This window comes from Carassius carassius, chromosome 48, assembly GCF_963082965.1.
Source record: "Carassius carassius chromosome 48, fCarCar2.1, whole genome shotgun sequence".
NCBI classification, from domain to species: Eukaryota; Metazoa; Chordata; class Actinopteri; order Cypriniformes; family Cyprinidae; genus Carassius; species Carassius carassius.
In genome coordinates, this window is record NC_081802.1 from 16,504,829 (window position 1) to 16,576,917 (window position 72,089).

General features: G+C 38.0%; 1 protein-coding gene and 1 long non-coding RNA gene across 2 annotated transcripts; both read right to left on the reverse strand.

The window, feature by feature from the left end:
- Nucleotides 1-25,400: 25,400 nt before the first annotated feature.
- Nucleotides 25,401-32,965, reverse strand: lsm3 (LSM3 homolog, U6 small nuclear RNA and mRNA degradation associated). Its single transcript, XM_059543794.1, has 4 exons — nt 32,850-32,965; nt 32,539-32,649; nt 25,890-25,985; nt 25,401-25,679 (listed from the first exon to the last, which is right to left on the reverse strand). Exons 1-4 carry the CDS (start codon nt 32,868-32,870, stop codon nt 25,599-25,601), a joined length of 309 nt encoding a protein of 102 aa, XP_059399777.1. The 5' UTR covers nt 32,871-32,965; the 3' UTR covers nt 25,401-25,598.
- Nucleotides 32,966-47,358: 14,393 nt separating this feature from the next.
- Nucleotides 47,359-48,349, reverse strand: LOC132131708 (uncharacterized). Its single transcript, XR_009428923.1, has 2 exons — nt 48,312-48,349; nt 47,359-47,567 (listed from the first exon to the last, which is right to left on the reverse strand). It is a non-coding gene; the product is annotated as an uncharacterized LOC132131708 (long non-coding RNA).
- Between the last annotated feature and the right edge of the window lie 23,740 nt (nt 48,350-72,089).

Genomic DNA, 72,089 nt, shown 5'->3' on the forward strand with positions numbered 1-72,089 from the left:
TGTATGTTTGTACAGTATGTTTGAGAGTCATCAACTCGATCTGTGGAAATAAGCGCGTAACCCTTACCGTACAGGATTATAGAAAGTGCGCAAAGTGTTCACGTGCACGCTTACCACCATGTGGTTTTCAGAAAGTACACAGTGCTTAGCGTGTACCTAAAGGTTAATAAACATCGCAGAGGTGATGAAACGCACAGCAGAGGCAAGCTCAAATTTTACAAACCTCTGGTGAGGGGAGCATCACCTGAGGCAGCATATACAATAAGACTTCTGTAACTGCCACCTCCACTTCCCGCTGGATGCGACAGCACAACTAAGTGGCCAGGAGACCCCTCAGGGTGACCTGTCCGAACATCCATGACATTCCCTACAGTGCTGTGCCAGGCCTGATGATCAGAGAGGCTCCGCAGAAACCTGTGATTTCAGCCGTCTAATACCGGAACATGAAGCCGGATGGCTGGTGCTGACGAGTGTTTAGTAAACACTGTAACTGAGCACTGCAAAGAAAACTCACAGAGTTTATTAGTAGACACATAACCACCAGCAATTTAATACACATAAGTATATACAGAAAGGGTTATCATACTCCCCACCCACCCTCCTGCACTGGAGCCCGCTCAAGGGGCACCTCCTTTTAGTATGGACCATCAGTAAGGTGGTTGCTATGAACATAAAACAAGCCAAAAACATTATAGGTCCAGCATAGGAGACTTATGCAAGGGGTTTCCACCTAACCTCGATCAAGTAGAGAGCTGGTGGTTGAAAGCAGCTCTCTACCTGAAAGCAGCGGAGCACGCCTTAGTCTCCCTGAACTTCTCGATCACCATCTCAACGGAAATACAGAAAAGTTCAGAAGGCGAAACATGAGCATCGAGAAGAAAGCCTTTTCTTTATTCCTGATGTCCGCCAGGTTCATCCACAGATGTCTCTCCGCTACCACCATTGCCGCCATAATCCTGCCCATGGCAGGGGCGGCTTGCTTGGTAGCATGGAGAGAGATCTGTGGTGCGGAGCAGCTCGGCTGCCTGATCAGGAAAAAAGTCCTCGCCTCTATCCAGGTCTCTTAGCAGATCAGTCTGATATGCTTGAAGCACCACCATCGTGTGTAATAAAGCCACAGCCTGACCTGCTGCTGCATATGCCTTGCCATTTAAGCAAGATGTATTTCTTGAAGGGGCTTAGATGGCAACGAGGGAGATTAAGATAGGATGTCTCCCCCGCAGAAAGAAAGCTCTTTCTACAGGGGGCATCCTCTCATAGCCGTTTAAAGGCTTGCTAGTAGTCGCCATGATAGACAGAGAAAGATCGCTCTTACCAGTTCTTTCAGATGCACGCTTCAAACAGAACAGTCAGTGAAGACGAAGAAGAGAATGACGTGTTCTCCTGGTGCCTGTTTATAGTCGCGCCAGTAGTGACGTCAGAGGCTGTCGCCGGCCAACTCATTGGTGTTTTTTCAATGTATGCTTCAGAGACGGGTCACGACGAGGTGTTCCCCATAGCGACCCCTAAAGTACGCAGTTCAAAGTTCCCTTAATAGGGAACTCAACATATTCATGTGCTGAAATACAACAGTTTAACAACCACATAACAACGTGAAAAACACTTTATTTGCACATATATTTGCGACCACATATCAATGTGCTAAAATATTGACTACAACTTAGCAACTACCTACAGCACCATAGTAAGAAAAACTTAGTGCTGGAAAGTTCTACACAGGCAATCACCAATCAAATTTTAAAACTCAAAAAATGCTAATTCGTTTTATTTATAAAATAGAAACAATAATACAAATTGGTATCTAGACACAGATTAGTTTATTTTAACTTGTCAAGAAGTCTAGAAATGAAGGATATGAGCTTATAACACAAAGGTTGTCGTCACAATTGTGCTCCTGGACAAGTCACTGAGCCCCGGGGGACTGTCTCTCTGATTACTGCGCTGCATGCTGGATAAAGAGCATCTGCTAAATGCCAAATAACCAAACTCCATGAGAATGCGTTTTGAGTTCCCAAATTTGGACTATATGTCATGACATATGATCCTGAGGGGATACACTGTTTCCATCCCTGTGAACCCAGTGACTCTCGATCACAAAAACAACTCAAGTTCAAGCACAGTGGATGTAAGGCAGCTAAACGCCCCAGTCCAGCGTTAGCATGCCCCTCACCGAAAGCAATAATGAGAATGTGTGCTCAAGAGCCGATGGAAAAATAGCATGTCATGTGCTTAACCACAACAATTATTTATCTACTTCAGAACATTAAGCCACTGAGCCAGACATGCACTGCCACTTATGATATTAGTATCAATGCTGGGAAAGACAAGAAGATTATGCACCCCCAAAAAATGTGCCTAGTTGCTGCCATTTTTGCCCATGGACTCCCAGTTCTGTTTTTAGAGATTCTTTTATGGGGGAAAAAAGAAGTGTGAACATTAATTAAATAGTTTTCAAATAAAATATTATCAGATTTAGAGCTGAAGAGCTTTGCGGGCTTAATTTATATTATCTTACGCTGGCTCGGGCCAGGCTCCGGTTTGCAAGATAAGCGAGCGGTCATGCGATGTGTTTCGATTAGCGCGAGAAAGATGGATGCTGAGTAGGTGTAAAGGAGGCTTGCCTCTGGCGATTACGTTTTGGTTGCACCAGCAACTAAAGCAAAATCTGAGGCTTGGAAAAGGTTTGACCATGTTTATAATGAGAATAATTAGTGAATAATGACGCACCATCAGTGAGCGCAGGAACGCGCTGAAGCCATGTACAGTGGATAAAATCATTTTCCTCCACAAAAAAATGTAGGCTGAGCCTAATCTCTGTGAGTGTCACACACCTGGACTCATTTTGTGTGTTTTTGCCCCTGTTCTGTCTTCCGTGTGTGGTTTGATTAGTTCCCAGGTGTGTCTAGTCATTTCCGCATGTGTTCCATGTCCCTGTTAATTTAGTCATGCCATCCACCTGTGTTTCCCCATTATCGTTTGTATAAAAGCCTTGTCCTTTCTGTTCTGTTTTGTCGGGTCTACTCATCAACTAGTCTACTTGTTACTTGTCAACTTGTCAACTCGTCTTCTTGTTATTTGTCAACTTGTCTACTTGCCACTTGCCACCTGTTATTTGCCACTTACCTTGCCTATGTTTTATTTAATAAATCCTTGTTTCGTTTATCCCTCGGCTCCGTGTTCTTCCAGCAGCGTAAGCCGTGACAGAAGACCCGACCAGAAAGTTAAAAACTGCGTGTTTTCCCTCCGTTTTGTTTTCCGTTTTTTCACAGTCTTTTTCTTTCCGCAGTGTGTCATGGATCCCCTCTATCGCCCCGAATACCTCCTCCTCCTGCTGGAGCAGGAGGGACTGTCTCTCGAGGACCATACCAGACGGTTTCTCTGGATAGCTAATGCCACCAGCTACCCGGACCACGCGCTCTGCACCTTTTATCACGCCAGCCTGAACTCCAGGTGCAGAGCGTTGTCGCCCGAAGATGGTCCTCGGGAGGATTTCGCCGCATTTATAGAGTGGAATCTGGTGAGAAATGGGTCACCTCTCACGGTCGGCCCAATGGAGGATCTCGCCAGGTCCAGCTCTGGACCCAGAGCCCAGCCTACAATCTCCCCACGGTACGAGGCATAAGCCCGAGCCCACCGATGACGGAGAGCCAGAGAGCAACCCGTCAGACCAGGTGCGAGAGCCGGCGACACTGCCCACCACGAGGGAGCAGAATGTGGAGCGCCAAATGGGTCAAAATGAGGGGGTTTCCGATTCACCTATGCCAGATCCTCTGTTAAGCCCAGGAAGGGCTCCTGATCTTCCGTTAAGCCCAGGACGGGCTCCTGATACTCCTGTAAGCCCAGGACGGGCTCCTGATCCTCTGTTAAGCCCAGGAAGGGCTCCTGATCTTCCGTTAAGCCCAGGACGGGCTCCTGATCCTCCTGTAAGCCCAGGACGGGCTCCTGATCCTCTGTTAAGCCCAGGAAGGGCTCCTGATTCCCCGTTAAGCCCAGGACTGGCTCCTGTTCCCCCGTTAAGCCCAGGACGGGCTCCTGATCCTCTGTTAAGCCCAGGACGGGCTCCTGTTCCCCCGTTAAGCCCAGGACGGGCTCCTGTTCCCCCGTTAAGCCCAGGACGGGCTCCTGTTCCCCCGTTAAGCCCAGGACGGGCTCCTGTTCCCCCGTTAAGCCCAGGACGGGCTCCTGATCCTCCGTTAAGCCCAGGACGGGCTCCTGATCCCCCGTTAAGCCCAGGACGGGCCCCTGATCCCCCGTTAAGCCCAGGACGGGCCCCTGATCCCCCGTTAAGCCCAGGACGGGCCCCTGATCCCCCGTTAAGCCCAGGACGGGCCCCTGATCCCCCGTTAAGCCCAGGACGGGCCCCTGATCCCCCGTTAAGCCCAGGACGGGCCCCTGATCCCCCGTTAAGCCCAGGACGGGCTCCTGAACCCCCGTTAAGCCCAGGACGGGCTCCTGAACCCCCGTTAAGCCCAGGACGGGCTCCTGAACCCCCGTTAAGCCCCGGACGGGCTCCTGATCTTCCGTTAAGCCCCGGACGGGCTCCTGATCCTCCTTTAAGCCCAGGACGGGCTCCTGATCCCCCGTTAAGCCGAGGACGGGCTCCTGAACCCCCGTTAAGCCCAGGACGGGCTCCTGAACCCCCGTTAAGCCCAGGACGGGCTCCTGAACCCCCGTTAAGCCCCGGACGGGCTCCTGATCTTCCGTTAAGCCCCGGACGGGCTCCTGATCCTCCTTTAAGCCCAGGACGGGCTCCTGATCCCCCGTTAAGCCCAGGACGGGCTCCTGAACCCCCGTTAAGCCCAGGACGGGCTCCTGAACCCCCGTTAAGCCCAGGACGGGCTCCTGATCCTCCGTTAAGCCCAGGACGGGCTCCTGATCCTCCGTTAAGCCCAGGAAGGGCTCCAGCCCCAGAGCTTACTCCAATGCCTGCTCCTCCAAAATTCCCACCCTCCCACCCACTCCTGCCTCCTCCTCCGCTGTCTTCTGGCTGCCCCTCTGCTCGCCCTCAGCCTACCATCATTGTGGTGCGAGCTCAGCGGGACCGCCATCCTCCAACGACGCCTTGGTTGGCGTCTCCCTCACCTCCGCCTCCAGCCTCTGAGGCCTGGACTCCGCCTCGGCCCGTTGACCCGTCGGCTCCACCATGGCTCCTAGCTCCTTCCTCTCCGCCGTGGCCCGGCAGTCCGCAGGCTCTGCCTGGCTCCCTCGTCCCTCCGGCTCCGCCTTGGTCTGGCGTCGTCCATCCTATGCCTCGGGACTCCACTCCTCCGGCTTCGCCTCATCCCTCCGTCCCTCCGGCTCCGTCAGGCTCCTTCATCCCCTCGGCTACACCTCAGTCCTCGGTCACTCTGGCCTCACCGCGGCCTTCCGGATCCACATCGCCGCGTCAGTCACCAGAGCCATCAGTTCCGCCTAGGACCTCCGGCTCCTCCCCGTCACCCTGGCTCTTCGGCTCTCCGTCTCCGCCTCGGGCTCCTCCTCCACTTGCTCCGTTGCCGTGGGTCGAGTCCCTGGAGTCGGTGACCATTCCTCCTCCATGGCTCCTTCCACCGTCGGCCCCACCTTGGGCCGTTATGGCGGTGGCCTGGGTCCTGCTGGGTACCTCCTGCTTCAGATCCTTCCTGGCTCCTCCCTCCGTCATCTCCTCCCTGGCTCCTTCCTCTGTAGTCCCTGTCTGCTGGCCCCCTCCTGGGAGGCTGTCCTCCACCGGGACCTCCTCCCAAGTTCCCACCCACGCCTCCCTTTGTTGTTTCTACGGTGCGAGGACGCACCTACCGGGAGGGGGGAGTACTGTCACACACCTGGACTCATTTTGTGTGTTTTTGCCCCTGTGACCCAGTTTCTGTCTTCCGTGTGTGGTTTGATTAGTTCCCAGGTGTGTCTAGTCATTTCCGCATGTGTTCCATGTCCCTGTTAATTTAGTCATGCCATCCACCTGTGTTTCCCCATTATCCTTTGTATAAAAGCCTTGTCCTTTCTGTTCTGTTTTGTCGGGTCTACTCGTCAACTAGTCTACTTGTTACTTGTCAACTTGTCAACTCGTCTTCTTGTTATTTGTCAACTTGTCTACTTGCCACCTGTTATTTGCCACTTACCTTGCCTATGTTTTATTTAATAAATCCTTGTTTCGTTTATCCCTCGGCTCCGTGTTCCTTCCAGCAGCGTAAGCCGTGACAGTGAGTAAAGGTTTTTCAAATTATAACTAAATATTCATTGAGTCTTAAATGAATAATGTGGACAGAGTATTTACGCTAATATTGGCATTATTCTTTCATTAAATGTCAGCTGCTAGTGGCGAAGCAAATCTGGCGGAGACTTTATCTTAATTTCGTTATTGCCTAATACCCATCTTAATGTAAAATTTATCTTAATTTAATTTTTTTTTAAAAAGACTCGTTTTTATTGGTGCGTTGGCTAAATGAGCCTATGTCTATTTAGAGTGCTGAGATGTTAAGATGTCACAGAGGACTAATTTTATTTCTTTATTCCAACTTCCAAATGGTCTAGTCTACGTTAGTTATGAATAAATTGTTAAAACATGTATAAATGACTCATTCTTGACAAAAGGCAATAGAGCTGTGTGTCTGCGCACATTTGAATAATGTCGGGCTGTAAACTGGTTCAGGTTTTTAAAAAGCGGTTAATCAAAATGTACTTGTCGGGCTCGGGTCCTGTCGGCCTAACTTTTATGGCTTTATTACAGCTCTAATTAGAACACCCTGGCAATGCAATATATATATATATATATATATAGGTGCATCTCAATAAATTAGATTGTCGTGGAAAAGATGATTTATTTCAGTAGTTCAACTCAAATTGTGAAACTCATGTATTACTTATGTTTCCACCAGTAAGCTGGTGTGTGGTGGGCGTTCTGGTGCATTATGGCTGCTGTCGCATCATCCAGGTGGATGCTGCACACTGGTGGTGGGTGAGGAGATACCCAGTAACAATGTAAAGCGCTTTGAGTGCCTATAAAAACGCTATATAAATGTAATGATTTATTAATTATAATTATTATTAAATAAATTAAATTCACACAGACCGAAGTAGTTTAAGTCTTTGATTCTTTTAAAATTGTGATGATTTTGGATCACATTTAATAAAAACTCACCAATTCACTATCTCAACAAATTAGAATACTTCATAAGATCAATAAAAAAATCTATTTGAACCCCTTTTGGTATGGAAGCCCACGTTTCTTTGACAGTGGCCTTCAGCTCATCTGCATTTTTTTTTTTTTTTGGTCTCTTGTTTCTCATATTCCTCTTGACAATACCCCTTATATTCTCTCTGGGGTTCAAGTCTGGTGAGTTTGCTGGCCAGTCAAGCACACCAACACCATGGTCATTTAACCAACTTTTGGTGTTTTATTCTTGTTGGAAAATTAAATCATCATCTTAAAAAAGCTGGTCAGCAGAAGGAAGCATGAAGTGCTCCAAAATTTCTTGGTAAACGGGTGCAATTACTTTGGTTTTCAAAAAACACAATGGACCAACACCAACAGATGACATTGCAACCCAAATCATCACAGACTGTGGAAACTTAACACTGGACTTCAAGCAACTGAGCTTCTCCACCATTCCTCCAGACTCTAGGACCTTGGTTTCCAAATGAAATACAAAATTTGCTCTCATCTGAAAAGAGGACTTGGGACCACTGGGCAACAGTCCAGTTCTTCTTCTTCTTAGCCCAGGTAAGATGCCTCTGACGTTGTCTGTGCTACAGGAGTGGCTTAACAATAGGAATACGACAACTGTAGCCAAATTCCTTGACACGTCTGCATGCCTTGACCCCAGCATCAGTCCATTCCTTGTGAAGTTCCCTCAAATTCTGGAATCGATTTTGCTTGACAGTCATCATAAGGCTGCGGTTCTCTTGGTTGGTTGTGCATCTTTTTCCTCCACACTTTTTCCTTCCATTCAACTTTCTGTTAACATGCTTGGATACAGCACTCTATGATCAGCCAGATTCATTGGCAAATAATGTTTGTAGCTTATCCTCCTTGTGAAGGGTGTCAATGATTGTCTTCTGGACAACTGACAGATCAGCAGTCTTCCCCATGATTGTGTAGCCTAGAAAACCAAGCTGAGAGACTATTTTGAAAACTCAGGAAACCTTTGCAGGTGTTTTGAGTTGATTAGCTGATTGGCATGTCACCATTTTCTAATTTGTTGAGATGGGGGGTGGGTTTTGTTAAATGTGAGCCAAAATCATCACAATTAAAAGAACCAAAGACTTAAACTACTTCAGTCTGTGTGCATTGAATTTATTTAATACACAAGTTTCAGAATTTGAGTTGAATTACTGAAATAAATGAACTTTTCCACAACATTATAATTTATTGAGATGCACCTGTATATATAAATAACTCTCTGAACATTAGCAAAGTCCTTATACAACACCTGTTACACCGTAGCCACTACCTACAACACCTTAGCAACCTCCTAGAAATGGTCTACCAAGCACCCAAAATACAAAATAAAAAAACACATAGCAATGCACTTAAACACTTGCTACAACATGGCAAAACTCTAGAAACTACTACCCACAACACCCTAGGAACCTCTTAGTAAAGGCTACACATCTTCTGACAACCAACCAGGAAACCCTGGCAACCATACAGTATTGTACTTAAAACATTAATGTAACTACACCATACAAACCAACCACTTTACCATGTCACTTTATAATGTTTTTTCAACCACGCTAAACACCCTAGCAACAACATCACATGATATATTAAAATAAAACTCTCCACATGGCAACGTACAAAAACACCCACTACACAATAGAAACACCCTAGGAACTACCTACTATACAACTCTACAGATACTTCCTAACAACATGCATAGCAACACATTAAAAACAGTAGCAATGCCCTAAAACTACACTTATTACAGCATGGCAACTACCTACAACAACCTAGTTATCTTTCAGCAATGGTTTAGCAAGAACCCAGAACTCATCAACAACATAGCAATGACCTGACAACCAGACAAGTAAAAAAAAAAAAAAAAAAACATTACCTACATTCTACAAAATACCCTAGCAACTATCTACAAAACCTCAGCAAGCTCTAAGCAATGCTTGGAACATCTTGTAAATCACACTGCACACTGAACACCCTAGAATCAACATGGCAACACATTTAAAAAATATTCAGAACACCTTAGAAACTCCCTATTAATACAAAACAATGCTATTTGATCCATAGCAACACCCTAGCAACTACATAAAATACCACAGCAACTTACCAGCAACAATCCCAACATTCTTGAAACCACGTTGCAAAGCCTTGTTGACCACCCCCAAACACCCTAGCAACCAGTAATCCATTAAAAACAATCTGAACAGTAGCAATGCTCTAACGCAGTGACTGTTAAGGCCCGTTCACACCAAGCACGATGACTATAAAGATAACGATAAAGATATAGTTCTAAAAATCGTTCTCAATATTAAAGAATAGCAGAGTCCACACCACAACTATAATGATAAAGGCACAGAGAAACGATATCATTGGAATCACTTTCAGAATGATTTTTTTTCCTGATGAACGATAAAACATTGCCAACCAATCAGAATCAATCCTGCTGTAATGAGCTCGAGAATTTAAAGCAGCAGACGCGCGTCCGCTTAGAATACACAGACAATATCGTTCGATGGTGTGGACGCTAATATCGTTATCTTTATAGTTATCGTTCTTGGTGTGAACGGGTCTTTACACAATAACAGCCACCTAAAACACCCAAGAAATGGTCTAGCAAGCACTAAAAATACCATTTTAATAACATAGCAGTGCACTGACAACCAGCCAAAAAATAATAATAAATGCCAACCACACAGTAATACACTTAAAACATTCACTACACCCTACAAAACACCCTAGCAACCATCTAGCAGTGCCTGGTACATCTTGTCAACCACATTGCAATGATTTGTCAACCACCCCTGAAAACCATATAGTAACTGCATAGGAACAGATTTAAAACAGAACTAATGCCCTAAAAGAACAACCTTGAAACCACCTATCAACGCCCTTGGCAACCAACCAGGACAAAACAATACCATGTTCTATAAATGTAAAAGCAGCTTGAACATTCTTCAAGTCTCCTTTTAATGTTCTACAAAATTATTATCCAAATATGTTATGCAAGCCAGACCTACTGAGTCATTATGGTATTTAGTCAAAGTTTCAGGTTCTACAGCCAGTAAATTGGGCATCATTAGTCAACATAACAATCCTAACAACATAACAAAAACAAACAAACATGTGAGACAAGATTAATGACAAAGCAAAGTGAATTTGTTCCCGCATGTGTTTTTGGCAAAGACATCCATCAAAATCAAATTAATAAAAAAAAAAGTAGGACTGGCCACAACGGGGTTCCCATCCATCTCTATTTTCATCTTTTCCAAAAAAAAATGCATTACAGTTGTTTATAGATTATTATATTATTATCAGATAATGCAACAAAAAATAAAGAAATGCAGATTGAATACTTCCAATGTTGACACTTTTTCATGCATTTTCAGAAAATGAGCCTCAAAGGGATAGTTTACACGAAAATGAAAATTCTGTCATCATTTACTCACCCTCCACTTGTTCCAAACCTGTATGAGTTTCTTTCTTCTGTTCAACACAAAAGAACATATGTTGAAGAATATAACCATAAGTTGATTGAAGTCATTGACTTGCATAGTATTTTTACTCTTTTTTTTTTCCATCCTATGGAAGTCACTGGCTACCGTCAGCTGTTTGGTTACTAACGTTCTTCAACATTATGTTCTTTTGTGTTCAACAGAAAAAAAAAAAAGTTTTGGAACAAGTGGAGGTTGAATAAATAACAGAATTGTAAATTCTTGGGGAACTATGCCTTTAAGGCTCATTTAATAATATTTGAACATAATTTGAAATTTGAACATAAAGTAATATCTCACTCTCATCCTGTTTTTCTGGTACTAGTGCCTGAGCCGAGCCCTTTACAGTAACCATAAAAACAATAACAGATCCTAGTCACAGTACGTCATTTAAGTCAAACCACAGACTGGCACCAAAAAACGTGTAACCTGTCTGGTGCCATGGCACATTAACGGTTTTACCCAGATTTTGGGACGACACAATGTTCTTAACACAAAAATGCAATGAGGTTGCTATAACAATGCCACTACTATCTACAGACCATATGGAATCAATCTAGTGGAAAAGTTCTGGAGAAGGTCTGCGTGCTCTGCAAATGCCATTTCGTGTACTTGCTAAGAAGTTCATGCCATTGCCCTCACTAGCTCGAAAGATGCCTGCAAGTATTTCCATGCCATCCCCCAATGAAACCTGTTTTTCCTCATGCACAGGGCAGTTCTGGACCCATTAGGAGTTCTATTCCGCTGCTTGTTGACATGCATTGAAAGTACTTCCATTCGACTTAATAAGTGAGCCCTGTCTCAGTTCCTCTCTGTGGATTGCATTTGCTTTCTCAAGGCCCTAATTCAATATAAGAAAGCTTGCTGTCCTCTATCTATTTGTGCTCACAGCAACTGTATTGTTTAATCTTTTCTTAAAGCTCCGATTTATTGGTTTTGGTTTGGGGCCAGATGGATTTCTAAAGGAGGGAAATCTGGGTGGCTCAGTTTGCATCCTTAGTAACCTGTATAAGTTATCGTGAGAAATGCCACTGAGAACATGTGAGAGCATACACTGTTAAAAAAGCCTCATGTTCAAAAAAGCTTCGAATTTTGTTTAAACAGTATGGAGCCTCAATAGACCCAGAGAGGAACGAGTCTGAAATAAAATACCGACTAGAGTTTTACATGTTTGAAGCTCAAAACAAAAAAATCTAAATTTCAAACTGAATTGAATACAATATGCAGTATTAGAACATATATGTCGGATATATCATATAATGCAAAAACAGGAACAAGTAAAGCTTCATGACTGATTGCTTTCTAAACATCAGGAGACAATTAAATGTATAGAGTTATTGAATCACAAAAAAATTGTAAACTTTACCATTATGAATCTTCCAAAAAATGTTGCAGTTTTGCATAGCAGTTTACCCAACACATTTCAGACTTATAACTCTTCTTCAGAAGAAATCATTGTAAATGTCATATAAAAGAGACCATAAATGTGGGCATTTCTTTCCAGTAAATTATATTTCTTTAGTGAGACTGGTGTGAAAACCCACGCTCTAGACTGTGAAAACTTGCTCCTAGAGACTGTTTGCCAGCTTGTGAGTTAATATTTGAATAAATCTGTCACCTACCATCGAGCTTCCCTCTAGGATCTGGGATTTATACCAGTACCCTGAAAGAAACTCTGTTCAAGCCAAATAAAAGGCATTTGACTGGGTGTCGGCTGATGCATGCATTTGTTTATAAGCGGTAGCGTTTGCATTGCGCTTATAGAAAACAACAAGCCACAGATGGTTAGCGTGGTTCAGAGTTTCGTGATTTACCATATAAGCTTCTGTGCTGGATTGTTTTGAACTTGGGCTTTGCATGTTAAATGAATGCGGTCTGTGGCATTTTGGGACTTTCCCAATTGTCTCTTTCTACTTCAAGTCACAGTCAAGTGTTGCATGATTGATGCAGCATGCAGAGAGCTCTGCTTGAAGTCTAGGATTATTCCTCGACAGGTGATGCAGGTGTAAAATAATCTGCAGCAGAATTGTCTGTGTGAGTCCTGACCTGTGGGGGAATATTAATTCTCTGCTTAACACAGTTATGAATGACTCATGGTTTAGAGCTTCTCATGAAGGGCTCAAGCACGGTGTCAAGTTAGGATTTGCGGCTAGCAAAACAAGTCAAAGCTCCTTTGTCCCACATATGAAGCAGCACAACTGGCTCTCATTGTTTGGAATTCCCACCTTGCTGAAATCCTGCCTTAGTCGCCATGTTCTTGATAGCTTATTGTCCCATGAGTGAGGAATTCAGGACATCTTGGGAAAGTGTTTTAGAGCACCTGCAGTGTGATGTGACAGCTGTTATAGCAGTCTATGAGAGGTGAACTGTGTCAGGTTGATGAAGACTAATATTTTTTGTGGTTTTATACTTTTGCTATTGTAAAAAATGTAAGAATAATTTGTTGGCAGTTGGTGCTATTATTCATTCAAGTGAATTTCTGATATGCAGAACTCTTTAATAGGAGGCATGGGGGAAGTTTGCATAAACCTGATTCTTTTGCCAAAAACCCAATAGGATTTTTCCATTGGGTTTGGATTACTGCAGAAAATAAGCACTGTGACCACCAAAACCTGGAGGGCCAACGTCCTCTAGATTTCAGTTCCAACACACTTTTTCTAGAAGTTTCTTGAAGTGTCTGAAGACCTTGTCTCAGCGTTACCGTCTGGGCAGAACTATTGTTCCAGCCACCAAAGACAGATTTGCAAATAACCTGCCTGATCTATCTCAACTGCTATTTGTACCCAAAAATACACATGAATTAGACGAAATTACTGACAACATGGGCACTATTTTCTCTAATACATTAGAAGCTGTTGCCCCCATCAAATTGAAAAAGGTTAGAGAAAAACGTACTGTGCCATGGTATAACAGTAATACTCACTCTCTCAAGAAAGTAACTCGTAGTCTTGAACGCAAATGGAGAAAAACTAACTTGGAAGTTTTTAAAATTGCATGGAAAAACAGTATGTCCAGCTATAGACAGGCTCTAAAAACTGCTAGGGCAGAGCATATCCACAAACTCATTGAAAATAACCAAAACAATCCAAGGTTTTTATTTAGCACAGTGGCTAAATTAACAAATTACCAGACGCCACCTGATTCAAATATTCCACCAACGTTAAATAGTAATGACTTTATGAATTTCTTCACTGATAAAATAGATAACATTAGAAATACAATAGCGAATGTAGATTCTACAGCGTCTAACACTTCAGTTTCATCCATCGCACCCAAAGATAAACTGCAGTGCTTTACAAATATAGGACAGGAAGAGCTAAATAAACTTATCACTGTATCTAAACCAACAACATGTTTATTAGATCCTGTACCCACTAAATTACTAAAAGAGCTGTTACCTGTAGCCGAAGAACCGCTTCTCAATATCATTAACTCGTCGTTATCTTTAGGTCACGTCCCAAAACCATTCAAGCTGGCGGTTATCAAGCCTCTTATTAAGAAACCAAAACTAGATCCTAGTGTACTGGCAAATTATAGGCCTATTTCAAATCTTCCATTTATGTCTAAAATTTTAGAAAAAGTTGTGTCGGCTCAATTGAGCACCTTCCTGCATAAAAATGATCTGTATGAAGAATTTCAGTCAGGTTTTAGTCCCCACCATAGCACAGAAACTGCACTTGTTAAAATTACAAATGACCTGCTTCTTGCGTCAGATCAAGGCTGCATCTCATTTCTAGTCTTACTTGATCTTAGTGCTGCGTTCGACACCATAGATCATGACATACTCATAGATCGATTACAAAACTATACAGGTATTCAAGGGCAGGCTCTAAGATGGTTTAGATCCTACCTGTCCGATCGCTACCATTTTGTTTACTTAAATGGGGTGTCATCTCATTTATCATCAGTAAAATATGGAGTGCCACAAGGATCCGTCCTAGGTCCCCTTCTATTTTCAATATACATGTTGCCCCTTGGTAATATTATTAGAAAATACGGAATTAGCTTCCACTGTTATGCTGATGATACTCAGCTATATATTTCAACGAGACCAGATGAAACTTCCCAATTATCTAAGCTAACAGAGTGTGTTAAAAATGTAAAAGATTGGATGACAAATAATTTTCTCCAATTAAATTCGGATAAGACAGAGATATTAATTATTGGACCAAAAAACAACACACAGAATCTTGTAGATTACAATCTGCAACTAGACGGATGTACTGTTACTTCCTCTACAGTCAGAAATCTGGGTGTTATATTAGACAGCAATTTGTCTTTTGAAAATCATATTTCCAATGTTACAAAAACTGCATTCTTCCATCTTAGAAACATTGCCAAGCTACGAAACATGTTATCTGTTTCTGATGCAGAAAAGCTAGTTCATGCTTTCATGACCTCTAGACTGGACTATTGTAATGCACTTCTAGGTCGTTGTCCTGCTTCGTCAATAAACAAGCTACAGGTAGTCCAAAATGCAGCAGCTAGAGTCCTTACCAGGTCAAGAAAATATGATCATATTACCCCAATTTTACAGTCTCTGCACTGGCTACCTATTAAGTTCCGTATCTGTTACAAATTATCATTACTTACCTATAAGGCCCTAAATGGTTTAGCTCCTGCGTACCTAACTAGCCTTCTACCACGCTACAACCCATCACGCACCCTAAGGTCACAAAACGCTGGACTTTTGGTAGTTCCTAGGATAGCAAAGTCCACTAAAGGAGGTAGAGCTTTTTCACATTTGGCTCCCAAACTCTGGAATAGCCTTCCTGATAATGTTCGGGGTTCAGACACACTCTCTCTGTTTAAATCTAGATTAAAAACGCATCTCTTTCGCCAAGCATTCGAATAATGTATCTCTTAAATTGTGAGTGTAGTTGCATCTGCATTTTTATTCTTTAGCTTGGGTTAAACTAATTTTACTTTGTTGGATCAGCAGCTATGCTAATGATGTCTCTATTTTGTTTCTATGTTTTGCCACGGGATTTACATCCCGTGGTAACTAGGATTTACACAAGCTCCAGTCTGGATCCAGAACACCTGAGAAGAGATGATGCTGACCCTCAGAGGACCCCAGATGATCCTAACCTTGAATCAACAAACAGAACTAACAATTATTGCTACATGTGTGACTGCATCATATAATTACTATTAATTAATAATATTGATAGTTCATCGTCTAGCTGACTACGTCTTGTATTATTATTATTATTTTTATTTTTCTAAAATCCTGTCAAACGTGCACAAACTACTAGCTACTACTAAATATTGTAGAAACATAATTTTCTGTAAAGTTGCTTTGTAACGATTTGTATTGTAAAAAGCGCTATACAAATAAACTTGAATTGAATTGAATTGAACTTAATAAGCTGGTTCAGGTGTGTTTAATTAACTCTGCAGAGGAACAGATCTAGACACCCCAGGCCTACATAAATGCATCATCCATGCTGTACTCTATTTTGCCTGCAACTTTATAACCTTAATCTTAATTGAGAAATTATACAGAATAATTGTGTTTTAAAAAATTAATTGCCAGTAGAACCAAAAAGGTAGTGAACAATGGGTGCATCAATTTGTTTGAAAGGTCGCCTAATGTTACAACCAGTAACATTCAGTCTGCACAAAAACACAACTTAAATACTCCCTGTGGTCTGTGACTAAACCGCGATCAATTGGAACGTTTACTCTTTCTTAATGCTTTTAGAGTAGCACATTCTATCAGACAACACCCATATTTCTCTGTCAGTCCACATTGATTTGTTTGAAAACTGCAGACAGTCCTTGCCCTCACATTTTGGCCTGAGCAGTAACAGCACTGATTTCCAGGAAGATTATGAAGTAAAGAAAAGTAAGTTACAGTGTGTTTTGACATCCTGACAAACAAGGATAAGGTGATCTTGGAACTTATGTTTAACTGAATGATGAAAAAGAATGGGTTTGAGATTTTGCTATTCTGCTATACTAACTGAATATTGATTGTTATTGTTGGACATACTAACTTGGGCCAACCGAAACATTCAAGAATCCCAATCAACCCCTCCCCCCCCAAAAAAGTAACATCAGTTCAGAAATCTTGACCTTGCGTACATGACTTGCTCCTTGCAGTGTATTTCCTCTATAACACTCAACAATGGATTTGCTGTGGGACACACACCATAGGAACAAGTGGAGAAGTTATGGTATCTCTCCTACCAGTGAAAAATGACCTCTTGCTTCACTCATCTGGCTGTCCTCCAATGCAGGATCATGTGGAAAAGACTTTGCACCATGACCCTGTGGAAAGCATGCCTACCATTCTTCACAATGTTTAATTCGCTTCTTACAGTTCCATTGCATCAAAATAAAAGTCTGACAGAAGAATTGAGGTGTTGCTGGATGGCCATATACCACAAATCGATTCTGTGAATATGCTATATTTAAAAATGTAAAAAAAAAAACCTAATATTATTTTACTGTGTCATGAAGAAAAAAAATTGTAAGCTAAATCATGTGCACGATTTACTATTTTGTTCCCTTGATTTATAAATTGTGCGCATGATTTACTATTTTGGCCCCTTGATTTATAAATTGTGCGCATGATTTACTATTTTGTTCCCTTGATTTATAAATTGTGCGTATGATTTACTATTTCGTTCCCTCGATTTATAAATTTTGCACGCGATTTACTATTTTGTTCCCTCAACTTATAAATTGTGTACGCAATTTACTATTTTGTTCCCTTGATTTATAAATTGCGCGCATGATTTACTATTTCGTTCCCTCGATTTATAAATTGTGTGTATGATTTACTATTTTGTTCCCTAAAATTATAAATTTGTGCGCATGATTTACTATTTTGTTACCTAAAATTATTAATTTGTGCGCATGATTTACTATTTTGTGCCCTCAACTTATAAATTGTGTGCATGATTAACTTTTTCTTTCCCTTGATTTATAAATTGTGTGCACGATTTACTATTTTGTTCCCTCAATTTATAAATTGTCCATGATTTACTAATCTGTTCCCTCGATTTATAAATTGTGCGCATGATTTACTATTTCGTTCCCTCAATTTATAAATTGTGTACATGATTTACTATTTTGTTCCTCAATTTATAAATTGTGCGCATGATTTACTTTTTTTTCCCTCGATTTATAAATTGTGTGTATGATTTGCTATTTCGTTCTCTCGATTTATAAATTGTGCGCATGATTTACTATTCTGTTCCCTCGATTTATAAATTGAGCGCATTATTTACTTTTTCTTTCCCTCGATTTATAAATTGTGTTCCCTCGATTTACTATTTCGTTCCCTCAATTTATAAATTTTGCACATGATTTACTATTTCGTTCTGTACTAGGATACATCAAAACTGTAACTAACTTAAAATTACTTTCTTTTCTTCCTTCTTAGGACCAAAGGTGCTTATTGTTAGAAACACCTGCTCATGTATAGTAAATGTTGTTACAGTTTTTTAACTGTCTGGCTCTACATCCAAGACTTCTTCCTGTCTGAGGCTGTTATCTAACATCAGGCTAAATGATCGCATAGTCATTTGTTCTAGGCTACTTCGCAAGAAGTCATTTGACCCATTTTCTCAGGCAGATCCCGTAAAGATAATCCTCTCAGTGACAAAACATATGTGCCAATGTAAATGATAATCAATCTGTATATAATCTGGGTTGGGGGCTGGGTACTACTTGTGGAGTTAAGTTAAAATGGGCTTCAAGTTAAAACCTAGTAAGCTGCCTACCATGACAGCAAGTTAGATTGAAGCACAAAGATGCTTCCAGTCAGTAGACAACATAAGTCCACCTTTGAAAATACCTCAGGCCTTGTCTCACTACCCACACTTGTGGCATTTGCATTCGACCACGTATCTACTTTTGGATAAGTAGATCATCGTCATAGTCATTGTAAAAGAAACAGTTTAAAAATATGTAAATATATACATATAATAAACAGTGTAAACAGACAGGAAGTATATACAAAATGACAAAGGCATAAATATAGAATGAAGGTAAGATATAAATACAGATAACGAGTGGATATACAGTGAGGTAGTGCAGAGTAAAGTATAGAGCTGTGTAGAATTACATTCTAGATGCCTTAGAAGGTAGCTGCCTATGTAGAGAGCTGGCTAGTTTATTAAAGCTAATCAAATATGTTGTTGTTTACATAGAGTGAAGGGTTATACGTTGAAGGTACTCAGGGATAAATCAAGATAGATTGCACCAGACTCTGACAGCTGGCTATTAATACCTTTTTTCAGCACAAACATCAGTGAAAGCTATTTCGAGTTCAGTTATTTATTTATTTTTTTTAAGAGCTTGTAATATTGCCTGGATGCTTTTCAGTATATATATATATTATTATTATTATAAGCAAAATAACCAAGCTGTTAATGAGTGTAATAAAAGGACAAAAAAATCAGAGAAATGAGGTTCATCTTGGGGATGCAAAACACGAACAGAAACCTAATAACATTTTTACAAGTTTCTACTGCAGTTTTGTGGTCTGATGGCTTTATTGTTGCATGAGCAATTGAGTTGTTGTTGATAGGCAGAGCAGCTGTAACGTTCGCGTTTTGGTATTTCTTCACCTCCGTACTAAAGCAAAGTGTGGTTATCCTAAGCTGTGAGCAATAACAAAATGAGCAATAACACAACTAGACGAGTGGTGCTTACCCATGCACTACTTGAAGCCACAACACAAATGTGCCAAGACGCTTCTATGTGGTTGGGGAAAGGTTTTTTTTTTTCTTTTTTATGTGTAAGGCACGATAGATAAATAACTATAAGAATTAGAAAGTGCTGAATGGTGTGTTTATGACCGTGATGATGAATTAAAATAATATGATAACAATACCAGAGTGCATTATCAAGCAGCATAACAGTCTGTTTTAGTAAAGGCAAAATAAATAGAAGCCTTGTTCAGAGCCCTATTGCTTCTACTCAGTAAAGGAATTCCCTTATTTGGGACTTTTATATATGGCCATGTCATTTGTTACTTGTTGTGAAGTCCTTCTTTAATTTGTATTTCATCGATATTTTGCTAACCTTTTATTTTCTCCTCACCTGTTATCGTATCAACAAGTAGGTTTGGTGACATGTGATACTGAAAGCTGATTGGCCTGAGTGGTTGCGCCTCACAGTTGATTGGTTATGGCAGTTGTGAACTTTTTTGGAAGCAAACAATGGTGTGTTGGTCAGTTTAACCTTAACGGTTCAGTCTTTGATTGCATTTGTGCAACAGTTAGGACAAAGGCACTAGAAATACATTTAGCGAATTATTCCAGCGCTGCTCTCAATAATCTATGCGCAATGTGTCGCGTTGGCGTTTCGAGCGTGATCTGTGACACATGCATCTGTTCAAGGTCACCAGGGCCATTTATTATCTCTTTCTGCAGTCAGTCAGCATGACTTTTAAAGGGAAGCGCAGCTGTCCATTAGTCAGGTGCTCTGTGGACATGTGCCTTTCTCATCCATTGTCTCGTCACTAAATGCTTCATAAACTCTACTGACAGATCGCATACGATGGGAAAGTATCTGATGTATTTGTAACGGAGATCATTTCACCGGGCCACCTGCGACCGAAATAGGAAATCATATGTGACTTTCACATTAACCGTGGTCAGAGTTAGTCAGTCTCCTCAAAAAAAAAAATTAAATAAATAAATAAAATAAAAAGGTTTTAATTGTGGTCAGTTTATATGCAGGCAGGACACTTCAAAGTCACCCATTCAACGTCATTGGAAACAAACATTTACCATAATATCCTCTAAGCAATGTAAATTGCTCTGTTTACTTCGAGCATGGCTCCCAAATGACACTGTTGAACCCAAAACTCTCCGTAGCATGTCTAGGAAAGTCATCAAATGAGGAATCCATGGCAAACATCCGCAGTCTTTCCAGACCCTTCTGGCAGTCGTGTGTAATAAAGTTGTAGAAAGGAGCTGTTTTCAGATTGTAAATTCCTTTCTGGTATTAGCTCAAATATGTCCATTTGAGGGTCAACAGAAACGCTGCTGGTCAACGTCTGAGCACAGAAAATAACAATTCAGTTTTCCACACTAAATAAGAAATCTAATATTAATATTATTATTGCCAAAGACATGAACATTTTAAAATAAATTGTTATTTGTCAGCCTTAAAGCTTTGGTTTTTCTCCACCACTGGGTGGTATGGACTACAGTTAACCTTTGTGTGTGTGTGTGATCTTACAAAAATTGAGACGTGCATGTTTTCTTTATGCTTGAAACAATATGTATAAAGTGCATTAGTGTGTGAGGTATGAAAGACAATCATCTCACTCACCTCGAAGCTGGTTTTCGTCAGGATCTTGTCTGAATACTGGCCAAGATGATAAATCTGATCGTAGGCCTGTCTATTCAAGGTCAATTCCATCAAAGTTTGAAGATACAGAGCATATTATATGTTCTTTTGTCTTTCACAGAAGAAAGAAAGTCATAGAAGCACAAACTAAAATTAGGAAAGGTTTATTTTATTTATTTTTTTGCATTACACACTTAACAGCATTAGAGTGACTGAGTTCAGAATCATTTAAATAATGTCAATACTAATACATGGACACACTAGAATACAAATAAAAGGCCCACCTATATCCATTTACTAGTAATAAAAACACTTCATTTGACTCTGTTCATGCACGGATGAGTAATAATCTAAATTGGCACACCTGTGCAAATATGTTCCCGAGATCATTAAATCACACTAATACTAAAACAAATGGACTCTGCACTGACTTGCCAACATCTTTCCTTGCACATTTGTTTAACAACTTCCAGTCCGTGCGTCTATGTTTAGCGCTGCTATTTCCAGCTTAGGAGGATTTCTGGACACTCAGCCAATCTAAGACTAGAGCCGCAGGTCTTTGATGTCATGTCCCTCATGGCCAGAAGACATTTTTTCACATTAGTTAGGAAACACTGATTCTGAAGAGTGATGTAGATTCAAAGCAGTTCTAATCATTTAAAGAAGACTGCAGGTTCAGGAAGTTAAGATCAGTCAGCAACACTTATAATGTTGATTAATGTTGAATAAAGCTCATTTTATTAACTTTTCTTTAGGTTACAGTGAGGGAAGTTAATGGGGTCAATTTATAAATGTTAAAATACTCACTGTTTAATTATATAGCTCTAAAACATGACCAAATATGAGTGTTAATATGATTTTTCTATGGAGAATCACTTACTAACTTGTATGTGTGTGTTTTATGTGTGTAAAGTAACATCCAGTTTTACAACTTCATTGCCATAATTTAAACAGCTTTACATCTCAAATAATAGCATAAATAAAAATAAATTAATGAGGGCACAAGGACTTTGCACATTTTTTTTATTTTTATTGTTTTTTTATTGAATGAGCAGGAATCAGCTCCGTTTTTGTTATGTAATCAGTGCAAAGCCCAGGAACATGTCTGAAATATGAAATAACACTAATAACGAGGCATGCAAACTCTCAAGCTTTCTTTGTTTTTCTTGCAAAATCTGCGTTGGGTTACAAGATCAAATGAAGGTGGCCAAAGAGAGTGAATTACCCAAGTGCAAAAATACACAAATTCCATTTTAAAAATGATCCTGTTTTTCCACTGCATATGCCAGCACAGGATGCATTTGGAGGAAGCTAGAAAATATTTAAACCATCTAGAGGCCATGCTTATATTTTTATCCAAACATTTGGTCAAAATATTTAATCCAGTATTTGTGAAGTGACATTCAGCCAAGTATGGTGACCCATACTCAGAATTTGTGCTCTGCATTTAACCCATCCGAAATGCACACACACAGAGCAGTGAACACACACTGTGAGCACACACCCGGAGCAGTGGGCAGCCATTTATGCTGCGGCGCCCGGGGAGCAGTTGGGGGTTCGATGCCTTGCTCAAGGGCACCTAAGTCATGGTATTGAAGGTGGAGAGAGAACTGTACATGCACTCCCCCCACCCACAATTCCTGTCGGCCCGGGACTCGAACTCACAACCTTTCGATTGGGAGTCCGACTCTCTAACCATTAGGCCATGACTTCCCCTAAAGATTGGTGGAACAACTCGGTGTTCCTCAATTCCTCCACAGAAAATCTCAAATAAATTTGCCAATTACCAGCTCATTTGTTGTTTTCTTTTTTAACATAAAACTAACATTGGTAATATTTAACATTTTATTGTTCAAAGCACTCGTTTTAGCACATGACCACCATCCTGATGTTACAATAACACTGTTTTGAGTTAGGGACAGATTTGTAACATTGGTCAGCTGTTCATAACTGTGTTTCCTCTGGTCCGCTCCCAAAACTAGCTATATTTGGTTATCCACCACCTCCAGGAGGCTATTTTAGGCTGTGGGAAAAGTTAGGCCATCTTGTTCATGGAGAACTCTGCATCACGGTCTCGCTGATGGGAAAGACCCATACATATCATGGGAAAGCATTATTTTGGTGTTCTTCTCCAAACAACTGCTCTATTTCTGGAGCAAGTTTTGACCCAAGAGGCCGTTTGACACATCATTGAAAGTGTAACTGAAACGCGAATTTAATGTTAATTGCGGGGAACGTAATTATGGGAGATGAAACACTTCCACGCTGCACGGAACGACAACAGCGCCCCCGCTGGATCAAAAGAGTAACACTGGCTCCATCTGCACTCGTTCATGGTCGTAATCATATTATATATTAACATTAACCATGTTTGTTGACAAAAATATTTTTTATAACTCAGTCCATAACTACCAGGAAATAAATATCGTTCACACACACATTTATCAGTACACAAACAAACCACACTCCATACCAATACACCCACTACATAACTAATTACAGAATTCAAATTCAGTTGGCTTTTGTTATTATTTTCAGAAAACAGGAAAAAATGAGTATTTGCTCGGTTGACCAAAGCTGACAAAATGGTGGTATCAGTTGGGTAAAATAAACTAAAATTATATAGTACATGTTTTGTAGTCTATTAACAATGGCTATTTTGGCCCCTGCTTATGACGATAAAAGATGTTATTTTTTTTATTTTTTTGGATGATGCATTTATAATGATTAAAAAAAATTAAATATGGACCATGTTTATGATAAAAGAAAATACATTAAATTAGATGAAAAGTTATGATGCATCTTAAAACTGGCTTTAACATTAAATTAAATTAAAATAAAATATTGATCTGACAAGAGTAACTATAGCCTAACTATAACTAAAGTGAAGTATAAGTTTTCATTTTTTCTAATTTCTATAAGATCTAACAGGCATCCAATGAAGTAAAAATGTGAATTGGCTTCCATGGCTCTCTGCTAAGAATTGTGGGTAGTGATAAAAGTGCCACACAGATATAAAATAAAGAGAGGCACTCAACGTTTGTTATAAAATATCAAACTACGGGTAACTTGAGCTGAATTTATACAACGTGACAGTAAGATAACAAATCAAAACCTTACAAGATCGACCCCAATCCATTCATACACTGCCCTCTACTGGAGAGAGTAGTTCACACACACATCTCTTCTGCACGTAAACAGAAGGTAGTGGTTTACTTTCAACAGTTCTTTCCGTGGCTGCTGTATCGTGATCTACAATGGAGCTCTTTCATTCATCAAGGCATAACGAGGAAAAAGGGAAAAGCCTTAAAAACCTACCCATTATATGAAAATGTAATGTGAAAGTCTAATTACCTTGTCCGTTCCCTGCTTTAAAGGTGCAGTGTGTAGATTCTAGGTTGTGAATTGCAACCAACAGCTTGCTGAGAGCAATGAGATTTATTTTCGAAGGTAAATTATGAATTATATTTACTTAATTCAATAAATCGATGTTATTGCTAACGTTAATGTTCTTGTTTCATCATTGTGTCAGTGTTTTATTCACATGAACAATAAAGTTACGAAACGCGCTCTGTAGAGCAGTTTGTCCGTTTAGGGCTACTGTACAAACATGGCGACTTCCGTGTAAGGGAAGATAAAAATTGCTCAATCTAAGGTAATAAATATATAATGAATCATTAAGTTAGGTCTTTATACACAATTGAAAACATAGTTATGTATATTTAAATTGCATTTCTGTAAATAGATTGTTGTAAATATTACACATTGTACCTTTAATTGCTCATATTTGGTGCTCAAGAAACATTATTATCAGTGTTCAAAAAAGTTGTGCTGCTTAATAGTTTTGTGGATATGATACATGATACATTACCAATCAAAAGTTTCGATTAATCTCAGATTTAGCAAGGATGCATTAAACTGATTAACGTGGTGTAAAACCATTTATAATGTTACTGAAAATTTCTATGGCAGATGATTACTTTTTAACTTTATTTTCATCAAATGAATCACGAAAAAATCAATTTGTACAGAAAAAAAAAACTTATTCACAAGAGCCATTTTACATAATTGAGAACTATACTAATAATTGAAAATAATTAAGCAGCAAATCAGCATATTAGAATGATTTCTGATCAGTAATGATAATGTCATAAAAAACAGTAATGTCTGTAATAGTATTTAATAACTGTTCTTGCTGCATTTAAAAAAAATCTTGTCCAAACTTTATATAGTATTATAAAAAATGCATGCCTTTTAAAGAAATGTATTAACTCCCATGATAATATCCCATCATGACATCAATCATACAAAAAACAAACAAAATAAATTGTTCTAATGTCTCAATGTTGAGTTAATGATGCTTTTTGTGATGTTTTGTAGAAAGATTTCTGCTTGACAAACCATAAAGATTTTATTACATTAGTGAAAGCCATTTGGAAACATTTAAGCTTCGATCATTTTAATGAGTCACTAAACACGTTGCGCAAATGAACTGCCATTAAGGGTTTCCAAAACATAAAGCGAAAGTTCAGCTTTGCAAAAAAAACAGATTTACAGCTCTGTGCTTCCAAAAACGAAAAACGTCATCCACTTGAAGAATTTAGAGTCCAAAAAGCATAATTGTGTACAAGTCAAGTTAGTTATCCGACCCTCAGCGGCGGAGCCACCAACACGACTCCATCGCCTCGAACGAACAGCATGGGGATGTTACGCTTCGTCGACTGCAAAACACACGTGATACGCAGGTCAACAACACTTGATTCATTTGGAATTTTGTTGGACTTGCTATTTATCACCAATATTAAACTAATGACAATTCAAATTTTCGGAACAGGCTGAAACAGAATATGGGTGATGTTTACAACAGACTGATGCAAAACCAATTAGGATTTGTCGCTTGCGTTAAAATTTAAAATCGCAATTGCAGTTACCTTGTAAATCTCCTCATACGTCTCTTCATCGATTTCCACAGTCGTCACGGTCTCTTCGACATCTCCGAGGATCATGTTTAAGTGCTGGTCATAGGCCTATTGCGGAATAATAATAATAATAATAATAATAAAAACTAATAAATATTCACTGCTGTTTAAAAGAAGAAGTCTCTTCTGTTCATCATGGTTGTTTCTTTGATCAGAAATACAGAAAAAAAAAATAATATTGTACAATATTATTACCATTTTAAATACGTTTTGTATTTTAATACATTTTAAAACGTAATTAGTTCTTGATACATAAAGGTGCATTTTCAGCATCATTGCTCCAGTCTTCAGTGTCACATGATCTTCAGAAATCAGAATAATATGATGATTTATTATCAGTGTTGGAAAGAGTTGTGCTGCTTAATATGTTTTTTATAACCTGTGATACTTTTTCAGGATTTTTAAAAAAATTTTATCACTTTTTATAAATTTAACATCTTTGCTGAATAAAAGCATTTATTCCTTTCAAAAATAAAATTAAAATAAAAAAATACTGAGCCCAAACTTTTGAATGGTAGTGTATTTTGAATAAATGCTGTTCTTTTAGACTTATCAAAGAATCCTGAAAAATTTATCACCGTTTCCAAAAAAATATTAAGCAGCAAATTTATGAAATTCATGAAAACTATACACACAATATTATATTATATTATATATATATGAAACAATTAAAATGACAAAAAAAAATGAACTGAAAAATAAACAATATGTAAAACTATAATAATATCACATTGAAATTAAAAAAGCCCAATTTCATTAAATCAGAAGATTATCTTTTGTTAACACTGTGTTGTTCTGAATGAGATCTGATCATCAGACGGGCTGCTGAATGAATCAGTGAGTGAGAAAGAGTGAGAGAGAGTGAGAGTGAGAGTGAGAGTGAGAGAGAGTGAGAGAGAGTGAGAGAGAGTGAGAGAGAGTGAGAGAGAGTGAGAGAGAGAGAGTGAGAGAGAAAGAGAGAGAGTGAGAGAGAAAGAGAGAGAGTGAGAGAGAAAGAGAGAGAGTGAGAGAGAAAGAGAGAGAGTGAGAGTGAGAGAGAGAGTGAGAGAGAGAGAGAAAGAGAGAGAGAAAGAGAGAGAGAGTGAGAGAGAGAGAGAGAGAGAGAGAGAGAGAGTGAGTGAGAGAGAGAGTGAGAGAGAGAGTGAAAGTGTGAAAGAGAGAAAATGAATTTGATCTCCAAACCAAACTCCAGTGTTATTCGGCCCTGAATAGAACCACAAAATTGGATTAACCACTAAAATTATTTATCAATCAAGAAAGACAAATCCTTTCAAAATATTGACTCCGTGATCATGATTTGGAAATAGAGATCGGTAGACATAAAAAATCCTGGCTGGCGAGAGAAGAGAGGCAAACACTGTGAGCTGAATCAAACAGAGGATGAGAAACACAAATACAGCACTACAAGAGAAACATTCTTCCCACAGTTTGAAGCTTTGAATCCTTCATTCTTGTCTCTAAATGACTCAGAGAAACTACTCTATATACTTGGAGAGAATGAGACGGCAGTCACAATAGCTGCTAAATATTTATACACCATACGAAATTGATAACTGATTGTATTCAACTGATTTATTTGATATTCTTAATTGTATATAATATAGGGATGCACCGAATATTCGGCCACCGAAAATTTTCGGCCGAAAATGGCATTTTCGGTTTTCGGCCGATAGACTTTAATCACCGAAACAACACGGCCGAAATGTTGTGATGACGCAAACAGAAACCGCGACCTGCACGTGCACCTGCACAGCGCAGACCACGAGCTCCCCGCGACATTCACTTCACACCAGTGAGAACATTCTCTCTCTTCTTTTTCCTGTATTCGCAGCACTAAAGCGTCTCCTAACAAAGACATTAAGACAGACCACGAAGTGAAAACAAAGAAAAGTAGAGTCTGTTAGCACACGTCTCACTGAGATCTTTTCGGATCCTCTGCACTTCATCGCGAATGTGCTTGATCCGCGTTATAAAGACCATTACTTGGATGCGGAAATAAGGCAGCGCGCACGAGAAATGATCCAGGCCCCGCTGGATGCGGAGAACCCGCGTGGAGACGGAGAAGCGCCAAGCGCAGGAGACTGATCAGAGCGCAGAAAAAAAGACTCATGTCTGCACCAGATGAGGGACATACACCCTCGGTGTCTGATATGTTGAGTGAAATTCTGCAAGAAAGTGCCTCAAATAATAATAATACGTTGGCTGTTTTGTTCTTGGGCTACTATATATGTGACATATACATATATATACATATATATATATATATATATTATACACACACACACACACACACACACACACATACATAATATCAGATTGTAGCCATTTTTCTGCTAGATTTTCTGCTAGATTTCTGCTTTAATTTGATAAAAATGTTTATTTATGCCCTGGCCCTATTTAAATACACTCTCTCAAATATTTCTCAAATGTCAGGTAGATGACAAGCTCAACTGCTTAACAGCTAGATGGTTATCTGTCTGAAGTCCCCATCCCCAGAAGTGATAACCCTCTTGCCTATACTGGAGAAGTACTGCACTTTCTAGTCCTACAGAGAAAAAAATTCAAATGCACTTCACCTAAATGCACTTTGTTTTTATGAGAGAACAGTTCATTTTAAAACCTTTCTGCAGGCCAGTAGGCCTGTACATTATTATTTAATATACACATGAGTGGGATACATTTTTAGTTTGAATTTTATTTTAATACTGTGCATTGTTGCAATGTGCTTAATAAATATTTGCATAATTTGTAATTATGTATTTTTATGTTTTTTTTTTTATTATTTATGTAATTGTAATTATCTTTGAAACTTTAATATTAATTTATACAATTGCAATGTCTTTACTAAAGTTAGTACACGGTCATAGCAATAAATGCAATGGTATTAATAATTGGCATAATTTCTTTCGGTGTTTCGGCCTTGGTTTCGGCCAAGAATTTTCATTTCGGTGCATCCCTAATATAATATATATAATTATTAATGTTATAAATATTATCTGCTGTTATTTTTATTGTATTGATCTATTTTTCTCTCATTCATTACTCATTATTGTCTCCTTTTACTTAGATTATTTAACCATTTTATTCTGTATTTAAATGCTTTGGCAATACTGTAACTCAAATGTCATGCCAATAAACCAACTTAGAGAGTGATAGAGTGAGTGAGCGAGAGTGAGAGAGCGAGTGAGCGAGAGTGAGAGAGCGAGTAAGCGAGAGTGAGAGAGTGAATGAGCGAGAGTGAAAGTGAGCGAGTGTGAGTGAGCGAGAGTGATAGAGTGAGTGAGCGAGAGTGAGAGAGCGAGTGAGCGAGAGTGAAAGTGAGTGAGCGAGAGTGAGAGAGCGAGTGAGCGAGAGTGAGAGTGAGTGAGCGAGAGTGAGAGAGCGAGTGAGCGAGAGAGAGAGCGAGAGAGCGAGAGCGAGTGAGCGAGAGAGCGAGAGCGAGTGAGCGAGAGAGCGATAGTGAGAGAGCGAATGAGCGAGAGTGAAAGTGAGCGAGAGTGAGTGAGCGAGAGTGAGTGAGCGAGAGTGAGTGAGCGAGAGTGAGAGTGAGTGAGCAAGAGTGAGAGAGCGAGTGTGATAGAGCGAATGAGCGAGAGTGATAGAGCGAATGAGCGAGAGCGATAGAGCGAATGAGCGAGAGCGATAGAGCGAATGAGCGAGAGCGCGAATGAGCGAGAGCGATAGAGCGAATGAGCGAGAGTGAGTGAGCGAGTGAGAGTGAGCGAGAGTGATAGAGCGAATGAGCGAGAGCGATAGAGCGAATGAGCGAGAGCGATAGAGCGAATGAGCGAGAGCGAGTGAGCGAGAGTGAGAGAGCGAATGAGCGAGAGTGAGAGAGCGAATGAGCGAGAGTGAGAGAGCGAGTGAGCGAGAGTGAGAGAGCGAGTGAGCGAGCGAGAGTGAAAGTGAGCGAGAGTGAAAGTGAGCGAGAGTGAAAGTGAGCGAGAGTGATAGAGTGAGTGAGCAAGAGTGAGAGAGCGAGTGTGATAGAGCGAATGAGCGAGAGTGATAGAGCGAATGAGCGAGAGCGATAGAGCGAATGAGCGAGAGCGATAGAGCGAATGAGCGAGAGCGATAGAGCGAATGAGCGAGAGTGAGTGAGCGAGTGAGAGTGGGCGAGAGTGATAGAGCGAATGAGCGAGAGTGATAGAGCGAATGAGCGAGAGCGATAGAGCAAATGAGCGAGAGCGATAGAGCAAATGAGCGAGAGCGATAGAGCAAATGAGCGAGAGCGATAGCGATAGAGCGAATGAGCGAGAGCGATAGAGCGAATGAGCGAGAGTGAGTGAGTGAATGAGCGAGAGCGACAGAGCGAATGAGCGAGAGCGATAGAGCGAATGAGCGAGAGTGAGTGAGTGAATGAGCGAGAGCGACAGAGCGAATGAGCGAGAGCGATAGAGCGAATGAGCGAGAGTGAGAGAGCGAGAGTGAGAGAGCGAATGAGCGAATGAGCGAGAGGGAAAGTGAGCGAGAGTGATAGAGTGAGTGAGCAAGAGTGAGAGAGTGAGTGAGCAAGAGTGAGAGAGCGAGTGTGATAGAGCGAATGAGCGAGTGATAGAGCGAATGAGCGAGAGTGATAGAGCGAATGAGCGAGAGTGATAGAGCGAATGAGCGAGAGCGATAGAGCGAATGAGCGAGAGCGATAGAGCGAATGAGCGAGAGCGATAGAGCGAATGAGCGAGAGCGACAGAGCGAATGAGCGAATGAGCGAGAGCGATAGAGCGAATGAGCGAGAGTGAGTGAGTGAATGAGCGAGAGCGACAGAGCGAATGAGCGAGAGCGATAGAGCGAATGAGCGAGAGCGATAGAGCGAATGAGCGAGAGTGAGTGAGTGAATGAGCGAGAGCGACAGAGCGAATGAGCGAGAGCGATAGAGCGAATGAGCGAGAGTGAGAGAGCGAGAGTGAGAGAGCGAATGAGCGAGAGTGAGAGAGCGAATGAGCGAGAGGGAAAGTGAGCGAGAGTGAGTGAGCGAGAGTGATAGAGTGAGTGAGCAAGAGTGAGAGAGCGAGTGTGATAGAGCGAATGAGCGAGAGTGATAGAGCGAATGAGCGAGAGTGATAGAGCGAATGAGCGAGAGTGATAGAGCGAATGAGCGAGAGCGATAGAGCGAATGAGCGAGAGCGATAGAGCGAATGAGCGAGAGCGATAGAGCGAATGAGCGAGAGCGATAGAGCGAATGAGCGAGAGCGATAGAGCGAATGAGCGAGAGCGATAGAGCGAATGAGCGAGAGAGCGAGTGAGCGAGAGTGAGAGAGCGAGTGAGCGAGAGTGAGAGAGCGAATGAGCGAGAGTGAGAGAGCGAGTGAGCGAGAGTGAGAGAGCGAGTGAGCGAGAGTGAGAGAGCGAGTGAGCGAGAGTGAAAGTGAGCGAGAGTGAGTGAGCGAGAGTGATAGAGTGAGTGAGCAAGAGTGAGAGAGCGAGTGTGATAGAGCGAATGAGCGAGAGTGATAGAGCGAATGAGCGAGAGCGATAGAGCGAATGAGCGAGAGCGATAGAGCGAATGAGCGAGAGCGATAGAGCGAATGAGCGAGAGCGATAGAGCGAATGAGCGAGAGCGATAGAGCGAATGAGCGAGAGTGAGTGAGCGAGTGAGAGTGGGCGAGAGTGATAGAGCGAATGAGCGAGAGTGATAGAGCGAATGAGCGAGAGCGATAGAGCAAATGAGCGAGAGCGATAGAGCGAATGAGCGAGAGTGGGCGAGAGTGATAGAGCAAATGAGCGAGAGTGATAGAGCGAATGAGCGAGAGCGATAGAGCAAATGAGCGAGAGCGATAGCGATAGAGCGAATGAGCGAGAGCGATAGAGCGAATGAGCGAGAGCGATAGAGCAAATGAGCGAGAGCGATAGAGCGAATGAGCGAGAGTGAGTGAGTGAATGAGCGAGAGCGACAGAGCGAATGAGCGAGAGCGATAGAGCGAATGAGCGAGAGTGAGTGAGTGAATGAGCGAGAGCGACAGAGCGAATGAGCGAGAGCGATAGAGCGAATGAGCGAGAGTGATAGAGCGAATGAGCGAGAGTGAGAGAGCGAGAGTGAGAGAGCGAATGAGCGAGAGTGAGAGAGCGAATGAGCGAGAGTGAGAGAGCGAATGAGCGAGAGTGAAAGTGAGCGAGAGTGATAGAGTGAGTGAGACAAGAGTGAGAGAGCGAGAGTGATAGAGCGAATGAGCGAGAGTGATAGAGCGAATGAGCGAGAGTGATAGAGCGAATGAGCGAGAGCGATAGAGCGAATGAGCGAGAGCGATAGAGCGAATGAGCGAGAGCGATAGAGCGAATGAGCGAGAGTGAGTGAGCGAGAGTGAGTGAATGAGAGTTATGAGAGTGAGTGACTGTAATTGAGCCCATTGCCCTCTATAGCAGTGAGGTGTGGGGTCCACTGACAAATCCAAACCAAGATCTCACCAAATGAGAAAAAAATGAGACCCTGCGTGCATAAATACAACAAAAAACACATGCAGGGCAGAATTGGGCAAATATCCTCTAATCTTAAAGATACAAAGAAAAGGCAATTAAATTCTGGAAATATCCGAAACTCAGTGGCCCCAATCATATCATTATAAAGCCCTGCAATAGCAAGAGAAGAGCAAAGAAAGTCTCTCACGTGCAGTCTGCCGCGCAGTTCTCTGTCGTTCCTCATCTTGACGTAGATCCGCTCATCCAGACTCAGCCGGATCAGATCCAGAGGCTCTTCTACTGTGTTGCTGGTTTGTTGCTGCAAAATACGTATTATGTTCCAGTAAAACTGATGAAATTATCCATATGAACAACAAGAGCTGCTGGTTATAAACTGCCTCGACATTCTCGTGTGTTCAGTGAGACATACATAAAAACGCCCGACGTGTCTGAGCTCCGCGGTTATCAAGCTAATAAAGATATACACTCGCTTATAGAAAACTAAACAGCATAACGTACCTGCTCCGCGTCGTCCGCCATCTTTCAAAGTTACCCGAAATGCTTTTCGCTTGTCTCCCAGAGATCATTGGCCGGGAAGTGTTTCCTGTCAGACCGAGCTGTTCCTCCAGGGGGCGCTGGATGGCCCGAAAACACGAGGACACATTTGTACAGGACACATTTGTAAACAAAACAAAGTGTGATATTTCACATCTATAAATTTCAAGGACCGTGTAACTGATATATAAATGAAAATCAATCTTTCTAGAAACTTATCCTTAAAAATCTTTAACGTCCTTGTTCAGTATCACAAACGTCGTTGATTGGTCCATTCCCGCCAGCGGTGAGAAAAGTAACGCTTTGACGCAATACGTTTTCATGTCTAATCGCAAAGGCTCTTGGAATAATGTGCACTGATGTGGCTTGCTAACTCGTTAAATAAAAGGTAAAAAAAAAAAAAGCATACCAACAAGGCCATGCACAGAAATGTAAGGTGTAGTGACTGAAATCACTACCTGAGAGAGGGGCAATTATTACTCAACCGTAGCCTATATAAATATATGTATGTATGTGGGCTAATTTGTTTGTGTATATATACAGATGCTGGTCATAAAATTAGAATATCATCAAAAAGTGAAACTTGTATATTATATTCATTCATTATACACAGACTGATATATTTCAAATGTTTATTTCTTTTCATTTTGATGATTATAACTATGGAATGATATTCCGGACTTTATTCAAAATGAATTGCAAATTGTATTTGCAATTACGTTTTCAATTTGTGGACACATAAAGTGTGACATAATCCAAACGCAAATGCAAATCGCGCATTATCGTTTGCATTTTCGTTTAAGTGAACGCACAGTGTCTGCAAAATGTAAAATGGAAATGCAAAGTCCGTTTGCAATTGTGTTTCCCATACGAGCTATGAGCCTGTCATATTTAAATAATTAATTTAATATTAATTACCACATTTGCCTTTTCACTCTCTGCACTGTGCATGTAAACTGCCAAAACTCGCAATTCCTTTTGCATTTGAATTTCCAACGTCTACACTGAAACCTGTCAATCAAGTGACAGGGGTGGGGCCATTTTATTGGGCGTGTTTGCATTGGGAAGTGACGTCACTCACAGTCGATGGTAATAAAAGAGGCAATTGATATAATATTTAGTTTCGTTTGTAACCACTGTATATACATATTTCCCTGAGCTAAGTACATTTCTGTTGCTATTATTATGTTTAAATGAAAAATGAAAGGAGGCAGTGGTATTTCATATCCTTTTTCGTTTTATTGTAAATATACAGTGAGGAAAATTGCAGTAGTCAAGGCGAGCTGACATGTTATCAAGTACGCTGCTGTTTGGCGAATTACCGGACCTGCGTCCTCGCAGACATCACACTCCCGAGTCGAATGCACAAAGTCTGAACTACTGAGGATGCAAGTCCGAAATCAGCATACTTTGTATTGAGAAACCTACGCAGACCTACGTCACCAGTCTATTTGCCTAATCTTCCCGGTGTTACGGTTTAACTAGTTACCGTGTTATCTGGTGACCAACTTCCTGGTTCAGGTCCCCGCTGCAGATGTGCTGGAACAACGGCAGCAGATTCGGTGATTCTGAAAGCACAAACTAATGCGATATTAAGTGTTTAATAAACGCAGACTTGCTCATTGCATGATTCAGATATTCTTGTAAAGATTACAAGTTATTAGTATGATCGCCCGTTTCGTGGCTAAAGTAAGTAGGATAAACAAAAAAAAAAAAAAGTACGTCTGTGTTGCTAAAAGACGGTGCGCCGCGAGACGACAGTCACGAACCACTAAGCTACCGATCTACACTGAATCAGCTCCAGATCTCTAGATTCAAGACAGGACTCTCGGCGTCACATCGTGCAGCTGCTGAATCAAGGAGATGTGACCGTATTTACCTATTATGAAAATAAACCATAGCAGAACCCTGACTACATTTTATGGTTCATGATGTTAAAGAACATTTAATAACGTCTCAGAGAACTGTACATTTGTGGCTACTGTGGTTTAATTATAAACACTATCGTTAACTCATATTTACCATACACTGAAAATAATGACTTTGTGGTATGGTAAAATCTATTACATTAATTAATGTAATTTATACATTGTAAAATCAAGATTAAGTTGGAACTATAATATCTTAAGTAAAAATGACACTATTTATTCATGTAATAACATAACTGAGAAGAAAGAGTAAATTGTATTATATATTTACAAGAACTATTTAATGTTTTATGGTCACAGCACATTCACCTGAAAATACTAAGTAAATTTTAATCTGAAAAGCAAAGTGCGTTTGAATCCGCGTGCTTTTTTTTTCTTTTTTAAACAAGATCCGTCTGGCAGTGGCAGAGATGGTTGGTTTGGGCGGTCACTTTTGGCTGACTTATTTTCGGTAAGTTTTGACTTTTCTATTTTAGATTTGTGATAACAACTATGTGTTCATTTTGATTATTGCATAGACGTTACGGTTCAAAATTATCTGAACGTGAGTTTTAATCACAATAAGGTTAACGTCGCAGTCATTAATGTGCTGACTGCCTGTGTGTGTCCTATCTAATGTTAGCCTTATTTAAAAGTGTCTAACGTTTAAGTTAGTAGTTTTATATTCACTGAAAATTTTGCAGCAATTAATTTATCAAAGTCTGCAACAAAGAAGGAACGTTTGGAAAAATGCAGTACCAGATGGCAGGTGAACTTGGATACCTATTACGTTAAACATTGATGTGTAGCAGCAAGTGCTTGTATGAATTCAGCCATTTTATTTTAGTAAGCTAGCGGTATGAAGGTCCGGTCACCTTTTTAATCAAAATAAAATGTAATGTTTTTAAAACCTAACGTTAGTCAACAGCCTTTCACGGCTTAAGTGAGGGAGGATTTGGGCTAAAGGTTAGCCCAAAGTTAGCATCAGTAGCTTCATCCCTGTGCATCTCAGTCTAGGAGATGAAGCAAAAACCGTTAACTTTGAACGCAATGGGCGGCAAGCCTCTCCGCCTCGTTGCCATGCCAATTCATTGTCAGGCACAAACTTGTAACAAGTTCAATGCTGTATTAAAATGAATTAAAACACAATGTAAAAGAGATCTCAATGCCTCAATTTGTTTCTCTCAACAGGTAAAAGAACAGTACAGGAGTGCGTTGCGATATCTATCTGGTCTGACACGGCAAAATTCTCATACAGGCAAGTAGAAATCTTTGTAATAATACTATAATATTGCTGCTCTTATTTCACAAACTTACACACCAGGGAATCTTTTCAAAAAACGTCTAACAAATAGATAGAAATGTGACAATATATATATAATTTTATTTTTAAAAACTTAAATTTAACTTGTTAAAATCTGCAGAATACTGCACACAGACAAACTGCATGCAGGTATATATGCAGAACAGCTCCTCCTGCTTGTAATTCACACAGTATTGACACATTATCAATCTGTTCACAGTACCAAAGCAGAGAAAGAAGAGCTATTTGAAGATTGCCCGGTAAAGCATGATTTTTTTTGTCATAAAAATCATTTTTAAGCGCAAGTGAAAAAGTAAGACACAAACATGAAAATTTTCCACTCAGCAATGGTCCAAATTATGTGCAGTCACAATTTAAATGTAGTCTGGATATTACAAAGGGTTTCCTGGCACTGTAAAGGTGCAGAGTCACACAATGTATGGTTTCGAACAACATTCATTTTATGGGTACAATCTGTGAATTGCATCTGTCTTGCGCAATGTTCTACTAATTTTTTTACTTATGTTGAATCAAGGTAGAACACATTATACTGAATTTAACAATGTGAGTTATGTTAAGTAATTTTTAGCAAGCATGTTCGTTCTGCATTGATAATGAATCTCTTTTGTATTTGTTTCTCAATAGAATTGTTCTTTTTTTTTTATAAACTGTATGCAGGAGGACACTCGCAGTGATGCCGCTGAACATATCCTTAAGATACTGGTCATCCATGGTGCTGATAAAGAGGATTTAATGTGTTACGGTTTTAAGAGCATAAAGAGCACTTAGTGTCGGTGTGAATGCTGTAATTGCATTAAAGGGTTAGTTCACCCAAAAATGTAAATTATTTCATTAATGACTCACCCTCATGTCGTTCCAAACCAGTAAGACCTCCGTTTATCTTCTGAACACAGTTTAAGATATTTTAGATTTAGTCCGAGAGCTCTCAGTCCCTCCATTGAAAATGTATGTACGGTATACTGTCCATGTCCAGAAAGGTAAGAAAAACATCAAAGTAGTCCATGTGACATCAGAAGGTCGGTTAGAATTTGTTGAAGCATCGAAAATACATTTTGGTCCAAAAATAGCCCAAACTACGACTTTATTCATCATTGTCTTCTCTTCCGTGTCTGTTGTGAGAGAGTTCAAAACAAAGCAGGTTGTGAAATCCGGTTTGCAAACGAATCATTCGATTTAACCGATTCTTTTTGAACCAGTTCACCAAATCGAACTGAATTGTTTTAAACGGTTCGCGTCTCCAATACGCATTAATCCACAAATGACTTAAACTTGTTAACTTTTTTAATGTGGCTGAGACTCCCTCTGAGTTCAAACAAACCAATATCCCGGAGTAATTTATTTACTCAAACAGTACACTGACTGAACTGCTGTGAAGAGAGAACTGAAGATGAACACCGAGCCAAGCCAGATAACGAACAAAAAAATTAACTAATTGGTTTTCAGATCACCAGTAGTTCTTTCGGACAGTTCGATTCAATAAACTGGTTGAAGAAAACAGTTCACCGGTTCTTTTGCGCTCGACGTAATGACTTCATTGGCGATGATTGCCCTTGATTCAAGCCTTCGGTTTACCCGAAAAAGTTAACAGCTTAAGTCGTTTGTGGATTAATGACATTGGAGACGCAAACCATTTAAAATGATTCAGTTCGATTTAGTGAACTGGTTCAAAAAGATCCGGTTACATCGAATGATTCGTTCGCGAACCGGATATCACAAACTGTTGTGTTTTGAACTCTCTCACAACAGACCTGGAAGAGAAGACAATGATGAATAAAGTTGTAGTTTTTGCTATTTTTGGACTAAAATTTATTTTCGATGCTTCAACAAATTCTAACTGACCCTCTGATGTCACATGAACTACTTATACCGTACACACAGTTTCAATGGAGGGACTGAGAGCTCTCGGACTAAATTTAAAATATATTAAACCGTGTTCCAAAGATAAATGAAGGTCTTACTGGTTTGAAACGACATGAGGGTGAGTTATTAATGACATAATTTAAATTTTTGGGTGAACTAACCCTTTAAGTGAATTGTAAGATTCTAATTGGGTATTTGAGAAAATATAATCCCAGATATGTGTTGGATGGAGTAAAATGGATTTTCCTTTTCTTTAGGGGAAATTGTTGGTTAATTCTACAGTTATTGTAAATGATCCGAGAGGTTACTGAATGTACCTTAACTACTTATCATTTGATGTGAATATGTGAATGTTGACATAATAAACTGTTTAACTTTATTGTATTTTAGGGATGTCCCGATCAGGTTTTTTTGTCCTCGAGTCCGAGTCATTTGATTTTGAGTATCTGCCGATACCGAGTCCCGATCCGATACTTCTATAATACATAAAAAAAGAATAAAGAAGAGCAAAAAAACAGATCCAGGATGTTCAAAAAATTACATTTTGAAATATATTCAAATATAAAGCAGCTATTTTAAATAGGCTAGTAAAAATATTTCAAAATCTTACTGTTTTTCTGTACTTTGGATCAAATAAATGCAGGCTTGGTGAATAGAAGGGACTTTAAAAAAAAAAAAAAAAAAACCTTAACAAGCTTACTGTTCAAAAACTTCTGACTGGTAGTATAGGCAACTTTATTTTTTCTCTAATTTCTAGCTTTTAATTGGCTTAGAAATCTATAAATGCTGGACAATAACAAATAATAATGATTTGTTTATATACTACAAACACTGTTTATCACATAATAATGCAGAATAGTTTCTATACTGTAATAAATACTATGTCAATCAGCACTGCATTGTTCATACTTTATTTATCACCTGCTGGAGATGACTTGAAGAACAATTTATTGTCGTGATCGTATATTAATGTCTTCATGTTTGCATAAGTTTCTGTTTTCCTGTGCGCACCACAGCATAACTGGATGCTTTTGTCCATAATAGGAATATCCTGATATCAGCGCGAGAGCGCGCTCCGGCTTCGAGTATGAATGAAACACACACTGCATGAGAGTTTAGCGCTCTGTGATGTTCATCTCGCTGTATCCTGGGTACGAATAAAATATCAGGTCATGCGCAAACTATCATGTCTCTTTGAGTTTGAATCTATATTTATTCACACCAGCTCTTGAAATCAAAGTGATGTCATGCCGCACGCGTTGCTGTTCCTGTGTGGAGTCAAAAGGGTCTAACTCTGTGCCACCCCATAACAAAAGATGTGTTTAAAATTAATGAGAATATATATATATCCGAGTCCTGATCGGGAGGTACCGTCCGATTCCGATCTAGTCTGAAACCACGCGATCGGGCCCGATTTCCGATCACGTGATCGGATCTGGACATCCCTATTGTATTTATTTGTGATTTGTGAGAAAAGTATTTGATGCAGAGAAAATTATTACATTTATTTGGTAACACTTAAAAAAAAGAAGCAAAATTTACATAATAATGGTGAGTAATATAAATTCATTAAACTAAGTAATTCAAAATGTGAAATGGACAGACATTCTAAAATCTACTTAATAAATTCATAACAGTAAATATAACAGATTTATAAAAATTACTTGATATTTTCACATTTAAAAATTTACTTAATTATTTTTAATAAATACAACCTGCTAAGTTAAATATAATTAAGTAACATTTACTTAATGTATTCACAAATGTTATATTTAGAGTTAAGTACATTTCACTTGATACTGGCAAGTAAGTTGTACTTGATTTTACAGCAGTAAAATTTACTTAGAAAAATTGAGTGCAAATTGTTACAATGGTTTTATCAAGTAAATCCTATAAGTTGTTTTTATCAGTGTAGTAAAAACATGGTACATTGTAGTATGATCGAAGATACAAAACTTCTACTAGAACAGACTTGTATATGTGCATTCCCAGAAGAGATGAGAAATGGATTCGTATTCAGCACCACAAAAAGAACATAAAGTGTCAATATCAGGAAAAATCTTTTAAGTAAAGCTTCACAGGATAGAAAAAATGAAGTAATTTGTAAGACCCATCCTTAACCTTATTGGTTATTAAGTATTTAGATGACAAAGTCCACACTAATTAATTAATTATGTATTACCATCGACTGTGAGTGACGTCACTTCCCAATGCAAACACGCCCAATAAAATGGCCCCACCCCTGTCACTTGATTGACAGGTTTCAGTGTAGACGTTGGAAATTCAAATGCAAAAGGAATTGCGATTCCATTTGAGTTTTGGCAGTTTACATGCACAGTGCAGAGAGAGTGAAAAGGCAAATGTGGTAATTAATATTGCTATTTAAATATGACAGGCTCATAGCACATAAGATTAGGGAAACGCAATTGCAAACAGACTTTGCATTTCCATTTTAAATTTGGCAGACACTGTGCGTTCGCTTAAAGGAAATGCAAACGGTAATGCGCGATTTGCATTTGCGTTTGGATTATGTCACACTTTATGCGTCCACAAATTGAAAATGCAATTGCAAATACAATTTGCAATTCCTTTTGAATAATGTCCGGAATATCATTCCATATATAACTGACAAATAAGGACAATCCCAAATTCAGTATCTCAGAAAATTAGAATATTGTAAAAAGGTTCAATATTGAAGACACCTGGTGCCACACTCTAATCAGCTAATTAACTCAAAATACCTGCAAAGGCATTTAAATGATCTCTCAGTCGAGTTCTAATTTCTAAATACAATCAACCATTTGACACCCTATGCATTGATAAATGCATTAATAGAGAGGCGAAGGGAAGGAAAAGATGTGGTAGAAAAAAAGTGTACAAGCAATAGGGATTGTGAAACAAAACCCATTCAAAAATGTGGGGGAGATTCACAAAGATTGGACTGCAGCTGGAGTCAGTGCTTCAAGAACCACTACTGAAAGACGTATGCAAGACATGGGTTTCAGCTTTCGCATTCCTTGTGTCAAGCCACTCTTGTACAACAGACAGCTTCAGAAGCGTAATGACAAAAAGGACTGGACTGCTGCTGAGTGGTCCAAAGTTATATGCTCTGATGAAAGTACATTTTGTATTTCCTTTGGAAATCAGGGTCCCAGAGTCTGGAGGAAGAGAGGATAGTCACACAATCTACGTTGCTTGAGGTCCAAGGTCAACTCAGCCGTATACCTGGAAGTTTTATAGCACTTCATGCTTCCTGCTGCTGACCAACTTTACGGAGATGCAGATTTTATTTTCCAACAGGACTTGGTCCCAGCACACAGTGCCAAAGCTACCAGCACCTGGTTTAAGGACCATGGTATCCCTGTTCTTAATTGGCCAGCAAACTCGCCTGACTTCGACCCCATAGAAAATCTATGGGGTATTGTGAAGAGGAAGATGCGACATGCCAGACCCAAGAACGCAGAAGAGCTGAAGGCCACTATCAGAGCAACCTGGGCTCTCATAACACCTGAGCAGTGCCACAGACTGATCGACTCCATGCCACGCCGCATTGCTGCAGTAATTCAGGCAAAAAGGAGCCCCATATAAAGTATTGAGTGCTGTGCTGTGCATACTTTTCATTTTCATACTTTTTAGTTGGCCAAGATTTCTAAAAATTTTTCTTTCTTTGTATTGGTCTTAAAGGTGCTCTAAGCGATGCCGGGAGTCGTAACTTCTTGTTGACGTTCAAATTGTTGTCAAACAAAACGGAGGCAAGCTAGACCCTCCCTCCTCCTCATCCGTGCACTAACCCCCCAAACCCCACCCCCAAATCTTTCTTGTCGGTTATTGGCTGGAATAGTTTGTTATGTTTTGTGGTGCGGGTGAGCCCAGTTTGTTTTTCTTGTTGTTTGTGGAGCCTGTGGTGTCTAGAGAGACCCCGTTTTTTTACAGTGTGTTCAGGGGACAAGCAGCTAGCGGATAGCAAGGAGATGTTTGCTGGATGTGACAAAAAATGTTTTGGCCTAAAAAATGTGTGACATCACTTAGAGCACCTTTAAGTAATATTCTATTATCTGAGATACTGAATTTGGGATTTTCCTTAAAATTTAAATAAATAAACATTTGAAATGTGTGTAATGAATGAATATAATATAAAAGTTTAACTTTTTGAATGGAATTAGTGAAATAAATAATATTTTTGATGATATTCTAATTATATGATCAGCACCTGTATATTTCCACTGGTTAATCGACATGTGACAACATCACCAAGGGATGGGGTTCATTTGATTTTTTCCCTCTTTTCCTTGGTTTCCTTGGCAGTTAAATAGCTTGTAATGGACAGTCATCTACAGTGGTGGAGGCTGGGGGGGTTCAAGAGGGGCACCTCAGCCAATGAGGGCAGAGGAACAGTGGCTCTAGCCACCGGGCCGCCCCCCATGCACTGCCCTGATTACAAATGAGTCTTTTCATACAAAGAACCAATACAACACATAACCCAGATAGCACGGGTACATCTGCAAGATGTCTGATAAAGATCGCTTCATCTTCATCTGCTGTGTCCAAACATCTGATAGACATCTCTAAGATAAGATAAGATAAGATGTCAGTTTTACATTCATTCTTAATCTCAAACATCTTAAAGACATCTTCTAAACATCTACTTGACATCTGATAGGAAACGTCCTTTAGAAGTACTGCAGATGAGCAAACACTCTAAAAATACAATACACACAATATACAATATAAACACACAAAAAGCACAATATACAGTAAATATGCTAAACATAAATCTTATTTTTCTCAATGCACAAAACAGTTTTAATAATTTAACACATTGAGATTAAGAAAACTGTAAGAAAGTGATTTATAATAACATCAAATGGAAAATGTTTACACTGTCTCGAAAAGGTGAGACTTTGTGGTCCATTGCTCGTAACACAAGCAAGACCAGTGGAACATTTTTCTGAAGTATAAACTCTTTACATGAGGTAAAGAGGTGTTAGCCACAGGTGAGCAAAGCAGTGCAGATGTAGCTAGAGACCCAATTATATAGTTGTAGGCTAACTGAAGAAAGTTTGCCCTGATTTCAAATCTACAGTATTAAACAAAACCAAAGATTTATTTTGGGATTGTGTTGTTTGGATTTCAGCCCAGCTATACAGACATCTGTCTGAAAAAAAAAAAAATTCATCAGGCAGAAATCAAATATGTATTCAAGACACAATAATATCAGCAGTCGTTTCCGGCAAGTACCTGTAATTGTTCATTGTTCAAGCTCAAAAATCTATAAAGTAATCTATAGCTATACTATACCTTTATAAATGGCATTTAGTCAGATACAATAAGAAATGTCAGTTATGGTTAGGTGTTCTTGATTTCAGCAGCTGTTCACTTGGCTGCACTGAAAGCTTTGACATGTGTGTCAGATCCACCACAGCAAACTGAAAAAGCAACAGGAAACCAAAATGCACATGCATTGCTGTTTAAATGAACCTTCCAGATCCAGTGAAAGTCGAAGTGTTCCACTGTTGTTTGTGGACACTATGAATTCTCTTTCATAAAGTAGTTGAAACGTTCTTCAAAATGATCTTTTTTTTGTGTTCAGCAGAAGAAAGGGACGGTTTGGAAAGGCAAAATGTCTTGATCAGATCTGCTTTCTCTGTTTACCTGCACTATAAACTGAAGTTGTTTGAGTCACATTAATCAGAAGGCCAATGTGAGGGTAAAATCTGACAAATGTGTGAGATTCGTCTCAAATAACTTCACTGTATGATTCGGGGTCTTCATATTCAGCACTGTGCAACAGATTTTTACCTTTCTTCATATCTAAAAGGATGTAATGTAAAACACAAGTGACAACTCAAGTCAAGTCACTCACAAGGGATGTGTCGCCTGGTCCCATCTCTGTATTTTAGACTCCTCAATAGTGACATTATTTATGCAACAGACAATGTGTATCTTACACTGAATATTTGTATATATATACAGTATATATATTTATATATATATATATATATATATATATACAACCCGAATTCCGGAAAAGTTGGGACGTTTTTTACATTTTAATAAAATGAAAACTAAAGGAATTTCAAATCACATGAGCCAATATTTTATTCACAATAGAACATAGATAACGTAGCAAATGTTTAAACTGAGAAATTTTACACTTTTATCCACTTAATTAGCTCATTTAAAATTTAATGCCTGCTACAGGTCTCAAAAAAGTTGGCACGGGGGCAACAAATGGCTAAAAAAGCAAGCAGTTTTGAAAAGATTCAGCTGGGAGAACATCTAGTGATTAATTAAGTTAATTGATATCAGGTCTGTAACATGATTAGCTATAAAAGCTTTGTCTTAGGGAAGCAGAGTCTCTCAGAAGTAAAGATGGGAAGAGGCTCTCCAATCTGTGAAAGACTGCGTAAAAAAATTGTGGAAACTTTAAAAACAATGTTCCTCAACGTCAAATTGCAAAGGCTTTGCAAATCTCATCATCTACAGTGCATAACATCATCAAAAGATTCAGAGAAACTGGAGAAATCTCTGTGCGTAAGGGACAAGGCCGGAGACCTTTATTGGATGCCCGTGGTCTTCGGGCTCTCAGACGACACTGCATCACTCATCGGCATGATTGTGTCAATGACATTACTAAATGGGCCCAGGAATACTTTCAGAAACCACTGTCGGTAAACACAATCCGCCGTGCCATCAGCAGATGCCAACTAAAGCTCTATCATGCAAAAAGGAAGCCATATGTGAACATGGTCCAGAAGCGCCGTCGTGTCCTGTGGGCCAAGGCTCATTTAAAATGGACTATTTCAAAGTGAAATAGTGTTTTATGGTCAGACGAGTCCAAATTTGACAGTCTTGTTGGAAATCACGGATGCCGTGTCCTCCGGGCTAAAGAGGAGGGAGACCTTCCAGCATGTTATCAGCGTTCAGTTCAAAAGCCAGCATCTCTGATGGTATGGGGGTGCATAAGTGCATACGGTATGGGCAGCTTGCATGTTTTGGAAGGCTCTGTGAATGCTGAAAGGTATATAAAGGTTTTAGAGCAACATATGCTTCCCTCCAAACAACGTCTATTTCAGGGAAGGCCTTGTTTATTTCAGCAGGACAATGCAAAACCACATACTGCAGCTATAACAACAGCATGGCTTCGTCGTAGAAGAGTCCGGGTGCTAACCTGGCCTGCCTGCAGTCCAGATCTTTCACCTATAGAGAACATTTGGCGCATCATTAAACGAAAAATACGTCAAAGACGACCACAAACTCTTCAGCAGCTGGAAATCTATATAAGGCAAGAATGGGACCAAATTCCAACAGCAAAACTCCAGCAACTCATAGCCTCAATGCCCAGACGTCTTCAAACTGTTTTGAAAAGAAAAGGAGATGCTACACCATGGTAAACATGCCCCGTCCCAACTATTTTGAGACCTGTAGCAGAAATCAAAATTGAAATGTGCTCATTTTGTGCATAAAATTGTAAACTTTCTCAGTTTAAACATTTGCTATGTTATCTATGTTCTATTGTGAATAAAATATAGGCTCATGTGATTTGAAAGTCTTTTAGTTTTCATTTTATTAAAATTTAAAAAACGTCCCAACTTTTCCGGAATTCGGGTTGTATATATATATATATATATACACACACACACACACACACACACATAAAGAATCTGTAGAGGAGAATCTGCTTATTTAAATAAAAAGCAATGAACAACCTTTACATTACAGTTTATGGTCACATGTTGACCCAAATCTGTTAAAATCTCAGCAGCTCAACACCATGTGAGCATATCTATGAAATAAAACACACACAAAGCAAATTGCATTATAATTGCATCATAAAACTTAATAAATGTATTTATTAACAAAGCACATCGAATACAATTTTTCATATATAATTATGAAGTACTCAGAGAAGAAGCTGCATGAACTTCAGGATGTTAAAATACTTCGGGCATGACTTTCAAACTTCCCCACAAGAGAAAGTTACAGGAGGTTTGCTCTGACCACATGTATATTTGTTCAAAACCCAACCAATGACATATATATATATATATGTGGCCCAAGATAACAAACTCATTTGATGTTCAACTGTAGCTAAAGCCATTATATAAAATAGTCTCAGCAGTCATTTCCACACAACTTGTGTTCTACAATTTCTTTTTCAAAGCAAATGAGTATAATTAGCATGTATTGCATTTCTTCTAATGTAGTTCTGTTCATGTTTTTTTCCACCCTGTTTGTAGTCAAACAGTGTAGTATCAGCACATAGCAGCAGGTGCTAACAGGCCATGCTAACCATGCTAACAGTTTCTTGTTGCCTCCTGAAATATTTATTCAGGTTGAGGAGATTTTTTTGGCTAAGACAGTAAGTTGTTTCTTGTCATGTTAACTAGGTTATCTTAAACCACTTTGCGTTGATGATATCCGTGTCACTTCTTGTTGAGTGCAGAGGCACAGACTCAAATACAGATTTATACTTTATTGAAGTCCAAAAACAAAAACTAAACTCTACCCAATAGTGGCGATTGCAGTCACATGCAGTATAGAGCTTGTTTAATCTCTGACAGGACTGGAAACAAAGCTATGAAGGACAGAAGTGTTCAATGAATTGTTTAGCTGGTGAAACATCTGTGCCAAAAACTTTTCAGACAGAGCTGTCAGTCGAGTGACCAAAATGTGGAACAATGTGCAAAAAAAAAAAAACACTGTGCAGAAGAGACTTTAACATTTACAAAAATATTATAAACTGATAAACATTAAAATAATATTTTTAGTACATACTGTACATCGAAAATAGTTTCTGTGATTTCCAGCGGTGCATTAATTTTTATGAAACAAAATATTAGCAGAAAACTGAGTTGTGAGAATCAGCGTTATCTTTAGAAATGCTGATGGTTCATGATTAAGGATCATATGAAACTTCTTAAGAAGCTGCTTCAGCTCCAAAAACCTCAAAACCCTGTGGTTTACATGCAACTCACTGCTAAAGCAAGAGCTGTGAAAACAAGATCTCCATTCAAAACTGAGACATTTCATAACAGACAAGAGCATTATATCTACCACACAATTGTATATGCTTATTTAAATACAAAACCATTCATATAGCAGCAAACATACAGTAGACATGGTAACAAAAAAAAAGAAAAAAAAAACACCAACATGTAAAATACTCTTGTTTTGAGAGCACAACTCACAGTTAAACCACACGTCACAAAAACACACCTTTAAACTTCACAATTGCTGAGATACTCTTGTGAACACTTTCCGTTGTGACAAATAGCCCCAGTGTCCACTACATTTAGCGTTTTATTCAACATTAAACGTTTAAGAAATGTGACAAATGATCTCAGAACTGATTCTTTCTGTGACCTTAATGCATTCATACAAACATTTTAGAATACACGTCAATCTATGAGACCCCACAAATGAAAGTACAGAAATGTTAAATGAACTTTAATATATATTTGTATATTTACATTATATTTATAATGCATGTTACTTCATACTTTTTACTGGTCGGAGAAGAGAGTAGATGATCTGCTCCTGGCTAGGCCTGTTTTCTCGGGGATGCGTGGAAAAATCAACTGTAGCATACTGAAAAATTAAGATATTAGCAATTAATGTAAGGAATAATGTACAGTCAGGCATTATCAGAAAACAAATGCTCACAGCGAGATCTGGAGCCCTACATGAAGTAGAGGGCTTTTTAATGTTAGGAACAGGTTTATTTTGCAATAATCACAGAATATCTTACCAAATACTTTACTAAATGGACATTAAATATGGATTTGACTTATGACTATCTGACAAAGAGATCACCAAGTTATATGAGAGACAGGAAACTAGTGCCAGAGTTATTTTATTATCTTTAAGATACTATTGTAGCTTTTATTAATCATTTATTTTATTAATCATCATTTATTTTTAGCTAATGTTTTGTCATTTGGTTGTGTGTGTTTATTTGTGTGTTTTTTTTTAGTTTGACATATTACATCAAGTTAAATGAAAAGAAAATTGAAAATATTTTCGTGACATATTTATTTATTTCAGTTAATGTTGTAACGAAATGGTTTTAATTTTATGATTTTAGTTTTTGTTTTCTGTAATAACTCTGAATGGTGCAATGAACAACAGTCACATGTATTTTAGCGGTCATTACTTACAATTATGTGACTTCAGAATGTCACAACTGACTAATGAGTATTGCATAAAGACTCATAAGACATGTCATGTGCTGTTGTTTTAGTGCTATAATAGTGTAATAATTTAACACAATTCAGATTATTATCATATTGTTTGAAAAAGCTAATTAAGCTAATTAAAAACTATTAGTCTTACCACTGAATCGGTAGAGTACTGAGCTATTGTGGTACTTTTTTTAAATCTTCTTGCCTGAAGATATTTCTTTCCCAAACCTGAAATGAAAGTAAGTGACACATAACTATATCATAACAACATGTGACTTAAAAAAATGACAACAACAAAAAATAAGGAAGGATATTGTTCAAATGAGCACATTTAAACAGATCTAGAGGTTGCCTACTTGTAGCAAGTTCAAAGAGACATTGACCTAAACAGAGATTTTTTAGAAAAACAAACCTATTAATGCAATGATCAGAAGCACATTCAGCAGAACAGATGTGATGATGGTCAGGTTTCTCCATTCTGTCTCCTGTTGTGGAGTATCATTTGATTCCGTCTGATTTTTGTGGATGGAGTCTGTACAATGAATATATTTTTAATTCAATTATTCTTTTTCGAAAGAATAGTTTTGTATTTATATATATATAGATAGAGAAAACAACTCACCGCTAATGTAAATTTTGGTGCCGTTGCTGAATTTTTGTGGTTCACTAGTTTTCACACAATAATAAACTCCTAAATCATCAGCGGTGATATTTCTGATGAACAAACTACTGTTAGTTTTCACTGAGTATTTGAGTTTGAAGATTATGTTTTCATATTGTGCTCTTTCATATGTGCTACTAAAAGTGCGTAAGATCAACTCTGGAGGATCCGGTGATTTCTGTCTGAACCAGTAAATCTCCTTTATATCAAGATCACAGCTTATAATCACATCAGCTCCTAAAGTTACTGCTGTGTTTGTTAGACTCTCTGTGACTTGAGACCACATGAACAGACCTATGAGAGAAAGAAAACACATTTATTAAGACATTAAATAAAAAGAAACCCCATTTACTGATTCAATATAATATGTGATAAACTCACAGATCTGAAGCTGGATGATCTTCATTGTGTGATCCAGATGAATATCTTCTATTCTGTGATCATTCAAACATCTCTTACTGTGAGCGGAAACATCACTGAGCTTTAGATGAAACCTCGACCACACGCACCAGAGGGGAAGTCAGAGATGAACACATGCTCACACAGAACTTTATTTATTCATCCCTTTTTCCATTTAATTGACATCATATGGGGGCAGAGCCAGCTGTACTTAAAAGATATCAAAATGTCCTTTGTACAACTATGAATTGTCTTTTTTTTTTTACAACAGAAAAAGAATGAAAAAAAAAATGTTTTTCACCGATAATAAAGCATAATTAAACATGTATGAATCCATTCCTACTATTTGGGTTTTTCCTCAAAAACTTTCCATGTTGCTTTTTAGAATGACAAAAACACTTGTGAAAAACACTGTTAAACTACAAGACAAACAAACAACCACACAAAGAGCCTTTTGTTTTCCAGGTATTTTAATCATCTGTAAAACACTAACTCATTTTTTGAATGGAACGATATTGCAGTGGAATCTGCACTTATCACTGAGCACATATTCAAATCAGGGGTTGTGAGAAAATCTGTCTCTTTGCTGTTTGGGGAAACCACCAGCAGGTGCTCTCAAAGAGCACCTCCACAATCTGTAATTACAGAAAAGTATGAAATTATGATGTACCATACACACTGTTGTTACTAATATAGATGGCACGCAGTATTACAAAGAATAAAGAATGCTGTTATAAATATCTAAAACTACTTTTCTTGTCAACTATAAATCCTAGAAAATTCCTTTTACCTGTCCGCTTCAACAGGATTTCATTCTGTAATGCGCACTTTTTGTAGACCTATTATTTGCCAATGCGTACAAAGACCATTATGAATGTGAATATTGTATGTGGACAATAATGCAGGTGATGGAAAAGCAACTCCACAAAACAAACTCTGCTCAGTATTACTCCCTAAGTTGTATCATGTGCTCAACAAAAGGTTTCAGTCACTGGAATTTTTTCATTCATAAATTCAGCTGCCAGTCAAATTTTATGCAGGTAATCAGTGAGAAAACCCTTCAAATTAATACAAAAATAACAACTTTAAATACATATATTGTGCTGTGCAAAAGTCTTAAGCCACTAGTATTTACACCAACAAACATGGTTTTAAGTCATTTATTTATATATTTTGCTGCAGTGTGCCAGTAACAAATATCAGTTTACATTTCCAAACATTATTTTTGCCATTAATTGTAATAATCCAGTGAGATTTTTATTTGCAAAAGGAGTCTGACAACAGCAACAGCCAGTGCCCCACAAAGAGATCTGGGGTGTATTCCAGAAAGCAGGGTTAACTTACCGTGAACTAAACCCTGAACTCTCGGCTAATTAACCCCAAACCTTGCTTACTCGAGGTATGTGGTTCAAAAAACGCATCTGGGATTAAGTTAATTCAACTCAGAGTATGTTCCTGGTTAAGACTCAAGACATTCTCAACAGAGTGACGAATCGACGAGTCACTATAGAAACGGACGCTAAGATAAAGCGCGCCAAGCTGTTTCTTTCTTCTTCTATTTGTTCATTAGTTGTTTACATGCTTAGTGCATATCGACACCTAATTGATGGCTGTGCAATCATTTTTTTTTTTTTCATTTAATCTTTAATCCTTGAGAATGTGAATTATATTGTTTGTTTTATGCTAATTATATATTAGGTCATATCAGATATGTATTTTGATTTAGAATTTAGACATTATAGAAAATGCCGATATATATATATATATATATATGCTATATTACATATTGTAATATTATATAATGTTGTGTGCTATCTGTCACGCCCACTGAAGTGAACTAACCCTGGAACAGATGTGAAGTTGAGGTTATCCACTTACTTACTCTTAAACATACCCAGGTATGTCACATAACCTGCTTTCTGGAATACCTCCCTGGGGCCTGTACCATGAAGCTGGATTAGCTGGCTAGCCAGGTAAATTTGCACCAATCCTGGGTTTTAGGTACCACATAAATTGGCTTTTAGCAGCATTTATTGCCATAGTATCTTACACTCCACGGCTAACCTGCTCCAGGGCAGGTTATGTTCTGGGTTAGAGATCTCAAACTGAAGTTGGACCAATCAGATGTGAGAGAAGTGACATGTCTGACACAAAGTCACCCCCCGAGTTTATCATGCTCCAAATTAAAGGTCACTAATGCTAAAAAAAAAAAAAGAAATAGAAGAAGTCTGGCTTTAATTATAATTACGGAGTCTGACCTTACACCCACATGGAAAAAACCTATATAAACATATATGTTTCAATATAGGTTTTGATATAGGTTTTTAATATATGTGACATATATAAAATTGGCCGTTTTCCTATATTATATGTACATATATGTACATATATGCACACATATATTTACACATATATGTACATATATATATATGTGCATACATATACCTATATAGGTACATATATGCACGTACGTATATATGTACCTATATGTTCACCTATAATAGTAAAATTAAAATCCATAGCTGCTAGGCAACATAAATAAAAGTCCAAAATGTAGAAATGTACATTATTTATTTACTCAAGATCAATCAAATAGTACAAAACAAAAAATATAGTACAAGAACAAAAATAAGACAAAAAACTGAACAGAAAAAAAAATTATCTTTATTATTCTTTGAAGGTCTGTCATGACGCGCCTCATCATACTCCTCCGCCGCCGCCTCCTCCTCCTCTTCCTCTTCCTTCCTGCACTATCCAGTGACATTTGATAGGGTGTCCGAGATTTTTATTTTTTCCTCTTTTTTTTTCGGCGCACAAATTTTTTAGCGGATAGGTGTTTTCGTCCACACGGATCTGGCGTTTTGGAAGAGTGAAACCGATGTTTTGAAACCGGGTCCCAGAGTGGATATATTTGAAAACGCCGCCTTTGCGTTTCTTCTCGACGGCGAATCTGTACATTTTCTGAAAATATGGCGTCATCAGCCCACGTCTCGCCCCTAGTCAAACACCACTACATCACGTAACAGCAACAAAAACATGAACAAACACTGAACGCTAACATTAACAAGGATTAATAAATGTATTGTTCCATGTTCGTTTGTGTACCACGCGCAGCAAATCCATGTCTTCTTCTCCGTTTTAAGTGTATCTCTGTGGCAGAATTACAGCGCCACATGCTGGTCTGTCATGTATACTACATCGGTTTCGTGTGGACGCAGATATTTCTTGAGACGAGGGAAAAAAAGAAGTAACAGGTACTTACGGTTATGGATAGAAATGTAGCGGAGTAAAGAGTACAATATTTGCCTCTCAAATGTAGTTGAGTAAAGTCATGAGTACTCCCCAAAAATGATACTCGAGTAAAGTACAGATCCCTCAAAATTATACTTAAGTACTGTACTCAAGTAAATGTACTCCGTTACTGTCCAGCTCTGTATATCATGTTAATATATTGCCATAGTTAAATTCAATAACATGCCAACTACATGTGATACCAATTTCACATGTTCACACATACATAAGTTCTTGCATAATTTTTTTTGTTAATTCCTAGTTTTTGCCTTGATAATATGAGCTAGGCATCATGTATGACAGTCAAAAATGGGATATGAGCTACAAAATGACCAGATCCTGCCATTAGCTATATAGAAGACATATCTTGTATGTATAGGGCTTACATGTGGATATGAAGAAGCAATACAGGAGACCTATATTTCCTGTATATGCACATATATGCACCTCAGTTTTGCCTATATGTGGCATATATACGCATATATGCAGCATATATGCAGTATATATACACATATATGCAGTATATATATGGCATAAATGCAGCATATATGCAGTATATATATGCATATATGCAGCATATATGCGCATATATGCAGCATATATATTATCATATATGTGCATATATGCAGCATATATGTGCATATACACTGCATATAGGTTTCATATATGTGCATATATCCACATATAGGTTCTTTCCATGTGGGCATGTTCGAGTCTCTATCACTATACATTTCCAAATGTATAAACTAAGTTAACAAGTTTCACTTGTGACTGCACTGATAGAGCAAGATTATTTATTTATTTGTCCTCCTTCATTTTTCATATGACGTTTAAATTTGTCATACTCTTCCATCACTTAACCTTTAGCAAAACCTTTAACCTTTAGTTTTGAATCTTGCTGGGTCTCTCCCGAGAAGTAAATCAAACTTGATTTGTCGTGCAAGGCTTGTGATTGGCTGTTCACCAGTGATGTCACACATTAATGTGCACATGCTCCACAAACTCAGAATCAAAGCCTGAGTTGACAAAGAAAGTTGATGAACAGCATCATGGTACCACCAAAGCCGGATTGGAGAGGTTTGGTTTTGTCAACTCAAAACTAATCCTGTAACTCTGAATTTGTTAAGCTACCATCATGGTACAGGCCCATGGTCTGATCATCATCAGTCTGTCTGGAATGAAACATGAAGAAACAGAGACAGACTTAATCCAGCTGTGCCAATGTCTCCAAGACACTTCAAGAAACCTACATGCAAAGCTACCTGAAAAACAATGCGCAAGTGCACCAAAGACAAAAGCTTTTTTAACGGATATTGTGGTCACAAATTAATAGATGTTCACTAATAAAATCTACTCATGGCATTATTTTTAATAGCATCCTCACTTTACATCATTTTTACACAAGTGCCTAAAACTTTGCACAGTACTGCAGCTTTGCAGGTTTCTTTAAGCGTTTTGGAGACATTTCCACAGTTCTTCTGGATTGAATGAAAATATAACGTTTAAAAAAGCAATTAAATAAATGATTGAGATGTAGAATAAAACCTGCAGCATCAAGTGGCATAAGCAAAGCCAGCTAGTCACGGTCACTAAATACTACCAAATGTAACAGGCACTGGAAAGAAAACTCAGATAAGGTGCAAAGCAAGTCCCAATAGAGCAGTTAGGAAAGTCATAATCTTCAGTGATTTTTTTTCTAAGCATGAGTTTCTTTGCTGTTGAGACGGTTTCTCAGGCTTTTGAGTTGGTTTCTCAGGCTTTTCTGTCAGTTTTTCAGGCTTTTCTGTAAAAAAAAAAGGTACAATTAAGAGAGAAGCAATTCTGTAAATTTATCAGTGTGTTATAGATATAAAACTTTGCTTTTACTGTGCTATGCAATTGTACCTCTGACAAAAAGCTGTATCTTCTTTTCATCATTTGACTCTACTAAAAAACAAGTGTAGTTTCCCGCATGAGTCAACTTCAGATCTTTCAGCTTAATTGAGTAGTTTCTCTTTGCATACTCTGAAGGAAAACTTTCTGTTCGATTCTTGAACATTTCTTCTTGATCTTCTGTTATGGGTTCGCCATTTATAATATCTAACACTATCCTGCTTGCGTTGAGTCGCCAAAATACATCAGTACTTTGCTGTTGATTCTCATTTATGCATGGCAAGGTGACAGTCTCTCCAACAACATGATCAAATTTATTTGCAGCATTCTGCAGAGACACTGGAGGGGAAAAAAATTACTTTACTTTAGGAATTAAACAATGATAAAAACATCAACAAAAACAAAATATCTTAACTGAGGTCTGTGACTACTAACCTATGCATGACAGGTGTAGTAAATAAACGACCCAGCATCTGCACAAGCAAAAAAGCAAAAGCAAAGTTAATATTGGCATTTGATAAACACAGGCTACTAGTGCCAACTGCATTTCTCATCTATATCCATGAACTACAAATATTACTAAAGACTAGAGATTGACCGATGTTTTGGTTTTGCCGATTAATCTGCACTGTTTGTTGATCTATTTTGTTGGCAAAAATCCATGCAATAGTTTTTTTCTTGGTAGCGTCCATTGCTGGAGTAGCTGAGAAGCTCTGCTGTCACTACTATACAGTATTAGAGCGGCCTCTAGAGGCAGAATAGATTTAAAGGAACACTCCACTTTCAATTAAACAATTGAGTTTATTGTTTTTAATCCATTCAGCTGATCTCCAGGTCTGGCGGTACCACTTTTAGCTAAGCTTTGCACAGATCTTTGAATCTGATTTTGCACAGTTAAGATTGCCTAGTTTGAGCACACCCTAATTATTCTCCCGCATCTCACACAAACAAGTTTATACCCACACATCAAGTGTTGTCCCATGCCTCACTCTGCTGCGATGGGTCCCGCGATCGTGCAGGTCTCTAATAGGAAGATGCCTCTTAAAATGTTATGATCGAGGCTCTGGACTATGAGCAATACTTGTTTTTCTAAAACAAACTATAATATATTTTCTATGAAAAAATTTTATGTCCTGACAGTGACAAATAGCTTGTTTTATCTTTATATCTTTCGTTATACGTTAAGATTTACAAGAAATATTATAACTGCTAATATGTAAAAGGAATAGTGCTGTAAAAAAAAGCACCTTATTTGTTTAAAGTGTTTGCAAACTAAATGTTATTGCACTTTTGTTCATATAGCAGTACTTTTAAATAAATTTAAAAAAAATAATAATCATTGCCCAGCACTAATATATATATATATATATATATATATATATATATATATATATATATATATATATATATATATATATATATATATATATATATATTTCTTTTTATAAAATACATTTCATACATATTATACTTTTAACTATAGGATACTTTAGTATCCCCCTGTACTCATACTTCACAAAAAGTGGTTCAATAAAGTGGAATGTTACAGGGACTGATTATTGCAGATCCTATCGTGTTGTGCTTAAATAATTTATTTATATCGGTATTGCTAAGGTTTACATATGGTGGTGTATTCTTTATGACAGCTTTGCTAAAAATATATCCAATTCCTAAAATATGAAATATACCAATATTGCCTTGATTACAGTATCACAACATATCGTATTGCAACCCCTGTATCGTATCGCCAGATTAATGCCAATACACAGCCCTAGTTTTTTTTTTTTTTTTTTTTTTACACCGAACTTCAGTTCAGCTCGATTAATCAGTTATCAGCCAGTGTTGTCTGACTTCGTTATCGATATCAGTATCGGTCAATCTGTGTAATGCAAGCGGTTAAATGTACTTGCACCTAAGCTTTGATGTTTTTTATGAAAGATTAATGTAAACACAGCCCACTATGAACACTTGTAATTTGCTTCAAACTTTTTGAACTTTATGAATTATTATGTTATGTGCAAGTGGTGTGTGTGTGTAAGGAACTGGAAGCAAGCAGAGTACAGCTGTATCTAAAGCATGCAGTGCCATCTGCTGTTAAAAACTTAACTCAGAGTCGATTCAAAAGAGAATCGCGATGCGTTCGCGAAATTGCAGAATTGATCCACTAAATGATATACCATCACACCTCTAGAGTTGGAGTGACCATACGGGCCATTTTTCCATTGTCAGCATTTCTTCATTGGGTAAAATACCCAAGTTTTGGCTGTTAGCACTGTGCAGCTAGACCGTTGTATGACATTTTTTCACGAGAGCTAATAGAGGGCAGACGGCTCCATATGTTTTCAAATTGCTCTCGCAGTACTTTGGTGTCATACAATGATCGGTGCGCAGCTTCAAGTAGAACGAATGAACAAACACGTCCACGAATTTGCATCGCTTTGATCGTTCTCAGCTTCTCACATGCCACGTTCCATGATCCATCGATTATGTAAAATACCTGCGTGTTATTGGTCAAACTAGCAAAAGTCTAACAATGAAAAACCAGCTCATCGTACAACCATAAAAAAAAATCAATTACATTCAGTCAGTGTGAGTAACTCAGTTATTGACATTAATCAACTTACCGTATTTTCCGGATTATAAGTCACACTTTTTTTCATAGTTTGGGTGGTCCTGTGACTTATAGTCAGGTGCGACTTATTTATCAAAATTAATTTGACATGAACCAAGAGAAATTAACTAAGACAAATGAACCCTCTCGCGGCTATAGACGGTAATGTTTTCTCTTGGTTCTTGGTTCTAAATAAATGCGACTTAAAGTCCAGTGCGACTTATATATGTTTTTTTCCTCATCATGACCTATTTTTGGACTGATGCGACTTATACTCAGGTGAGACTTATAGTCTGAAAAATACGGTACTAATTATTAAATCAACTTCAAATCAATCAGTTACTTATTGTGGTGTCAGATGTCATTGTGGCCTCCATCAGTTCATCTCAAATGTGATAACACTCTGTTATTAATTTTTCATTTTGGAGTCTGGGTGTGCCGACTTTTTATTCTCCCCGTTTTCAAAGTCATAGCTATTCATTGTTAAAGGGAGAAGGTGAAGTTAAATTCTTATATCTAAAAACCTACTTTTATTTTTATATTTTATAATTATATTTACTCTAACAGTTACATGATGCGTTTTTGGTCTCAAATGTTATCTTTTTATTTCTTACAGTGTGTGAATTTCTGTCATGATGGTTATTTTCCATAACACTGAATGTGGTGACAAAGGTAATAAAGAGTTGGGTATTATTAAGCCTCTTTCCGGCTCAGACTGCATTGGTCAACTAAAGGGCTGTCACGTGAAGAACGAACGACTCGAAAAACCAGAAGACTTGATAGATGAACTAATCAATTTTCTTTCTGGCTCAAACTGCATTTGTTAAGCTATGGGGCTGTCATGTGATGAACAAACAACTCAAAAAACCTGAAGATTTAAAAGATGTGAACTAATTTCAGTATAGAAACTATAGGATGTTACGCATTCGTGACTGAACGAATCACTCCCCGAGATGACTCAATCGTTCCGAGTCACATTAAAGATTTGTTCAAAATGAACAAAAATGAAAAAAAAGAATGACCCATCACTAACGTTGAGCTTGATTCAATATGAAACTCTTAAGCCGCGCTTCAACCGCAGGAACTTTACCCAGGAACTAGGGACCTTGGCCTGGTACTCGGTGTGTTTCCACCACAGGAACCAGGAACTAAATAAAGTTCCGGGTAAAAAAATGCCCTTCAGAAAGTCCCTGCTGGCAAGGTAGTACTTTTTCAAAGTTCCGGAACTTTTGGTGGCGGGACTTGGACGCTAAACATCCTGATTGGTTGAGTTCACGCAGCATTGTGATTTCCACCACCATTTATTCGGATAATTTTCAAAATATTACTGTTATTGTGTCATGAAATGTAATTTTAAAAGTATTTCAGGCGAGAATGTAGATGTTTAAAACTCAAATCTGTGGTTTATTTATAAAGACAGCGCCTATTTAAAAATGTATTTCGCCGATCTCAGAGATGGTGAGCTCCACACGATCAGCGGGAGCTCAGTCCTCATGTATCTGCCGAGAAGCAGCCTCACCTCGGCTAGACCTTCTGATATGTGCTGCTGGCTCTGATGTCTCTTTAGTGGTTAAACATAAAATATCATTCGTTCTGGGTAAATCTAACAGGTAATCTTTGGTCTGTATTCAATTTATCTATATGTTAAAATGAAAATAAAAAAGGCATATTGATATATTTCGTTTCATTGTAATGGCTGTATATATAAACATATCCCTGAACTAGAGAAATCAGGTGACTAAAATGAACAAACGTAAAAAACAAATATATTATCAAAATAAATTAAGAGATGCTGGAATGGACAGTGCAAAGGTATTGAAAACACTTAATGAATTACTGGGAAGGAAAACAAAACGTAATACAACATTATTAGAGGCTGATGGGATTTGTCTTACTAGACCAAAAGAGATTGCTAATTATTTGAGCCATTTTTTTAAGCATAAAATACAAAAAATTAGACAAACCATGGATTTGGGACAAGATGAAAATATCTCATATGATCTAATATCAAATAGGATTATGAAAACAAAAGATTGCACATTTAAATTTAACACTGTAACAGAGGATAATGTGACGAAAATATTAAAAGCAAGTAAAGATAAACCCTGTGGAATAGATCACTTAGATGTTAAATTGTTGAAGATGGTGGTAAATGTCATTACTTTGCCCATTTCTCATATAATTAATTTGAGTTTAACAAACACAAGGTATCAGCATGCTTATAAAATGGGTCATTCCACAACAACAGCACTTACTCAGTTAACTGACTATTGGCTACAGGAAATTGATAATAAGAATTTAGTGGGCACAGTACTTTTAGATTTAAGTGCAGCCTTTGATGTTCTAGACCATAATATTTTATTAAAAAAGTTAGTTTGTTATGGATTTGAACCAACTGCCGTTAGATGGATTGAAAGCTATCTTAGAAAACGTGAGTACACAGTTTATATTAATGATAGCTACTCTGAGGTGGAAGAAATGAGTTGTGGGGTGCCCCAGGGCAGTTGTTTAGGACCCCTTTTATTTTCCGTTTTCACAAATGATTTTCCACTTGTAATTAAACATGCAACCATGGCAATGTATGCAGATGACACAACATTGTGTCAATCAGCAAGAGATATAGATCAACTGAATATTATGTTAAATATGGAGTTAGACTTGGTCATACAATGGATTACTGACAATAAATTACTGATTAATGCAGGTAAAACAAAATGTATGATACTGGGGTCAAAATATTTTCTTAAGCCATCATTAACATTGCACTTAGATATAGGAGGAAATGTGATTCAGCAAGTAGAAGATATTCATCTATTGGGTGTAATTGTGGATAGCTCATTGTCTTGGAATAGCCAAATAAATAAAATATTGCAAAGAATGGGTCGTAGTATGAGAATAATCAGATACTGTAAGAAATTTATTCCCAAATGGCTGACCAAACGATTAGCCCAATCGTTAGTATTAGCTCGTTTAGACTACGCGTCAGTTATTTGGTCAAATACCAATGAAAATAATTTATACAAATTGCAAGTCGCACAGAATAAAGTGGCACGTATCGTTCTGGGTTGTCCACATACAACTAATATAATCACAATGCACAATAATTTGGCATGGTTAACTGTAAAATATAGATTGAAATATTGTCTTTTATCATTTATTCATAATATCATTGAAACAAAAACTCCTGAAATAATTTACAGAAAATTGACATTTTTTGCTGATCAACATAATTACTGCATAAGACAAACCACTGGAATGCGATGTGTTCTGCCTCAAGTCAGAACTAATCAGTTTCAGAGAACAGTTTTTTATCGGGCCATGGTTGCATGGAATGGATTACCAGGATTTTTGTTGTTGGAAAATAACAGAAATTGTTTTCAAAAGAAATTAAAATTGTTTCTGTTCACACAAGAGTCATGATGCTGGAAGAATATGGTATGGAAAGATGTTTTATAGTTTGTATTGGAGAGCTATTTATTATATGTTCAAATGTATAGCATTTTTTGTTTTTGTTTGTTTATTTATTTAATTGCATTGGGTTATTGTAGATGATGTCCAGTTTGAGGATGGGTGTGTGTGTGTCAATAATGTATAAAATGGTGAATTATGTAAATTGTGATGTAATGAAGAGGAGACCCCAGGAAGAATAGCAACTGAGATTTCAGGCGCTAATGGGGATCTTAATAAATGAAATGAATGTGCAAAGTCAGAACTACCGAGGATGCACGTCCAAAATCAGCGCACTTTGTATTGAGAAACGCACGCAGACCTACGTCACCAGTCTATTTGCCTAATCTTCCCGGTACTTTACACCGTGGTGGAAACGCAGGAAGCAACAGGTCTGTGTGGGGGGGGGGGGGGGCATTTCAACTGTCGCATTTCACCCTCTAGCGGCAGTCGCGCAGAACTTTCAAACTGGTTGTGCAGCGACCGTTACCTCTGCATATTCACCATGGTAAAATGAATCATTTTAATGAATATGTATGAATGCATCGTCACAAATCAAATGACCCCTCCAAAATAAAAACAGTGGGGTTTATGGGGCTAATCAACGTAAATAAAGATTTTATAATTATAAAATAATTATTTCTGCCATAATTATTCTAAAACAACATGTCACAGAAATAGTGTTTAAAGAATAGTGTTGAAGTGAACAAAATATTGGTAATTCTGACCTCCTGCCGATAGTTTTGATTAAAATACATCACATCTGGTGTCCTGACATTTTATCCTACCCGTCAGATTTTCCTACTGCGCATGCGCACATCAATATCACGTCATTTTTCTCATGCTAAACAACAATATTTAATGTATCTGCATTACTGTAAGGGTAGTTTAGGGTTGGGGTAGGTGTAGACTTTAATAAAAACGCAATCTAATTGGTAGAAAAGAATATTTATTGTTGGTTTCCTGTAGCTGTATCCCTTTTAGTTACAACCACGAATATAACACATAATTACTGTATTCGCAGTACTGTAAGGGTATGATTAGGGTTGTGGTAGGTGTAGACTTTAATAAACCATAACTTTACAGTAGCATTTTTCATTGTCGAATTGTACTACCCACTGTTTTAGTGGGAGGTAGGAAAATCTGACAGCGTAGGACAAATCGACAGAACACCGGTCGGGCGGTCGCATACACTCTAGCCACAGAAGTTCAAATATTTCTACGCATTTGAAGCTCAAATCGGATCCAAAATTTCCGTATTCGCATATGATCGGAACTCCACGCAGCTCCCGCACTACTTTCCATTGCTTGTCGGTCATCGGAGATAGTGGAAAGATGGATTAAGTCCAGATCATATTTGAGTCCAGATCAGACTTAAATCCGCTGCAGGGTTCACATGAAACCAGACCTCATTTGCACCAATCAAAAGCATATTTACACTGTCTGAATCCTTCCCTATCACCTGTCCTACACTGTGCACCACGAGACATTTGCTGTACAGGAAATACTACACTGTGAACATTATCTCAGCCGGCGCTTCAACGTCAGTGCAGGAGGCTAGCGCCTCGGAGTCTAGAGAGCATTTGATTGGTCAGAAGATTTGATGAGAAGATGAAGTATGACGTGCCATCAAAAAAATATTGTTGAACCGTTTTGCCAGAAGAGATGAACTGCAAAGTTCTTCCATATAAGAATTTGTCACTGTTCTGAAGCACACATAGATAACCTTAAGACTAACATATTGATGCTAACACCCAAATTCGTACATTTTTATTTAATGGGAACTTTAACGTGCTAATTCTGCTGAAATGAACTAGTGACTGCAAAAAATATTAACTCATTTTGCTGAACGAGATTCAAAGATCGCCCCTAGAAGCGAATTATTAAAATAAAAATATTCAGTTGACGTAATGAAGTCTCGTTTACTGACGTGTAGTGATGGGAAGTTCGGATCATTTTACCGACTCAGACTTTTGAGTCTCGTTCAGCAAAATGAACTAATCTTTTTTTTGAGTCATTTCGTTCATTTTAGCAAAATGTAATGAAAATGTTATGTGTTACTTCCCCAACACATCTAGGACTTACGCAAACGTTGATCACACTAAAAACAATACAAAACTAAAATGCTATAAGATACAGAAAAAAAAATTCATTCTTTACCTGGGTCTTTAGTCTGTGATTAGCTCACCTCACCTCTTATCTGACAAGAAGTCCTCGGGTTTAAGTCATTCCTTAATCACGTGACAGCCCCATATGCAAAATTAACGCAGTCTTGAGCCGGAAAGAGAATTGATTAGTTCATCTCATGAGTCTTTCGGGTCTCAGGTTGAGTTTGACTCGTTCCTTAATCACGTGACAGCCCCATAAGTTATTTCTGACATTTTCTGTCACTGTGTTTTTGTTACTGTTTGTTGAGGATCTGTGGTTTTTTATTATTTTATAAATAAATAAAACCCTGTTATAAATAAAATATTGATTAATTTGTCTTTTTTGACTGTCTATCGGTAAATAAACACTAGGCTATATAATAATCCAAGCTTACAATAAAAAGTATTTATAGACTAGTTTGTTAATTTTTACTCCAATTTTGAGTTTGCTGGTATAATAATTGCTTCTCCTAGGCAGACTTGACATATTGGTGTAATATATGTATAAGAAGATTGCTCAAAAAAGGACATAATGACATATAACAGTATATAGCGCTAACAGTAACAACTCTGCACACACAATAAGTTCTTAGGTTAACCTATATTACCAACTGTATTGAGCCAAACAATGCGCTCATTAAACGTGACTGGTGATGTCTGGATAGGCACGATATTAAATAGCTGTAATAAAGTACTGTTGCTAACATATTTATTCCGGTCCAGGTTTATATAAAGCTATTTATTAATAGATTTTTCTTCTTCTAACGTTACTCTGGTATAACGTAAGCGCTGCATATTATGAACGTTCTAAAAGCTTGGCTTTTATTTTGATAGGCCATATTTACTATTACTTCCGGGTCACGTGGCCAACCTGTCTATTTCAATGTAGATCTTCAAACGAAAAAATGGAAAAAGGAATTTCAAGAAACCAAAATCGGACCATTATTTGATTTTGGTTTTGTCATTTTTCGTTTTTGGATTCAGAACCAAAAACGGGAGAACGGCTCTTTTTTACCGTTTCTTTGTTTTTGGTTTGAAACGACAAACGAAAAACAGGTGGTTTCTCGTTATTTTGTTTTGTGTTTCAAACGAAAAAACAAACTATCAAAACGTACACGGACCAGATGAACTAATCAATTCTCTTTCCGGCTCAGACTGCATTGGGTAAGCGCATGGGGCTGTCACGTGATTAAGGAACGAGTCAAAAACCCGATAGACCCGAACTATGAACTAATCAATTCTCTTTCCGGCTCAAGACTGCATTGACTGACAGGTGAATCACTACTACTAGAACAGAACCTATAGAATAATGCGCATGCGCGACTGAACGAATCACTCCCCGAGACGACTCGTTCTTCCCGAGTCACATTAAAGATTCGTTCAAAATGAACGAATCGTTCAATAACGACACATCACTACTCACGTGACACGTTGGTTTGAAATTGAAACTAAAACAAATGAGCGATTAAACTTGTATTCAACACGCACTGTAGATAAATTAACGGACAAGTCAGTTGTTAAAAACATGTAGGCTAACGTTTCGTTCACCCCCAGAGCCTCAGAAAGCTTATCATATCCTTAAACCATAAAAACAAAAAGGACATATCGAGCCCAAATCCCGCTGTTCGTTAAACAAAAGGGAAAACGAACTGCGTCCTTTCTCGTTCTTTGCGAAGTGTAAATAAAAGTGTCGAAACACGGCCAAAACGTTTGTGTGCAAAATGTTTTGAGAGTACTTTCGTTTCTCCCTGGTCGAGGCCAAACACCAGTTACATTCACAGAGCTCGCCGTTTCCCCATTGGCCACGTGTGGCATTTGTTTACTTATTTAACACACTGGGCCTACGTTACCTTGCTATCATCTTGGAGAAGCTGCGGTTAATGTTTCTTCTCGTTCCTACGAATTCTTTTTCTTGTTTCTCCAAAATGTAGTGTTACTTTCTGTGGCTGTTCTGTGTCGACTGTCGAGAAATCCAGACAGCCAGCTATGGAAGGCCAAAAGGGCCAAAACACGTTAATTTTAACACGTCAACAACATGTTAATAGCGTATTTTACGCTAATTCAACACGTATTTAACGCGTTTCACGTTGTTTGTGCGTGAAAAATCAGTGTGTTAAATATGCACATTCAACATGTATATGACGTGTTAAATACACATTAAATACGTTAGGGCTGTGTATTGTATATACGATACGTATCACGATACATGGGTTTCAATACGATATGTTGCGATACTGTCAGCAAGGCAATATATTGGGGTATTTCTTATTTTAAGTTTATTTGTATAGCACTTTTTACAATACAAATCATTGTAAAGCATTTTTTTTTCAGAAAATTAAGTTTCTACAATATTTATAGTCGCTTATCAGTGGTGATTGTCAGTTTATGAACATATGGCAGAAATGTACAGAAAAATCAATTAATGACATATAGACGGTGGGCCGAGGGTCTGTATCTGCTTTACTTTTCAAAATGGATGATCCCCATGGAGGGAGAACCTGGATTTGTAAAGTTGGGATGGTTGTTTTATTATCAACGATATGAAAAGTGTTGCCACTCTCATTTATTGCACTTTTTCCCCAAAATCATAATGCACGAACCGTAAATATGCAGGCAAACGCGGTTGCCTACTATATTAGTTAAGCCAATAGCGCAACAAGATACTGACATGGGATTATTATTAACCAATCAGATCAATCAATCAGACACGAGCAGCAGCAGCGCATTATTTGTATGATTGTAATGATTCATTTAATTAGAATAAGATCTATATGAAATGTTTATTTTGTACACTGTGTTGTTCAAATGCGTGTAAGCGTCTCGTTAGTGTCGTTTTAAGTACGGGTAACGTTTCAGCTGGCGAACTAGCAGTAACCAGAGCCGTTGAGAATATCATATTTAAATTAAATGTAAATAAAATGTATGCATTTATCCAAAGCGACTTACAGTGCATTAAGGCTATCAATTTTTACCTATCATGTGTTCCCGGGGAATTGAACCCCCAACCTTGCGCTTGATAGCGCAATGCTCTACCAATTGAGCTACAGGAACACTAACAGGAACACTTTAACGGCTCTGGCACTAGCTAGCATCATGCGATTACATATTTGATTTGGTGTAAACATTTCATTCTCACGGTAACACTTCATCCAACTCACATAGACCACAGCTCCACCGTATGTTGGTGGATAATTACCTCAGACCATTTTGCAAATGTTCGCCAAAATCTCAACGCAAACATGAACATGAACCTGTTGCTGTTTAAGACATATATTTAATTATCAGTTACATCTGACATTAAAGGGTCAGTATTCTAATACTCTAACCAATATTCAAACCGGAGAGCTAAGAGCTCTAATGTTAGTTAGAACTGTATGTAATAGAAATAAGATTATAACTATCAAAGAACATAAACTGCATTTAAAAGAAACAAGATAAGTATAACTATCAAATACCATAGGCTATCAAACAGAGAAGAGTTATAATGTACATAAACATGTCATACAGATTTACTTCCACAGGAGTAGCAAACACACCACTCTACACGTGTACATACATGCATGTGCCCTAGTCATCTTCAAGTGACTTATTGTCACAGTTTACACATTGAGAGAGGTTTGTACATGGCAGCTCATGCAGTTTACATGTGCATCTACCCTTAACACAATTTGTTTTTTTACACGAGCAGTGCACAAGTTCCAGTATGGCCTCTGGAGCTGGCGGAAGAGTCATCTAGTCCACTCTGTAGAAATCTCCTACCATCTTCCAGCCATGATTTACAGGAGGAGAAATGTCTGGAATGCACTCAAGACTCCTTCTGTGTACTGCAGCCTGATAGCTTGCCCGCCGGATGTGTTATTTTTTCTTTTATCTATTCTTTCTTTTTTTCTTTCTTTCTACCTATCTATCGAAATGTATTTGGCTTAACTTTCAGGGCTAGGCTTTTTCAAGCCAATTTAAAAGTTTGCCAACAAATTTCATCTAATTTCTTGTACTAATCTTACATTGTTACTGCAACTACACTGCACATATCTGTATATGTTGTTCATACTGTTTATCTATTCTGCTCTTATATATATATATATATATATATATATATATATATATATATATATATATATATTTAATTTATATAACTGTAAACCATACTAGTTAACTGTATACTACTGTCCATATTGCACTGTACAGGTCAAAAGATTGGAAACATTACTATTTTTAATGTTTTTGAAAGAAATCTCTTCTGGTCATTAAGCCTGCATTTATTTGATCAAAAATACAGAAAAAACAGTAAACTTAAAATAATAGTTTTCTATTTCCTGTGATGCAATGCTGAATTTTCAGCATCATTACTCCAGCCTTCAGTGTCACATGTAACATCCGTCTATCACATGATCATTTAGAATCATATATAAACATATTTTATATATGAAATCATTCTAATATTCTGATTTATTATGAGTGTTGGAAACAGTTCTGCTGTCTAATATATTTGATGAATACAAGGTTAAAAATAACTGCATTTATTAAAAATATTTTTTAATAATATAAATCTTCTTTACTATCACTTTTTATAAATTTAACACATCCTTGCTGAATAAAAGTTTTGATTTTATTTTTTTGTTAAAAGAAAGAAAAAAAATACTGACCAGTAGGGTATATTGTTGTTACAAAATATTTCTACTTTAAAAACATAGCTTTTTTTTTTTAACTTTTTATTCATCAAAGTATCTTAAAAAAGTATCACATGTTGTGAAAAAATATTAAGCAGCAGAACTGTTGCCAACTTAATGAATCATCATATTAGAATGATTTCTAAAGGATCATGTGATAATGATCCTAAAAATTCAGCTTTGCATCACAGAAATAAATGATAATTTTAAGTAAAATAAATTGAAAATCAATTATTTTAAATTCTAATAATATATCACAATATTACATTTTTTTCTGTATTTTTGATCAAATAAATGCAGGCTTGATGAGCAGAAGTAACATTTTTCAAAATAGTAATGTTTCCAAAATTTTGACCTGTACGGTAGGTCTAATACTGCACCACCTGTCTATAAAATATAATACCAACCTTTCTTTGCAGTTTCTTCAACTAATACTGCCTTCTCTTCTCCTTTGTTTCATTTTATCTTTACAATATTTGTGAAATGGCTGAAGCACTCTCTGTGGTAGCCAGTGTTAGCTGGTTTGACTAACTGGTTTGTAGCTCTCGCCAGCCCTGTAGCCCATTCCCCTGAGATGGGACCTCCTCTCTCAGGCGAACGGAACGTTATTGCACCCCCAGCCCGAGCTGTGGGCTCTGCACCTTTGGCATCTCCATGGGAACTTATGAACCTCCCTGAGAACGTGCTAAACACAATCTCTTAGGCCAGAGCACCATTTAAAAGACGCCTCTATGTTCTTAAATGGTCTGTCTTTTCTGCCTGGTGTACAGCCTGCGACGCAGACCCAATCTCATGCGACATATCTCTGTAAGAGCTGTTGGATAAGGGCTATTCCCCTTCCATTCACAAAGTCTATGTCTTTCACGCTCATATATCTGGCCAATCGGTGGGCAGGAACAACTTAGTAGTTCATTCAACCCACTTCGCCCCATCACTGTCCTTACATGGGATCTGACCACGATGCTGAGGGTTCTGAAGAGCCCTCCTTTCGACCCCTGACACTTAAAACTGCTCTGCTACTAGCATTAGCATTGTAAAACATATGGGAGATCTGCAAACGCTATCAGTGAGAGCTCCACCTGCCTCCAATTTGGGCCCAACAACTCTAAGGTCACCCTAAACCCAAGGCACGGTTATGTACCTTAAGTGCTCTCTACTCCATTTAGAGCAAAAGTAATAACTCTAACGCCGCTTCATCCTTCGAAACGAAACAAACAGTTTAACTCACTTCAGGGCACTAAAAGTCTATGTTTTGTGTTCCACCCCATTCAGGCAGTCAGATCAGTTTATTCACTGCACGAACCAATGGCTGTGCAGTTACACTGCGTTATTGAAAGGCTTCAGTCATCACATTTTCTCCAAAGCGTCTTAAACAGATGCAGTACTCGTTATGTATCTCAGGGAACCAAGGTTATGTTAGTAACCAAGTACGTTCTCATTATATCGTATTATATTAGCCATAAAAGATGTATGAAATAAGACGGAAGAGTTTGGGGGAAACGGCCGCTGGATATTGTAATATTTTTTTTTCCTTTCTGTGAAACAAAAGTTATATTTGACCAGAAATTTATCATAGTTTTAGTGACAATGACAAATTATAAACCAAGTATGAAAAATATCCAGATTTTTCAAGTTATTAGATTTTTTACAACTTTTCAATCACAGGGGAGTTTTACCCCACAGACTAAAATACTATTTTGAATATAATTGTACTTTTCGCAAATAACACATACTCCCTATCTACAGGCCTTACTATTCTCATATCATATATAATTGTGATGTTCTACAAAATAAACTTTAAACCTTAAAACATTAAATTTTAAAAACTTTTTTTTTTTTCCGCTAAAAATAAGATCACTTACTGTGAAATCTGTTTTCTCTCAGGTACATCACCAGTGTAAGCTTCAGGGTGAATACTTCTACATAACTCTTGTCAACATAGTCTATAGTTACAACAAAAATGTATCTTGACTCTATCTAGTGGTTAAAAAAAAAACATGGGAAAACCTCGACATTTGAGTTGGAGACCTACTCAACATAAAACACATATGCAAAGTGAAATTCCTCATATATTGACACTGTACTTGAGTGTTGCAACATTTAAAGATATTTTGACTCCACAGGGTTGAAGCATAGCATGACTAGAACAAGCTCAAACGTGTAAAGTTTGGCTGAATGGAATGCAGTACCCTGCAAAACTGGGAATAGATTTAATAGAGACGGATTCTGTGAAAAAAATTGACCTATCTAACATAAAACTTAAACACAGACTGGAAAATACAGTGCAGTTTAACACATGGTACACTGGGACAATTATTATATAAAATATTATATGGTATTAACTAATATTTTGTTATTGTAATTTAAAACTGTATATATTTCTAGCAATGCCAATTGCATGGGTCTGATTTTAAGGGAATATAATGTATACCATTTAGTTGCATTTTATTATTTGTAAACAGATGAAGGATTTTCCCATTTAAACAAAATGTTTCCCCCCCCCCTGATTTCATTGGTCATATCCCAGTATATTGTATCTGATTTATATTAATGATTTTAACACAGTAACAAAACTTCATTGTAAACTCCAAAACATTCACAACTAAAAATCTTCCATGATTATCCAATTCTTCAAAAGAAAATCACCTACCATAATGCAACTGGAATCTGTTCAGCCCTAATTGCCAATATCACTTAAAACTTAAACAAAACAAGATCGAGTCATTCCACACCCTCTCCGAAAAAGACTAAATCAAACCCACTATTCTCAAAACAACCACTTCCTTATATTCTTACTGTACATGTAGCCCTCCCTCACAAATAATAAAGGACGTCCCATTAAAATTCCATCTCAGTCAGATGATTTCGGAAGTGAATCCAGCTTTCCTCTACAGAGACAAAGACAACAAACTGACTACAAAACATAGCACAGGAAACACTTAAATATAAATGTCCAGACAAAACACAGGCATTATTTTTGTTAAAAGAGTGTTCATTTTGCTGTAAAACAATAAGAACAAAGACATTATAGAACAAAATATAGGCCTTTTTTTATTAAAATTATAATTAATTTGATTAAAACAGTACATTTTGGCTGTCAAATCAAATGTGGTGACAGCCAACCATAACTTGTATTTTATGTGACATTTAAAGCTGGTTGCGTGCGTTAGAAGGAGTAGTTAAACTCATTCAATTAAAGTTTTTCTGACCATGTTCCACTCTTCTTAAGACCCTTCTTTTTCTGCAAAAAAAAAAAGAAAAGAAAAAAAAGACCAACATCACGTACGTACAGGCTGTAGGTTTTCTGTTGGACACAGTGTAGTTTTACTCTCATGCTGTGCCATCATGCTTGAACACTTCATGCACAGTAACAGATGTTTACACACATGTCATGGACAGCCTCGAGGCATCACTGTTATTCACATGCAACAGTTTGAAAGACAAAAGGAAAAATAACCCTCTGATGAAGTCACGTACACATGCATTAACTATAATAAACTGATCAATCCAAGGAAAATAAATAGACTGGTGTCATGTGTGGTTGTGTACATGAAGAAGGAATTTCGACTTATAAATTAGATAAACAAGTGATTAGCTAAACAACTCAAAGGAGAACACAGGCAACAGGTATAATATAAAACTAACCACTATATTAAAAAAAAGAACCGACAAGAGACTAAACAAGGGGTACAGTATACAAACAGACTGAGTGAGTGCGTGATATTTTGTATGACTCTGTTAACCAGAGCACATTTAGTTATTTTGCTGAGCAGAGCCCCTCCTCAGCTAAAATGTGTGATGGGATCCTGACACAGAAACAAGAAGCTTTTCTGCTTGAATGTCAGTCAGTGGAGGAGATGCAAACAATTTGTACAAACTATTTGTCACGTCATAAATCAAGCCACTGTCTGCCAGTCTTAAACATGTTAGTCTTTAAATATTGATTGCTTCGAATTACTATGAGTTAGTATGTAATAAAAGTGTTTTTATAAAATAAATCTGGGTGATTACTTATTTAATTGGTTTTTCCATACATTTTAGGCATATGTACATAAACAGACAGTCACCACTGATGAGCTACTACTAAATATTGTTTTTGCTTTGCAACGATTTGCATCATAAAAAGCAGAATACAAATAAACTTGAATTGATTTCGCGACAGTTTGATTCATTTTACGATGATTTCCTAAAGACGCCGAGAGAGTTTGCGAACTCCTGATGCTGAGTACAAGTCTCTTGTAGATTATTTCAATACTTAATAAATCTTCTCCACTGCTGAAGCAGTTTCAGTTTCAGTTTGCACAGCGTTCTTGAAATTGGCATCATTGCCAGCAAACCATTTGTGTGCTTCATCCACCACTGCTTGAAACTAATTTATGTAACATACAAACCCACTCACTATATGAAAGCATATTCTTAATGACAAATTACGTTAAAAATGAAAAACTTGTTTAAAACTAAGCTAAAGAACATTTAATGAACACATCTGTTGACTGGCCTACATTTATTCTGACACTATGAGCCCGATAATAAAAAACATTAATGTGGTAATGGAAGTTAGCTGAATCATCTACTTCAAGTGTTTAACCTGTTAACTGTCGGTTTCACTTTTTGAGAATAGACCGGAAAATGACATTTCCAACTTCAGCTGTTTTACATTGTGAATGCTTTGGAGCACATCCTTAAGGTTGGTCTCTTTTTAAAGGAGACACGTTGCAGATTATTGTAGACGTGAAGAAAGTGATCCAAATTATATTACAAAAAAAAGTTATGAAAGTTTAAGTTCATGAAAATATAAAATGTAAAAATTTAAATATTTATTTTATAGAAA

Excerpts from the sequence above, each read along its gene's own strand:
- lsm3 (XM_059543794.1), bottom strand. The coding sequence starts at position 32,870 with ATGGCGGACGACGCGGAGCAG. Across the intron at positions 32,650-32,849 it reads TGGCGGACGACGCGGAGCAG|CAACAAACCAGCAACACAGT; the intron begins GTACGTTATGCT and ends CGTATTTTGCAG. Across the intron at positions 25,680-25,889 it reads CGTATGAGGAGATTTACAAG|TCGACGAAGCGTAACATCCC; the intron begins GTAACTGCAATT and ends TGTGTTTTGCAG.